This window comes from Misgurnus anguillicaudatus, chromosome 15 (genome assembly GCF_027580225.2).
Source record: "Misgurnus anguillicaudatus chromosome 15, ASM2758022v2, whole genome shotgun sequence".
Lineage (NCBI taxonomy): Eukaryota > Metazoa > Chordata > Actinopteri > Cypriniformes > Cobitidae > Misgurnus > Misgurnus anguillicaudatus.
Genome location: NC_073351.2, coordinates 8,051,717 through 8,111,114, shown reverse-complemented (window position 1 = coordinate 8,111,114; position 59,398 = coordinate 8,051,717). Strand labels below are relative to the sequence as shown.

The window sequence follows — 59,398 nt, the reverse complement described above, 5'->3', positions numbered from 1 at the left end:
TCACACATATGGAAATTAAAGGAATAGTCTACTAGTTTTCAATATTGAAATATGTTGTTACCTTGGCTGGGAATTGTTGATGCATCCCTCTGTCGTCTGTGTGTGTGCGCGTGGGCGCTGGAGCGCGCTGCGACGCTTCGATGGCGTTTGGCTTGGCCCCATTCATTCAATGGTACCATTTAGAGATAACGTTAGAAGTGACCAAACACATCAACGTTTTTCCTATTTAAGACGAGTAGTTATACGAGCAAGTTTGGTGGTACAAAATAAAACGTATCGCTTTTCTAAGCGGATTTAAAAGAGGAACTATATTTTATGGCGCAATAGCACTTTTGGGAGCACTTCGACTCGCCTGAAAAGTCCGCTCCCCTTCTCACTCTCATAATGGGAGAGGGAGGGTGTTACTGCACCGAGTCGAAGTACTCCCAAAAGTGCCATTATTAAGCATCTGTGCTTTATCAGAGTGTTTGTTTTGGGAATAAATGTATTTTACTAAAAAATGTTTACTACATTCTAAAGCATAGATTCATACTGTGTATATTGCATATTAAAATTGATTTAATACCTAATTACATACAAATTTTGTACTTTTACTTTTCATGAAGTGAAAAGAAACTAGATGTTATATGTACTTAAATATTAAGTATAAAAATTATGATAATATGCTTTGGAATGTATGTTTTCCAAAGAAAAACACTGATAAAATACGAATACTTAAACATTTACTTTAATGTAGAAAGTAAAAATACTAGTGTCCTGCCTGTAATAACGAACTGTGTGTGAAAGCATATTAATGACTCGAATACGGTAGAGACAACTGTATTTTCATGCTGTGTGAACACAGCCTTAGATATATTTGGGTGTTTCAACAGCACACACGTATGACTGTGATTATACATTATAAAAAAAACGGTAAATGCGCAGCTATAGATTACATGTAATAACGCCCCATTTTAAACAGGCAATATTTCAGTCTCAGAAAGGACAGTTGTACTTTTTTTGTCAACTGTAAAGCTTATCCTGCCACAGGTACTGATGACACAGCCAGTGGCGTCATGCACCAATTTTTTTTAAGGGGGCACAGTGTGCACAGCTCACAGAAATTTGTGCATACACAGACATCAAATGAAATATTATAGAGCTTTCAGTCTGTTCCGTGGTACTTACATTTCTAACAATTTGAGTACCCCTGCCTGCATGCAAAAACCTCCAAATTAAAGTGTTGACTAACTTTTATATCAAATACTATTCAATTGGAAAAATGACATATTGGTATCATATTTACATCTGAAACGGCATGTTGTATTTATTTAAGTTTTAAAAAATTACTTGTTTAATTGTGTCATTCATGCATTTTGCACAACAACTGTATTATCCTATGAAATTAATGTTATTTTAAATCCATAATGGAAAATGACATAAGCTATAGCCACGTGATTGATTTTAATGTTCAATAATGATTTAAAAAATATGTTTAGTTAAATTTATTAGAGGAACGGATTTTTGCATACAATTTTACAAGATGAATCTAGAAATCTTCTAATATAACGTCGAGACGGTCACATTTCAAACCATACATTTTCTACACAGAGGAGGTTGACTGCACATTACCGTACTGGGCCCCTCATTTTGAATGGGCATGATGCCTCTGGACACAGCTGTTATTGAGTCAGTACTGTGCACTTCTATAACAGTCTGGTTTGGGGTAGCAAGCAAATAAAACATAAATTGACTGCGTCAAATTGTAAGGACAGCTAAAAGTATCATTGGTGTTCACCTGCCCAATCTTTAGGACTTGTACATCTCCAGAGTAAAGAAACAGGCAGTGAAGATCATCACAGACCCCTCTCACCCTGGACACAACCTGTTTACACTTCTCCCCTCAGGCAAACATTACAGATCTCTCTGCACTAGGCATATAAACAGCTTTTTAATGCCATCTTAAATCGTTAACATTGGTCCCTAAAATTCAATTCATTCCCCAATACTACTGAATGAGCAATTTTCAAAGTAAATACATATACATTTTTGTAAATGTTTTTAATTTATACAGCTGTATATGCCTACTACATAACACAAATTTGGGCCATTCTAGCAAATCGGTTCCATTTCCGTTGTAAGTCGTCAAAATTAAAAAATGTTAACACTAAGAGGCGGTTTCACCGGACAGGTATTAGCTTAAGACAGGACTAGGCCTTAGTTTAATTTCTTAAGCATAATTTATAAATAAGCACTACTGGTGTGCATCTGAGACACAACATTCACACTGATATATTTAAAGATTTGTCAGAGCAAACTGTTTTTAATCAAGACAACACCTACATTTAAGTTAGTCTAGGACTAGGCTTAAGTCCTGTCTGGGAAACCGCCCCTAAATCTAATAACACACTTTTTACTTTTTAAAGTATTAGAGTATTAATCTCGGTGTGACAGTATGTGGTGGAGGATGATGACGAATGAGATGAGGATATATCAAAATAACAAGTTTAATAAACTAAAGATAACGATAACAAGATACACAATAACATAAAACAACATTAACGGACAACCATGGGGAAAACAGGCAGAGTATTTTTGCTGATGAGGATGATGGCTGGGAGGTGAGGGTGATTGAAAACAAGATGTGAGGGAACATGAAGGGAGTGTGAAGGATCATGGGAAATTTAGTTCATAGGGAGATTACGGGGGCAAGCAAAGGGAAACAGGCAGGCAGACAAACTGGTACTGTAATACTTGGGTAACAAGTTTATTTTTTAAGGTTTCTTAAAGGCGGAGTCCATGATGTTTGAAAGCCAATGTTGATATTTGAAATCACCTAAACAAACACGCCCCTACCCCAATAGAATCTGGACCTTCTGTTGATAGACCCGCCCCACACATACGCAACCCGGCATTTGATTTGATTTGATTGGCTATAAGTGTGTTTTGGTAGTCGGCCCGTCTAATTTTCCAAAGCGTTTTTCAAACATCGTGGACTCCGCCTTTAATAGAGGATGGAGGCATTTTGTTTATAGGACTGAAAGTAACAGGACTGAGTTTTTAGCATATAGATATAATATAGCTGCATTAATATGTGCTTATAGCATGAAGACACTGAGCAAATTTAAGTGATTTACCATTTTTTTTATTAAAAAAAAAACCCCGATAACATTAGCCAAATAATATACCGTGCACAGCATAAATGAGTACACCCCCTTTGAAAATTAAGATTTTTCTCCATTTGTCAGTAAATATGAGAGCAGCTATTTGTTGTATTTTTACACACCAGTTTAATTAAACATTCATGTTTCTTAACATAAGAGTGAAAGTCACTTACCATCTTAAGGGTACGAAAAATAACACATTTAAATCAAATGAGGTGATGCAAAAATGAGTACACCCTACAGAAATTCTTTGTACGTCCTCTAAGTGAATTCCTGTTAATTACACTTTATTTTTTATTTTTGCTGACATATTCATCAGGGTGTACTCATTTTTGCATCACCCCATTTGATTTAAATGAGTTATTTTTTGTATCCTAAAGATGGTCAGTGACTTTCAGTCTTTTGTTAATAAAATAAATGTTAAATAAAACTGTTTTGTAAAAAAGAAAGCAAATTGATCTTATATTTACTAACAAATGGAGAAAAATCTTAATTTTCAAAGGGGGTGTACTCATTTATGCTGTGCACTGTAGGTAACAGGACAGAAAATTAGGATTGACATTCACAGTCATAGCATCAATATCATAAAATATACAGAAAAGAAAATGAGAAAACCCATCTGATGATGTCACTTCCTCTTGAAAATGTGACTTGTGAAATATTCCCAGATTTTCAAAGGGGGGAACGTGTTGGGTAACAGGACTGAGTTCAAATTAATAATAAATTTAATAATAATAATAATAAATTTAATAATAATAAATTTAATAATAAATTTAATAATAATTTTTTTAAGCAAAAATGCAAAAAATAAAGAAATCTAAAGAATTTTAAGCTTTATATTTAAAGGTTAAGTATACAAATAGAGGTCAGGGACAGATAAAATGCTTTTTTCATTGTTCTTTAGTTTTTATTAATGTTTTAAATTACATCGTTTAAATTTTCATGTCAGATTAACATGCAGGACACTTTGCTTAATAATAAAATGTATTTTAGAGTTAGTTTTCTTGCATTTCGTATAATGTCCTATGGATAGAAATGGTACACTGTAAAAAAAAATCCGTAGAAATTACAATGTTATTGCAGCTGGGTTGCCGGTAATTTACCGTAGATTTAAATTTATGTTATTTATTGGCAAGAGTTTGTTCAAAGTTAAATCAATTTTAAATATTAACAAGTCTTTATCTTTACAGAACAAAGCTATACAATAACAGCCTCATGCAAAGCATTCTGGGAACCAGAAATCATCATCAACCTTTTTCTGTTTTTTGTTTCAGATTTTGTTTCCCAGAATGTTTTGCTTGATGCTATTTTTTTAGTTTTACTCTGTAAAGACAAAGACTTGCAACATTTTGTTCAAAGTCAAATAAACATTAAACATGTACAAGTAAAAACATACATTTAAATCTACGATAAGTTACCGGCAACCCAGCTGCAATTTCTACGGAATTTCTTTACAGTGTAAAGATTCGTTAAAATGGCCCATATCACCTTATTATTACTTTGTATTATTTTTACTTATTTAAATGTTCTTCCTATCTTGTCATATATGGACCCAGAGCTCTTGTAAAAAAGCACACTTGACCAATAAAGCTCGTTCTGATTCTATTATAAAATCCTTTCTGCTGTGTTCATGTGGTACCTCGCTAATGTAACATTAGTGATAATGCAACATGTTGATAATGGTTTTGCTGATGTCTGAAAACATAATGTCTTTTGAAAACCATTACATTTCTTAGTTTGCAGTGTTTCTCAAAGTGTGGGGTGGGGCCCCACTGGTCGGGAATAGGAACATAACAAATGGGGCATGACAAATGGGAAAACATTTGGTAATTTTTGTGATCTCTATTAATTCCTATGTTTATTGACCATACACAGTTGCATTATTATTATTTACATTTGAACAAAGTCTTAGTCATTTGCACGCTTATTTTCTCTATTGAAAGAGTTTAGTGCTGTTATGTTTTACAATATGATGTGATTAAACAAATCTCAATAGTTAAACTAGTTGATTACGATTTTGTTGGGGTGTATGGGCACAGGTCGGACTCAGAACCCTTCCCTACAATATCTCCAAAGTAGGGAATGACAGAAAAACTTTGAGAAACACTGCACTAGGGTGAACTAAACTATTATCTTGGTCACTGCTGCAAGTGGAGAAATCTTTGAAGAACATAAACTCAGAACATGCATTTAAAATAGATATAGTTACTGGTAAACATTATACATATCTTTACAATAGTCATTTATCCATTTAATGTAGCCTTTGTAAATCAAAAAGTATTTTATTTTTGAAAACGTAAATGAGAACAAAAATGTCCTAAAACATTTAAAAACTACTGTGTGTGCATGTGTGATCAATAACTAATTTTTTACATTATAAATCAACAAATGACTATTATTGTATAACACTTACAGTTATGGTTAATTAAGCATGTTTTAAAGGGCTTACAGAATTTGTAATGTACCCTGATTTCCATTTGCAATAACATTACAATAACATAATTTCTAACCTCCTTTAACATAGGGGAGACCGGGGTTGGTTGTCACAATTTTTACTCATCTTCACAATTGCTCATCTTCAAAAAATCTTTCAGCAGTAATTCCTACATAAAATGAAACTTTGGAGTCTTGGTTTTAAATGTGTATACTTTTTACTTTTCGATTGTATTGTAACAGGAAGTAATTAACCATCAAAGACACTCTGACACAATGTGGGTTGGTTGTCACAGGGTATGGGGTTGGTTGTCCCTATAGTGATTCAATAGGATTTCAATGATAAATTGGGATCTGAAAAGATAATGTGTAACTTTTTAGTTTTTTAAGCTAGAAACTCCAAATAAGTTTTAATATGAATCCACCCCTATGATAGTTGTTATTAATGCCCCTTTTGTTTAAAAAATGGGATTAAAGTGGGTGATCAGTTACTTGAATAGGCTTTATGCCCAGCTGCACTATGAACTTCAGCCAGCTCATTGTTTCCTGTCTGCCATTATTGGACAAACTGATTAATCCAGGTGTGTCTGATTATTGTTATTGTGACTACTGAGGTCAGGCACACCTGGATTAATCAGTTTGTCCAATAATGGCAGACAGGAAACAAGAAGCTGGATAAGCTGCATAAAGCCTATTGTCTACTGTGTTGAGAAATAAAATGAAATCATTTTTAGTGTTAAAACCTCTTTATTTAATGCTTTATTTTATTTTAACAGCAAACAAAAACAAACAAACAAACAAACAAACAGACAAACAGTCTTAAAAGGTCTACATGTCCAATATTCTTATGTGACAACCAACCCCGCAAGCTATGTGACAACCATCCCCGACTGACTTCTTGACAAACATGCTAAGCTAGCTGCCACACGGCTTTAACTTGATCGCTAAAAGATGATTCAAAATAAAGCTACTACTTTTAGCTTTTTAATGAGTGTTTTGTTTTTTAATTAATAATATCCTACAAGATCTCAACACAAAAACAACACCAACATAAAAATTTACTCTGACCCATAAAAATAAAAAATTGTCTCCTAACCTCAATGTTTTGTGTCTGCTCAGCAAAATTTCAAGTGCAAATGAGTAAGCTATTAAAGGCTAACAGATTGATATCAAAATTGTACCACAGTGCCATGTAGTATGTCTGGAATAAGCAGTGTGACAACCAACCCGTGAGACAACCAGCCCCGGTCTCCCCTACACTCTAAAAATGTGTCATGTTTCCTAAAAAGCTTTAAAACACAACAGCAGATGGCAGCATCATCATAATTAACCAATTACAAAAACTTCAAATATTTCACATTGTACTTATTATTGTCTTCTGCATTTTTCAACCCAAAAATTGTGCACTCAAATAGAATTTTGAAATGTAATGAAATGTAAAAAAAAATTAAAAACATGAAATAGGAATGTATAATTATTAATTGGTCTGAATAAAGATTTGAAAAACACTAGAGGTTATGTCGACTGCTTAATCTCTCTCCTAGTTTTCTGATAAGCTCTGCTAGCTCCTCGGTTTGTCGAGACTTCTCCTCCAGGAGCTCATAGCGTAAGCTCGAAATGTCCTGCTTTATCTCCTTTAACTCCCCTGCAGGAGGCAAAACAGGTCATCTTTAATGAGTCAAATTTTTAACTTCATTACATTGGTAGCACTACATCAGACGTCCATGCCTATACGTTTAAAACATTTCTACTGCCACAATTTACAGTAGAAACCAAACTATATCAGTTTCCTGATCTTTAGCTGATTCCTGTAGCTCAATACGGTGAGCATTTGGTTAGCAACAGAAAAGTCATGGATTCAATTCCTATGGAAAATATACTGAAAATGTATACATTTGAATGCACTCTCTGCCAAATAGTTAGATGTAAATGTAATGCCATGCCATCTTTAATAAACACTGAATGTGAACACATTGAATGTGTGCTGAAGGTCACACTGTACTGTACTTTACCTTCATTCACTTCATCTCCCTCTTTATCAGCTTGTGCTTTTATAACATATCGTTTGATGAGGCGTTTCATGATCTTCTGTGGTCAGAAAAGAAAAAGAGTCAAGCATTTTTAATTAGTGTGTCAGATTTATAACAGATGCATGAAAAAAAAACAATAGTTGTATTTATAACCTGGTATCGACTTGGATGAAGTGAATTTTTCTCATTAGACTCCTTCTGTTTCCCTGACTAAAAGCAAAATGATTGTTATTAATAAACTAATATTTTCTTCTTTGTGTTATTGCACGATCTGAACATAAGGGGGCGCCAAAAACCAATAACACAACATAAATAAGCAGCTCAATTTAAAGGGGACATTGCACAAGACTTTTTTAAGATGTAAAATAAATCTTTGGTGTCTCCAGAGTACGTATATATATGTAAAGTTTTAGCTCAAAATAGCATATATATAATTTATTATAACATGTTAAAAATTGCCACTTTGTAGGTGTGAGCAAAAATGTGCTGTTTTAGGTGTACTGTTAAATGCAAATGGGCATTAAGGGTATTTTCCCCTTCTGACATCACAAGGGGAGCCAAATTTCAATGACCTATTTTTTCACATGCTTGCAGAGAATGGTTTACCAAAACTAAGTTAGTGGGTTGATCTTTTTCGCATTTTCTAGCTTGATAGAAGCACTGGGGATCGAATTATAGCACTTAAACATGAAAAAGTCAGATTTTCATGATATGTCCTCTTTAAAAATCAAACAGATCATTATTAACTATAGTTGTTTTCTGGAACTCTTATTATTTTCTGTAATAAAGCAGAGTATTTGTGAGTTAGTTGTGTGACCAGTGTATGTAAAAATCCATCAGGGTCTCACCTCATTGAGCTCAGTGTCCTCCTTTAGGTCCTCTTTATGCCTGTGTAAGGGTGTGAGCAGCAGTCGTTTGAGTTTCATGGCCAGGTTGATGATGGATTTGGGGCTGGGGATGAGGTTGAATGGCACAGGCAGTGTTCCCCCTTCCTCAAAGTAAGAGAACCACAGCTTAGCCCTGGCAAACTTCCACTCCACATCTGCGTCGTCCTGTCACCAATCACACAGTTATATGTCAGATCATATATAGTTAAGTGAATAAGTTTCCATACACTTTAGTTGTATATGACTTCTCATAACTGTGGCTGGGTCCGAAATGGCATAATGTACAGTATGTACTGAATTAGATAAAGTATCTACTCATCGACCGTTAAAACAGTACTTTATAGTATGAATACATATTATGTATAATATGATGACACATCACGTGACATACGTCATCATAACAACAAGATAGTCGTTAAGTGGAATTGCATTAAACAAGAACAATTTAACCACAAGGGACAGCTGTTTAATATGTATTTGCATTTGATTAGATTTGATCCATGATTGCCGTCTCCCTTCGTCTTTAGAAAATAAAAACATTTGTTATTTCCTACGAGGTATTTGTTCCAGAGTTCAGTTTAGACACTAGCCAGACCATTAAAGGGCCCCTATTATCCGATTCATGATTTTACTTTTTCTTTGGTGTATAAGTGTGTATTAGTACATGTTATCAATATGCAAAAGACACAAATCCCAAAGTAAACAATGACACAATTTATCATTTCCAATGTAAATTTTGTTGGAACACACGGATTGTAGGCAACAGTTTACTTCCTAATGGTGATGTAGACAAGACTGACATTATCATAATTCCTCCCGCTTGGACTCACAGCCTGTAAGTTAACTCCTATTAGCATTGCATTGTAGGCGAATCTTTCAAACATGGTAAAGAGCATCATTGGTATTCAGACCAATCACAACGTACAGATTAGCTGGCCAATCAGGGACACAACGCTTTTCAGATCGATGCGCTTTGTACAAAATCAGTGTGTTTCAGGAAGACAGGGATATCTGGAGCTACAAAAATGTACAGTATGGAAATTAATGTGTTTTTTATCCATAAAACGCGCAAACACATTCTATTATACCAAATACACTAAATAATGTTGTTTTTAGCAATGAAATAGGTGCCCTTTAAACAAACAGAGACCTGAAGTTAAGTCGCATCCAGACGCATGAGCATCAGCTGAAACCGTCATTATGATGACTAGTCACAAGACACGATCGTCTTATTTGATTCTTAATACTGTTTAATGTTACCTAAATGATCATTGACAGTTTTTATGTTTTATGATAGCTGTTCAAGTCTCTTATTTGGTCTGAGACATTAAACTGTCCTCTGGTCTCCAGGTCCTGCACATTCTGTGCTTTTCCAGCATCTTTGATACCTTTCCAACATTGACGTGTGATGTGCTGTATGAGACTCATCTTTTCAAGCTTTTTCTTTTTATTTGAGAGACTCATACACAATAGAAGGCAATGCATTAAGTGCTGGACGTAAGTAGACTTTTTACCAGCATGATCGATTATCATCGTATAAATGACTTTGTAGCATCGATATATTGGTGTGCTATTCAGATTTTTCTCAAATAAATAGGCCTACATAAACTGCAAATTATGCTTCTGCAGTGTTGGGAAAGTTCACTTTCTACATGAACTAGTTCAAAGTTCAGTTCACAAATTTTAAAATGAACTAGTACAGTTTATAGTTCATATTTTAAAATGTTAAACTAATTCACAGATCCAAAAATGAACAAATTTATAGTTCTTTTTTCACCATTTTATTTAAAAAAAATTATTGCCATTAAAGCCCATATAGAACCACAGACAGCAATTATTTTATCAGTTTTAACACTGAAGCTAAATGCGTCAGATTTCATCTTCATATCCAACTTTAAATCCTTATCCAACCAGGGTTTACATTAGCATTGACTGTCTTTTAATCTTTGCATTTGCTTGCACATGCCTTGAAAGGCTAGCCGGGTGCTTCAAGGGGGTCGCACACTGCACGAAAAGCGCTGTGCGGCATCGCGTGTAGGACAACTCGCAGGTATCGCACGTGCATGTTAAATAGCATGAGCTGAGTCTATTTCAAGATCCAGAATATGCGTTAGGAGCCTATGTTAATCGTTAACGATTTGAGACAAATGTGATGTTATTTAATGTCAAACTATGTGAGGATTTCAGCAGCGTCCAAAGTCAGTGTGTCACCTCCATGCGACTTTTTGTTTTGATGACGCATACAGCGGTGAAACCATAGACTGTAAAAAAAATACCATAGACTGAAACACTGGTGGCTGGTGTTGCCAGATTGGGTGTTTTTTCCGCTGCACATTAAGGCCTGTTTACAGTGTGTTTTAGCCGGGTTTATGCCTGGAAGACTCTATAGAAATCTGGCACTCTATTGAACGACGTTAAACTGAGAGAGCGTGCCGTTCACCAACACCAGAATGAACAAATTCACAGTAACGTTTATCAGGCAGTAATACAGTACGTTCAGTTCACGTTCGCCCAAAATATGAACGAGTTCATGAATGTTCGTTCAATTAACTTGTTCAGGCACAACACTGTGCTTCTTAATAATAAAATGTTTAAGTGGCAGTATAACTGTGCAGTGTTGCCATGTTATTAATGTTTAAATCCCTAAATGGCTATAAAATCCATTAAAATAACTTTCTCTGTTTCCTGTGACCTCCTCTGACCTCTTTTATGGATTAATAAATATACTCTTCTTGGTCTGCAGAAACTATTTGTTGTGCGTTTCATTTAATGCAGGATCAATTTATACTTCATACCGATCTATTCTGATGGATGTTATTAAAACGTTAAAGGCCATGAGATGTTTTTCATTGACATACACAAACATCCTGAAATTCAAAACATTCAAAAACTGGTGTAACCAGGATGCAGGACTTTCCAATTGCATGGCAACAAATGTCTATATAAAAGTAGCATAAAGGGTCATGCGTATCTCATTTGAAAAGGAATACGATTGGGAAATGGTGGAGTCTGGACATTTACTGTATCTCTGGCCCATCCTATCCCAACGTCTGCTCGTTCAAAGATTTCGTTTTGGTTTATGATTACCTCAATTTCCTGAAATGAGCTGTTGATCATTGCGATGAGCATATTGAGTAAGACGATAACCATGGTAACGTTGTAGACTCCGTACAGGACATAGCCGATATTCTCAATGAATTTGTGCCCGTTGTTGATGACGACAGATTTGACCTCAGAAAGGCCAAAAATAGCCCAGAATAAAGTTTTGAAGCTCTCTTCAACACTGGAGAGAAAGAGATAGTGAGGTCATGTGTCAGCATTTTGATTTTGTATCAATCACAAGCAAACAGATGTACAGTATGTATTTGCACATACATAGCCTACTGTATATACAAAATATAGCTTTTTACCGTATTTTTTTTCATTTAATTTTTTAATGCCAAAGCTCCAATTTTTCTAACTTATTGTTATCTATTTCCTGATACTCTGAGCCTCTAAATAAAGAGTGACATTTTCCGCAGTTGTCTTATTCACTTTCATGTCCACATGGACATGGTCGTGGTGTGGTGTTCATGATAATTGAATTTGCCAAACGCCTACATCCAGTATGTCCCTGTGTATTGTTGCCAGTGGCTATGGACGTTTTGTAATCGTATAAAGGCAGATAAAGGCAGGGATATGATATGATTATAAAGAACAAGGTTAACTATCATCAAAGCAGACTCAAACAGATTCATTCAGTGCTTACGTCGTGAAGGCGTTGTTCAGCTTCGCTCCGAGATAGTACGAATAGAGATTAAACATCCCTATCATGAAGGCCACGAACACCATTATAAAGATTACCATAAACTTAAATATGTCTTTTACAGTCCTCCCCAGAGAGATCTGCAGGGGTCCGAAGCTCTCGTTGGCTGGAAGGATGTATGCGATTCGAGAGAAGCTCAAAACTACAGCGATTGCATAAAGTCCCTCGGAGATCAGCTGAGGGTCCGAAGGAACCCAGTAGATACGAGCTGAAATAAATCAAAAGGATTATACAGTAAGAGGCTCAAGAAAAGTCTTTACCAACTGTCACCAAGTTTTGATTTCTACTTGTAGCTGTACAGTTTTAAAATAATAAATGTTTTCAAACAGGTTTTTCCAAACTGTATACCATTGATCCGACAAACAGATAATCCTGTACTAAATGCACCCATCTGGTTAAACCAATATTGCTGCATTATTGTCATGTTTTCAACAATGTTGCATTGTGCAGTAAATGCATTAATATACTGTATACAGGATTTTTCTTTAGGTTTTAAATAGCAGATGCTATAGTTTATCTGCACATTTTTGAATTGCTTTGGCCAAAAATACGTTTTAAATATATATGCTAAATACATTTTTGTAGTAAAGCTTAATTAAATGTATTTTGAATTTGAAAATATATTTAATTTTAAACCTTCATATATTAACATATATTTCAAAATGTCAGGGGCAACAAATACATTCCTCATTTTACAACTTATATGGCAAAAAATATATTTTTCCTAGGCAAAATATAAAAGATATGATACGATAATACTATACGATAATACTATAAATCTCAAAATATGTTTTTGCAGTTGAAAATATATTTAATTTTAATCTTTTCAAACCTGTTTGTTTACAGGTTTGTAAGATACAAAGTATTTCTTACAAAGCGATGTAAATATAAATGCTTCATAATATATTTATTTTTAAAATATACAAAAAACTGGCCAAAATATATAAGTGAAAAATACATTTTTGTAAACATATTTCAAAATATATTTAGGTATACATATATTTTTATCTTTTTTTTTTACATATTTTTTACTATATTTGAAAATTGAATTTTAATCTTTACAAACCTGATATGTTTACAGGTTTGTAACATACAAAGTTTTTCTTACAAAGCGATGTAAAAATAAATGCATCATAAAATATTTATTTTTAAAATATATTTTAAAATATACAAAAATTGCACAAATATATATGTTTGTAAATATAAAATATTTCAGTACATATATTTTTAGCCATTTTTATATATATTTTTATACAGGTTTGTAACATACAAAGTTTTTCTTACAAAGCGATGTAAAAATAAATGCATCATAAAATATTTATTTTAAAATATACAAAAATTGCAAAAATTTTGTGTATATGTTTGTATATGTTTTGTATACTGTATGTTTGTAAATATAAAATATTTCAGTACATATATTTTTAGCCATTTTTATATATATTTTGAAACATATTTTTTAATTATATTTGAAAATAATATTTTTTGCCATGTAGCTTACCAAAAAAATATTGTGATTTTTCAAAGTGATTTTTATGGATAAACATTGCATTATTTATCTTATCAAAACATTATTTATCTTATTTTTTAAAATATACAAAAATTGCACAAATATATATGTTTGTAAATATAAAATATTTCAGTACATATATTTTTAGCCATTTTTATATATATTTTTATACAGGTTTGTAACATACAAAGTTTTTCTTACAAAGTGATTGTAAAAATAAATGCATCATAAATATTTATTTCAAAATATATTTTAAAATATACAAAAATTGCAAAAATATATATGATTGTAAATATAAAATATTTCAGTACATATATTTTTAGCCATTTTTATATATATTTTGAAACATATTTATTTATTATATTTGAAAAAAATATTTTTGGCCATATAGGGTTGCTTACCAAAAACATATTGTGATTTTTCAAAGTGATTTTTATGGATAAACATTGCATTATTTATCTAATCAAATCTCACTGTAAAATTCATACTCACCAAGTCGATAATACTCTATTTCAAAGGGCAATGTTATGTTTGATAGATCTGTGTAGTGTTTGTCAACATATCTCTGTGCAAGATTTGCATGCCAATATGCCATAAATCGAGCGATGAATGAAGTCACAAAAATGGCCAACATTCCAAAGTCCAGCAGATTCCAAGGCTCCAGCAGGTATTCCCGAGGACCCTGAGACCAAATCTCTTTACATTCAGCCCAGATCATTCCTTTAATTGAAAAAAAAAAAAAATCATCAGATTGTATACCTTTCTTACAAAATAAAAGACCTTATATAATTATATAACATTAAAGGAAATCATTTAGTGTTAAATTTAGTTAAAATTCCAAAAGATTAAAAAATTATTTTTACAGATTATGTTCAAAATAGACTTTGAGCACAGATTTGATGTGACTCGTTTATGAATCTATTCATTAAATGTATGTTGACACGACAATGATATGTAAAGTTAGGCATTAACATGAGTTAAATCGACAGCCTGTCCATGAATTGCCATTTGTTGGCTTCATCAGAGAGATTGGAAGGTTGCCCCTCAAGTAAACGTGCATAAGCCTTAAAATCACTGTGAAATGCAAAACTGTTATTGTAATGTAAAGTTGTATAACACAATTAGACATGATGTCTAACCTATGACCCAAGAAATTATCAACATTTCCATCCATGTGAACGGTGTGGTTTTCATGCGAAACAGCTGCGAGGGGTGATCGTGGACGGTCATGTTTGGCAGGAGGGACGTTCCCTCAAAGCGGTCGGCAGCATTCATGATGAGAAGCCCAAGAAAGATGGTGAAGGAAGCTGCATGTGCCACAAACTTCAGGAAAGGTCCACGTATGATTTTCCCCAACTACAATTATATAATAGAAAAAAATAACAATTTATAACATAGGTGCTTACGCCCATAATAGGTGAACTTTGGTTTATTTATGATTTACTGTATGTAGAGACAATTGGATAATTGTGTTCTCAGTTAGACTACAGTAGATTCAAACACAACACCAGTTATTCACCAGTTCAGTGATATTACATAACAAAAAAAATCCATGTTCTGGCTGAATTTTCAATAGGTTAAAAGTCATTGCAGACAGACCTTGCTTGAGGGTGCAATCCAATAAAGTAAAGCCAAGATGGGAAGTCCAACCACCACCCCCAGAACCACCAGTAACTTCACAGCAGTGGTCTGCTGCCTTAATCCAGATAGATTCTCATACCATATAGACAAGAGCTGCTGTTGACAGTTTGGATGAGCTACAAACTGTGTGGGAAACATTGGAACGGGAATGCAGATATTACAGTATTGTGATACAAAAAGCACATTTGTGATTCAAATCTGTTTCACTGACAACTGGATGAGTGAGTGAACCAGCTGTGTGGTAATGTTTGATGTTTATTCACCTTTTTCAGCTCGTATTTGATGGCTAGTTTTAATCTAACTAGACTGGGTCTGCCGCGGGTATCAAAGTGGCCACCTGTCTCTGTGTCTCCATTTAAAATGGCTTCCACCTCCTCTGTGTTGCGGCACAGGTCCAGAAGCCCAACTACAAAATCTTTGCATTGCATAGACAGCTTCTTGTAATCATTCTGCAAGAGGAAACACAAATCTGTATAGTTATTCAATTAAAAGTATGATGCATATTTTTTTTTTTTAGAAGAGCAAACATACCATCTGTTAATGACTGAAGCTTCATACAAAACCTTAAGCTAAACAATAATGATGTAGCATGCAGAGCTAAGTCGCCCACTCCACGTCAAAGGCTACAGATCAGTTATCATACACTAACTGTCAGGCAAAACTATACACCCACATACATATGCACTGAAAACTTACTAAAAACTCATGAGTCATGATTCTTTCGTATTACAGTTTTTCTTTCTTTTTAGTTATCCTTAACCCTTTACACTTTTGTTAAGTGTGGGGGGTCCTAAAGCTATTTCATGCATTCTGAATGGAATGAGCACTTTATATTTATTTCCTTATATGAGCACTTTAACCGGAATTGCACATGCAGACACATACCAAGAAGTGACATGAAATCAACATCATCAGAGAAGTGATGGAAATTTAAGCTTGTTCAGCTAGCCAGCATTATGGAAACAGTTTTTATCCGGTGTAGCAGCAGATTAAAGATTTCTTTAATCCCCTTTAGTCCCAATCATGAGTCGCAGGCGGTAAGTAAAACTGCATCAAATGTCTGTGTTTTGTTAGCAGTCATATAATGTAAACGACATGAACATGTGGGGAATCGTAAGTATATCCAGAGATAGTGGGATAATGCGTGCAGTAGCACGCCTCCAGGGGCTAGTTTTTTTCCCAGGGGAAAGTAGCAGTAGAGCTGATCTGTCTTTTAAAAATCTGATAAAACTAAAAACCCTTTGGATATATGAATGATGCAATACTACTCTATAGATACTTAAGATTAGCAGAGATGAGATAAGCAGAAACATGTGTGTTACGTGACCTTTAACAAAACAGTCCTATCAAAAAATGTAACTGGTGCTTCCAATGGCAAAATGTCCTTAATACACTGAAATCACTCAATTTCAGTTGCTAAAATATTATTTGTAATTGCTATGGCATCTCTAGGTGGTTGCTAGGGTATTTCTAAGCACTTGCGGGGCTCCAGACTGCCACCAAATGGTGGCATTTTGGCACCAAAATTTGAGAGTGTGCCACTGAATTGTACATCCTGTCGCACATGTGCGACCAGTAAATTTGACCTTATTTTTTGTGATGTGACACTGAATTTGAAACAGCACATTGTACTTTCTTCATCTATCATCAGAGTATTTATTATTAATACAGTGGAAATTATTAGAAATGTGAATATTTGGTTATCATGTTGATTCATGGTGTGTGCCCCTAAATTTTCTGGTTGCGCCCATAAAATTTTCATTTGGGAGCCACTGTGCTCCTAGTGAAAAAAGTTAGTCTGGAGCCCTGACTTGGTATGCTTTTCTTGGTGGTTGCTATGGAGTTGCTACATGGGCTATTTGGTGTTTTTTATGGGTGGTAGAACTAACTAAGTGGTTGCTAAACAGGTCCAGTGGATCTTAAAGACAAGTCAAAAGAGCCCAGCCCCAAGTCTTCCCAGTCATCAAAAGAAGATGGGACTAGGGCTGTGATGTTGGTAATAACCACAGCACCACCGCCAATCATGTGGGTGCACAAGGGCTCGGCTCGAGCACCCACCAAAGCACATTTGGTTTACATTTTGCGTCTTAAACCATGCGGAAAACGTGACCACGCCGCTTTTCTCCTTTTCAAAGTGCTTGGGCGCTCTAGAGTAAGGGTGTCACGATTTTAAATCGAAATCGATCGAAATTAAGTCACAACCTCGAACTTCGAATAAAAAAATGGGATCTTCGATGCTACCACACCCCCATGTCAAATCCGGTCGAATTTGGATTCCAAAACGGTAGAAATCAAATGTTTAACTCTAGGGGAGCTGGAAAATGAGTCTATTTTAAAAAAAAGTGGAGTGTCCCTTCAAATTATGTGAAACTGAGATTGTCTATCATTAACTCAAATTACAGGCACACCATCTTCATCATTACTACCTTAAACTCTTTCTCTATGTTGGCTAGCACAGCTAGTTCATTACTAAGCTCTAGAGCCGTCAGCACTGGGTCCTCGCTGGATAAAGACAGGTAGGCGGGACTGGCCAGTCCTTTATAGGCATTGATTCTGGAACATGAATGGCTGAAAGAGTCGTGCCTCTGGTGATACAGGCAGCTGTTACATTTGCAGAAGTACTCATGTGGCCGCTCAATGCGGGCGCCCTTCCTTAGAAGAACATGCACGATCTCATATTCGTGACAGTGTGAAGCTAGTATAATCGGTGTGATATCACAGGAAAATCGTGTGCCATCCTCATCATACGCGAAGAAGTCGTCTTGCGTTTCTGCCTGGAGGGGGCCACTGGTGAGTTTGGTTGTGTCTGCAAAGGCTGGGTGACCCAAAATGGCCTCCACGATGCGAATGTACCCTTTACTTATGGCTAAAAGCAGGGCATCGCCTATCCGGGCCAGGTTGTCTTTTCTTAGCAAGAGTTCTGTCACTTCCAGGTGCTCATTGGCAACTGCAAGCTGCAATGCATTCTGGTCCATGTAGTCCACACAATTGACGTTAAGTTCTGGAAGTTCTTCTAGCATTCTGCGGATGACAGGAATATTTCCATACTCTGCCGCCTCCAGGAAACGGTCCTCTGTTGGGGACAAACTACTGTAGCAAGCTTTAAACATGTAGGCCGGTCTCCGTGTAGCCATGCGCCGGCTTTTACCCAATGCATGCCTGTGAAAGTCATCGTTGCTCCACCTACAGTATATCAACAGAGAAGAATGGTTGTTTAAAACATGCTCATATTAAATAAGTCTAGTTTTTCCCTATCAAGTTATTCTAGTTTTTTTATGGGCACCCCTGACAAATTTCCATAGTTTTCAAAAGTTCTCAATATGGTTTAAGTCAAGTGAAGAAGGGGGCTATGACATTAGTTTTTCCATCTCTAAGGCCTTTACTTGTCAGCCACGCAGTGGAGTACTTTGATGTATGTGATGGAGTGTTGTCTTACAAAATAATCAGTCTTCTTGAAAGATGCAAACTTTTTCCTGTACCACTGCTTGAAGAAATTGCAGGCAGGCACAGACAGGTCAGGTATTATTACAGATGAGCTAGTTGGACCATTTTGGGTTGAAAATGGCAATAAAAAACAACACTCAGACAATTTTTAGAAGACACTTTCTTCAAGCAGTGGTACAGGAAAAAAATCTGCATCTTTCAAGAAGACTGATTATTTTGTAAAACAACGCTCCATCACATGCATCAAAGTACTCCACTGCGTGGCTGGCCAGTAAAGGCCTTAAAGATAAAAAACAAATGACATGGCCCCCTTCTTCACCTGACTTAAACCCCATTGAGAACTTTTGATCCCTTCTTAAGCAGGACATTTACAGTACACCTCTCTGAACAGTGTCTGGGACAAAATGTTGGTTCAGACCAGATGAAGAAACTCCGTGAATGGAAGGCTTGTGACTGTTATCGAAAAGAAGGGTGGCTATATTGGTCACTGAGTTTATATTATTTTTTTATTTTTTATTAAATGTTTATTTGTAAATGTAGAGTTTGTTTATAATTCTCACTTTAACAGGTGAAAAAAAAAAATTTTCATTTAGTTGCCTAATAATTCTACACACTAATAGTTGCCTAATAATGGTGTACATAATATTAAAATTCGCTTAAGAAAGCCAAAATGTCACTTTTACTACCTAAATGTTTATGTTTGAGGGTTTGTTAACAGTTTGAATTGACCAAGAGCACTGTAGTTGTACGATAACAAAAGTAATCCTCAAAAATACAACTTGCCTAATTCTGCACACGGTGTATCATCTTTTTTTAAATATATATACATAAAAATGTTTATTTATACATGCATGTGTGTATTTGTATATATATATATATATATATATATATATATATATATATATATATATATATATATATATATATATATATATATATATATATATATATATATATATATATATATATATATATATAATACATGATAATTACACACAAATATATGAAGAGTTTGGTTCCAAAACACAATAAATGCCATTTTTGAAAAAAAATGAGTTACTGCCAAAATCAGTATTATATCAGGTCAGTATTTAAAAGTAAATTCTTAATTTTACGCGAAATCCAATATCCGCCGTGTTATTCTGTCATCTTTTCTCCCTTTTTTCCCCAAAACGCAATAAATGCCACTCCTCTTTTTCTACAGAATGCAATAAATCCACTTAATAAAATCAAAGCGCACCATTCCCCGCAATGTAACGTAAGCCATCAACATCTAATAATTTACGCGAGAGGCACTCGGAGCCAGTTGCTTGTTCTCCCGACAGCATCAAGCTTCGCTCGTGCTAACACATTGACCTCAGGGGATCTTATGAAAAACTTTCCATTATTTCACTCAAAGTCAATGAGAATCGAGCAGGACCAAAACATTTTACAGCTGACCGCTGTCAAAAATGTTAAGCGACAACCTCAAGTATAACAGGAGCAAAGACAGTGATCTTAATATGACAAAGTAAGTGTTTTGATTAATGTCATTAATGTTTATTTTTTTATCAGTGTGTACAACTAGTCAACTAAATGAATATTAAAAGGCAAAGATAAATGCACATTTATACTGATTCAATAAATGTATAGAATTTTGAAAAAAAAACTTGTCATGGATTTACTGCATTTTGTGGGGGAAAAAATCTATTTTTACAATAAATCTTTGAAAATCAAGTTATGGATTTGAATTTTTTATGTTTTTATAACCTAAAGATACTATGTGAAAGTATGTAACAGAAAATAATGCTTTTCATCTTGTCACTTTCTTGGTAAAGAAAACAAGTTTTTCCCGAAATTTGTCAAAATGGATTTATTGCGTTTTGGAACCAAACTCTTCATATATTGCAAACAAACTTTTATGCGAATACTCACGATTAATCTTTTAACAGCCATTATGCAAAAACATTTTGTAATAAGAAACACTTATGTCTTATGCTAATTTTTCTGCATAGCACTAAATAAAGTCATACTAAACTTTAGGAACTTTAAATAGCTCTTATCTAAATTATAATTAAAATGTACTTTTATTGTATACATCTACTATTTTAGGTTACTTTGGGCCAACATAATTTTAAGGAAGAAAACCACAAACAAACATTTTAGGTTTTTGATGATCGTCCTTCATTTGAGTTAAATGAACTTTACAGGTTTTAGAAGGAAGATGATAAAGAAGCCTCTGCTGGTTGAGTCACATCTGATAACATAATCTACATCAAAATGATTCACTGTCATTTAATGCCCATCTGACATGATGACACATATATCAAATGGCACAAGTCACCAGCTTCTGATTTTCTTAGTAATCCTAGATTACGATTTGTGCTTGCATCATATATTTGTATAATCTAAATCTTGAAAGCTTCAGTCAATCTCCTTTGAAATTGCATAAATAAGTAATTTTTGTGATTTACTGTTTTCTAAATCATTCTACATATAGACCAGGGGTCTCCAACCTTTTGTAAGTAAGGGCAACCACAATGGATAAAACAATCTGGAGGGCTGCATTTTTTATATAGTCTACTCAAAACCTTTTACTTGTTGATTTTATTTCATTTTACTTGTTGACAAGTTTTTTTATTGTTTTTAAAATGTTAACATATAAAAGAAGCCAAGCTAATATAAAAATATGTAATAAATATTAAAATTGAGGCTATTAATAGAATGTGCCTGCGGGCACCATGTTGGAGACCAAGTATAGACTATTCTGTGAAAATATAACCTTGATATCTTAAATATATTGCAAGATCATTTCAAAGATTGAAACTAATGTGAAGTCAAATTAGATTATGAGACTTTACCCTGGATTTTACAGACAGGGTCACATTTCTTTAAGAAAAATGGTGACAGTTTATCATACTTAACATACATTACGCAGAAATAAAAACAAATAGTCATAAGTGATAGATTTGTTGTAATTTCTTTGATTTAGGGACCACTTTCAGAATAGCCTATTAACTTTTAAACATCAATATGTGCACTGCAATTTGTTTGTTTGAGAGTGTGAGAAACAAGCAGCTGTAGTGTCTTGAGCCTAACTTATAAATAATAATTTGAAACATCATGCTGTACATCTGCAATTACAATCTTACACCAAATAACAAGAGCCCTTGTATTGTCCTCCAACTCAGGACACCACAGGATCAGTGGCATTAATTTTGCAACACCCATCATCATTGCATGACAACGTAACCCAGACGTCTGAACAATGTTGTGGTCGTAATTAAAACTCCAAACACTCTTAACGTTGTTATAAAAAGGCTACGAAATTAACTCACCTTTTGTAAAATCGCGGTAAATGGTAGCTGTCAGTGTTGGTGTTCATCTGTTGATGGACAAAAGTTTGTTGACCAGAGGTGCTGTGATCAGTGGACATTTGTCTGCTGTTTTCTTCGTTAAATCTCTTTCACTCTGACTGATGCGCCCAAGAGCGCAAAGCGCGACACTCACATGAGCGCGCATGCAAAGTTCAGAATGAGCGATTTCTGTTTTTGAGGTTGATTGTAAAAGTACACGTGCATTCTTGGAAAGCTTTTGGACTGTTCAACATCTCTAAAGGGCGATGACGTCATGAATACCCTACCTTTTTTTCTTTTGTATTTCATATTACTGAACCCCGTGTTTTACACGGCATTGTACTTACAGAAATAATTGTAATAATTCAAAAAATAGTGTGTACAATTTTGATAAATTACTCATCTGATATATACTTTAAATTATGAAATTAAAAAATAATTAAAAAATATAAAACAAAACTGCCTAATGTTTTTAATGTTATGCTTTATTTACTTTCAGTGAGGTATTAAGGGAAAATTAACTAATGATATAAATATAATAATTTATATATTTTAATTTTCAACAGAGCTGGCCTTTCGTGACGTCATCTGGCTTCACCTGCCTTTATTTACCTGACAAAAAAGCATAAAGTAATATTTATAAAGGCCATGCACTAGATAGATCAACCGTGAAAATCATCTTTATGATGAAAAAATGCAATAAAAAATCTAATTTGGTGCGTATAGGCTATCCATTTATGCCGTTTCGATGTGATGGATGAGTCAGAGTTACATTGGTTAAAGCTGAGAATTGCGTTTCTTTAAAAAAAACAGTGATGTGGAAAATTAGGACAGATGGTGAACATTAACTTGTACACGTTAAGAAATCCAGTCAGGGGCCTGTCCACTGACAGCTCCAGCGAGAGACCGAACTGCTTGTCTGCAGACCGGAATCTCAGCCATTTTGATTCTGCGCCTCTTCGCTATGGCGGAGATGGACGACGGCGACGAGCCGGGTTTAGTTCACACGCACAGCGGTTCGTCCGGCTCCAAGTCCGGAACAGACAAGATGTTTTCCCTTAAGAAGTGGAATGCAGTGGCGATGTGGAGCTGGGATGTTGAGTGCGACACCTGCGCTATTTGCCGGGTTCAAGTAATGGATGCGTGTTTTTAAGCTAACCGGCTAATGCAGATAGCATTTCTGTATTTTCATCTTACTGTGCGTGCTGGTTAACCTCTTGTCAGCACATACACATTTCAACTATAGGGTCATTTTTCTAGACACATGGTTAAAATGAAAAAAAAAAAAACAGAACATTTAAACACGACTGTATACCAAAATACCAATTTGCCGATCTAGACAACACCAATAGTGACGAATTTCAAAGTTACAGCGCACCTGTGATGTCCCCAAAATGGTCATTGAACTCATCAAACGCAAATTTTATTACCAAACATCCACAATTTAACGTTACATGATGCTTAAATATCTGATTGTATCTCAATCAAATGTTCAAACTCTTCTACAATGTGTATTAAATGATGACACGAGCATGTTTATGATGCTCAAAACGCTGAGTCAAATGCTGTTAACTTAAATGCCAAGGCTGTCAAACATTTAAGTACATCTGTAATACCAAACAATTCATACGCAAATGCACTTAGGATCCAACAGAAATGCTGCATGAAATGTGCAAATGCACAGCTGATGCCCAAAAATGCTGAATGGGGTGTTTCAATGCACCAAATGATGGCAAAAATAATAATTTTAATACACGTTTGGATCCCAAACACGTCAATTTAATTTTAAAACGCCCTTATGATAGACACAGAAGTTTGATATTAAAAATGTTTAGATTAGCATTGTTAAAAAATAAATTGCATGTGCCTGTGATGCCCAAAATTGTTTAATCATATTATTGTGCATGTACCAAATAAATGCTTATGAATGCATAAATGATCAATGCTGTCTAGGTAGGTGGCTTGATGTGATTCATGCAGTGAGTGTTGTAACGTTAGTGGGTGAATATGTGTGTATGTAGCAGATGCATCATAAGCTCTCTGAATAAATAGGAGAGTACAGCATAGTTTGTAAATTTAAAGGTTTTAATATGACTCAGATATTTCACCTAGATCTCATGTAAGATAATATATTGAACGTGCTGATGTCGTATTTTTTATTTCATGTATTTTTAGATGCGTGTTTGAGATGCCAGGCTGAAAACAAGCAAGAAGACTGCGTTGGTAAGTTAACCGTAACATCATTGCACATTTACTAATAACATGCTAAATAATGAAATTACAGTAAGCCCCTTAAAGAAAGTGGTCAACACTGTCTTCTATGATCTTTCCTTTCATTTTTACATTTGCACTTGGCATTTATTAAAAAAAAAGCCAAGTCACCCTTTTTTATCTAGCACTTAATAAAAACAGACTTCATTCACTTATAGTGCAAACTTCATTCAGGCATAGCAGGGTTACATATAATAAACATTTTCTGATGTGACAATAAATGTTTACACCTATGAACGGTGTGCCTTATTCATATGTCGTCATTTGCAGGGCATTTAAGGCCTGATTTACATTGCAGATCTTGATGCCCAATTTCAATTGTTGACTATATCTGATTTTTTGACGAATGGTTTACATCAACTTTTAAAAGCGACTTGTATCACCATTTACACTAAACACTTGGCGAAAAATTCAAGGTAGTGACCCGGAACAGCTTAAAGGCGGGGTGCATGATCTTTGAAAGCCAATGTTGACATTTGAAATCACCTAAACAAACACGCCCCTACCCCAGTAGAATCTGGACCTTCTAGACCCGCCCCACACATACGCAACCCAGGCAATAGGTGTGTTCGAGATCATCCGGCGCTGCGCAGACCGATCGGCGAGGTTTGCCGATTGCAGTCGAGAGAGGAACTGAAGACGGAGCCGTCAAGCCGGACACCTGCTGCTTGCCGTAGTGACGTGTGCGCCGTGTTTCCTTGTTTTTAATCGCGAATGAAGTGAATTAGATGCTGAATTTGATAAAAACAAGAAACATTTTATATCGAATATTTTAATTGCTGCTTATACTGTATACCCGAAAATAACGGGAAACACGCCTATATTATTAAAATAGCAATAGAGTTTGTTATTTTAATTTTAATTTTATTACACGACACAATATAACATATTTAAGCATTTTAAAGTGTTTTTTCCTGTTTTAATTTATATGAATTTATAATGTTTATCACGTGCCTGCAGCGCCAGCTGAAGTCGGACAAAATTACTAACCGGAATGCACTGCTTCAAGTCAGCCACCGATCGGTCTGCACAGTGCCGCATGAAGTCGAACACACCTTATGATGTCGGTTAGTAGACACGCCCCCCTACTGCTGATTGGCTCGTGTGTTTTGGTACTCGGCCCGACTCCCTTTTCCAAAGTGTTTTTCAAAAATCATGCGCCCCGCTTTTAAACTACAGAGGAAGTAAAATGTAGCGATATGCAATAGACATAGACAAAATGATTATACAAGATTATAGAGCTTTATTTATGTAACAAGACATAAAACTTCAACATTACTCCACTTAGTGGAGCCATTGCGCCAAAGATGAGAAGAGTCATGTGATCACAGGTGGTGTCCACCTTAGTTGATGTCATGTGCCAGCGGCGCATTTTTAATGACGCACGACACGTCTTAACATGGGAATATCCGATCTGTCCGCACATTGTGGACGCGAATGCATGTATACGATTCATATCCGATTTATTTCAACTTGAGGGGGACAGCGTTAATGCGACCATAGGGGCTCAAACCACCTCCAGTGAACAGTCCTCTGGCAATCATTAATGTATATTTCATATTTCATATTTTCTATCTTTCTGTTTGTATTTTAGTGGTATGGGGAGAGTGCAACCACTCCTTCCACAACTGCTGTATGTCGCTCTGGGTGAAGCAGAACAACAGATGCCCGCTGTGCCAACAGGACTGGGTAGTACAGAGGATCGGCAAGTGAGGATTTCACGCCGCGTACCCACATCTCCTCCGTCCACTTTGGCACCGCTCTGTCTATGGAGAACAGGACTGATTATCAGAGCATCTCTCCTGCCACTGAATGTGTAGTTACACCTGTGTGCATGTATGTGACTGTCAGAGTGAAATCATGGATGTAGGGAGAAATTCGGGTGACGCTGGTTAGTTTTACCCCTCGTCACCGAATAAAGCATTAACTTGAGCCAGCTTGTGGAGCTCCGGGTTTGTAGCATCACGTGATGAACTGAAGAACCGTTGTACTATGAATGTGTGTTGTAAGTGTGTTAGAAATAAATAAAATTCTCTGTGTATTATAGGTGTGCTTTACTTACAGAATGTACGAGTTGTACAACAGTTAATGGCAGTCCTCAAATATGATGTTTTTAAATATTGCAGGCTCAATAAGGCATGTTCTGTGCACAATGCATTGTGTTTACATTACAGGTTGTGCCATTTATTACCATTTTCACCATACACATCCATGCCTAAAATGAATGAATGTAAACATCTGAAATCTCTTTCAGACTTTTTTATGCTGTGATGTCATTATCCAAAATTTCCCTTATTATAATGTTTTACCTTAAAACAGAATTTTCACTATTAATACATCTTTTTTTAATTATAGCACTTTTTCCGGAGACCTTAATTTTACATTTTGTAACTTACTTACCATCTTGGTGGAGTGAACTAGAAGCAGCTATAATAAGACTGTAGCATTACAGGAATGTGATGTCAATGTCAACACACAGTCTGTGACCTCTTGGCACTGATATCCCAGTACACAAGTTTGGGCTAAATGTGCTCATGAGGGTGTCTTACGAAGATGTTTACACCAAATGAAAGCTTATTGTCACTTCATAGTGTGCTTGTATAATGAGCTTTGGAAGCTTTTCAGATCTTCATACTCTCCAACAAATTTATCGTCCTATAAAAGCATTGTGTACATCTGGGTTTATTGAAATCACACAATCACCATTTGCTAGATTTGAAACTGGATGTGATCTAGGTTTATGGTACTTTTTTGGGGTCTACTATGCAATACATAAAAAATATGTTTAGTTAAAGTGGCATGATTGTCAAGTATGGTACTAGCCCTTTGTGATTTAAACCCATGATCCAAGTGAGTAGTACACACGGAGCAGTGGGCAGTTATCACTGCAGTGCCCATGGAGAAATTGGGGGAAATGTGCCTTGCTCAAAGGCACCTCAGTCAGAACCTGCCAACCATGAGACTCAAACCTTTAGGTGACAAGTCCCAACTCTCTAAGCATTAGGCCATGACTGCCCCTAAATATATGTCCCGTATATATGTGTTGTTTAATTGTAAGGTATCTGGATGTAATTACACTCTTGACCTTATAATACCTAAACCTACCCAGAAGAACCTACACGTAAGTGCACTAATAGAATGTATCAAAGGTTTTTCAGAAGTATTAAAAGACGCCTAATATAAAGCATGAGAAGTTTTAAAGGGCACTTATTACCGTATTTTCCGGACTATAAGCTGCATTGCCGCAACATTCAAAAATGCGTCATTAAGACGAAATAACATATAAGTCACGTATAGTCGCAGTGGACTATACGTCGCGTTTATTTAGAAAATTATTTCACAAAATCCAAGCCGAAGAACAGACATTTAATCTGGAAAGGCAAGTTATTCAACTAAACAACAGCAGACAGAACGGCAGGCTGAATAGATGTTTGTACGTTAAAGTAATATTATCAGTTATTTAAACGATAAACCATAGCATACAGAACTTACCTGGAAGGTTGAATAGGTTAAATTAACCTAACAAGCCAACTAGCGTGAAGTTCGCATACTTGTCATTCCACATCACTGAATCCATGGACTTGCATAAATGCAGAAGCAAATACAGAAGAAAAAAAAGTCTCATTCTAAGGTAATAAACACATAACGGTTCATTATGAAAGGTCTTTATACACCCCTGATAATATAGTTTTATATATAATTTTGCATTTCTGTCAAGAGATCCTTCTAAAAATTACACACTGCACCTTTAACATAAGACTGTAAATATAATTCAATTACATTTTTATTTTTACAATATAATTCAATATTTTTACATTTAACACTATTTTCCGTATCATCATTTATCATAAATTCTGATAGTAATTTGATTTCTTGTCTTGAGCATCTTTGCCTCTCTTTCTGCTTTCTTATCCACAGTTCCTTCTCCCCAACATGCATGCAACAAGCATCAGCACTTCTATTGTCTACCACTTTGTGGTTAACAAAGCCACTTGAGGTAGATACTTTTCCATAAGCAGCATCCGTGAATTAATATACAAACCGCTTGCTTAAGAGAACATCCCTATTGGGATTTTTGATTCTGACCGACTAATTACGTGAGTGGCCAGCAGAAGATCTGACCCTGCTGTACTGAACCCTCAACAGCGATTCAAAGAGGCAGTTCTTAAAACCTGCAATCCAGTGCACTTCACTGCCACAGAGTTCCTAAATGAATCAAGTGATTAGAATTTGGCAGGGGCAGGTGCGGAGGACAAAGCAAGACAAAACATCATCAAAAAATATTGCAAGCTTATTCAAAGATTGCAAGCTTGTGACAGGTGCTGTTGTAGAAAAATGTAAAGCTGTCTCAGAGAATGACTTTGAGGAGGTAAAAAGACATCATGCTGGAATTTCTTAAAGGAAAGCCTTTCACTGAATATAAAAGCAGGACATTTTTTTAAGAGATTTGAGTAGTGGAAGAAATTTGAGGAGCAGCCGATCACTGAGAAATCCTTCTATAAGTTAAAAAAAGAGGGAAAAGAGGATTTGGTTGGACCTCCTTCCTTCCAATGCCATACCCACCCTTTCAATATCTCACCCACATTATCAATTCATCTCTTTCCACTGGTACCTTCCCTGCAGCTTTTAAAGAGGCCCAGATAACCCCACTGCTGACGAAACCCACACTAAATCCTGCTATGCTAGAGAACTACAGACCCGTTTCTGTTCTTCCCTTCATTGCCAAGACTCTTGAATGTGTGGTGTTTGACCAGCTCTCCTCCTTCTTCACACAAAATAACCTCCTGGATAGCAATCAGTCTGGTTTCAAAAGCGGTAACTGGCTTGGTTTTTTTTCTAACGTCCATAAGACTGCGAGCAGAATAGACTACTTTTTCTCTCCCAAAAATTCACTCCAAAATGCAATAGACTGCAACATAGGCAACATTGTAATCTCGGATCATGCGCCCGTCTTTCTTCGGTTAGGCATGTCCAACCAAATATTCTACCCGGCCTCCTGGAAATTCAAACCATGGCTTGCTCATGACCCAAATTTTGAATCCTATCTTAAAGAGCAAATAAAATTGTTTATTTTGGACAATAAAACCCCGGAGGTTTTAATCTGCTTTGGGACACTGCTAAGGCCTATATTAGGGGGTTGATTATCTCTTATGTTTCCAACCAGAAAAAAAGCAGCTGGCAGATCAGAGAAAATTAGAAGCTACGCTTCACGGTCTCAAAATAAAACATGATACTTGCCCATCGGATGTGCTCCTGGCGGAGATAGACACCACTAAAACCGCCCTTGAAGCAATTCTCACAAATAAAGCTGAAAAATCTGTGTTCTTTGCTAGACAGCGGATGTACGAATATGCCAATAGACCTAACAAATATCTAGCCAATCTATTGCGAAATCGGTGTCAAGCCCAGGTCATATCCAGTATCAAAGACCAAGAAGGCAAAGGTCAGCACGATAACAAAGCAATTAATGATATTTTTAGGGAATTTTATAAAAAACTTTACTCATCCCAATCTGGCCCTCTGTCGGGTGATGATATGAACAAATTCCTAGCTGGTTTAAACTTGGGGGAATCAACGGAGGAACAAAGACAGATGTTAAATAAACCGATTGAACGCAGTGAAATTTTGAATTGTATTAATAGCCTTCCTAAAGGTAAAGCACCAGGGCCCGATGGGTTTACAGGGGAATTCTATCAGAAATTTAAAATGGAGCTGGGGGGCCTAATGCACGAAATGATACAGTACTCACTCGATTCGGATGGGCTTCCTGAATCCATGACAGAAGCCAACATATGTGTTTTTCTAAAAAAGGGCAAATGCCCTGAGGAGTGCGGCTCTTATCGCCCTATTTCTCTGCTCAATGTGGACACGAAAATTGTGGCAAAGATATTAGCCACTCGGCTTGAGTTAATTCTTCCCAAAATAATCAACCCTGACCAGACAGGCCTTGTTAAAGGCAGATCCTCAGCTCATAACATCAGAAGGCTTTTTAACATAATTCAACATTCAAACCAGTTTGCAAAGTCTGGAATAGTGATTTCACTAGATGCTGAGAAGGCATTCGATAGGGTCGAATGGCCATATCTGCTCTCAGTACTCTAAATTTAACTTGGGCGATACATTTATTAAATGGGTTAGGATTTTGTATTCTTCCCATACGGCGAGTATTATCACTAATGGTCTTAAATCCCCCAAGTTTACACTAGCGCGAGGAACTCGGCAGGGCTGCCCAATGTCGCCGCTGCTCTTTGCATTGGCCATAGAACCGCTGGCTGCGGCCATTAGAGATAACCCGTCCATTGAAGGAATTAGTTTGGGAGAGAAAACGTATAAAATCTCGCTATACGCGGATGACATCCTCATTTACCTCGCGTCTCCACAACAATCAATTCCACATCTTGTTGATACAATTTCTCACTTTGGTTCCTTCTCTGGGTATAAAGTAAATTTCTCGAAGTCAGAGGCAATGGCACTAAGTAAATCACACTCCCACAACCCTACAGTCTCTCATCCCTTTAAGTGGTCTCCTGCGGGATTTGTATACCTGGGTATAAAGATTACACAGAAGCTGACAAACCTATACAAAAGCAATTTTGTCCCTATTCTTGCTAAGATCAGATCAGACCTAGACAGATGGTGCAACCTTCCTTTATCATTACTAGGTCGTATCCACTTGGTCAAAATGAATATTTTACCCCGCCTTCTATACCCATTCCAAATGTTACCTGTCCTTATTCCTAACAAAGCACTTAAACAGCTACGGGGCTCTATTATCTCCTTTATATGGCGGAAAAAAAGACCTAGATTGAGATATAGCTTCCTAACGCTTCCGAGTAGTTGTGGAGGCTTAGCGGCACCTGACATTAAGCTATATCAGCTTGCTGCTCAACTCCGTTTTATATTGGAATGGCATCTGAATGACCCAAACTCAACGTGGATCAGTGCAGAATCTACAACGCTTGGGCCGATCCCTTTACGGAACCTTCCATATGTGTCGCTTAATAAACAGCGAACTTTAACTAAAGATAACTTCATTCTTAAACATATGATCAAAGTATGGAGAGTAATACGTAAAACGGAAGGACTCGATTCCCATCTGTCGCCACTCACACCCTTGCATAACAATCCAGATTTCCCTCCGGGGATGAATGATGGTCTATTACGCTTAAAAGACAAAGGAATTCATGTCATAGGAGATCTGATGGAGAATAAACAGTTTATGACTTTTGAACAATTCACTACAAAATATGTCCTCAATAAGAACCTCTTCTTGGTTTACCACCAAATACGCAGCTTCTTCACGAAAAATCTCAGACTTTTTCCAAATGGTCTCTCTGTGTCTCCAATTGAGGAACAATTGAATAAACTCACTTCATCTCGATCTGCATCCAAGATATTTTATTCTATCTTGATAAGAGCAAACACAGAAAACTCAGATAAAACCAGAGTGCTATGGGGACGGGACTTTGGAGAAGACATTCAGCCAGCGGATTGGGAAGCTGTATGTGAGATGCCCTCCTACCTGGCCAACAACTCCGCATGGGAAATGCAATTTAAGATTGTTCATCGGTTACATGTGACTCCAGCTCAAAGACACAAAATTAATCCAAAACTCTCCAACCTCTGTAATAAATGTAAAAGACTAGAAGGAACCCTCTTCCATTGCTTTTGGAGCTGTTCGATGATACAACAATTCTGGATGGGCGTCTCGAGGGAACTTGAAAAGATATTCAGTTGCACATTACAACTTGGACCAGAGTCATGTCTGCTTGGTATGAACCGAGAACTCCCACTCAAATCTCAAGGAACCTGCCTTCTTCAAATTTTACTTCACTGTGCCCGCAAATGTATACTCGTTTGTTGGATAACGGATCGAGCTCCATCAATAACACAGTGGATTAATATGGCCAGAAGCCTTGTTCCATATGAAGCCTTCTCAACAGCTCTAAAAGATAAACCTTTTAAATTCTACAAAATATGGGACCCTTTCTTCAATTATCTGGGGATGGCAGAGTCACATGCGTTAGAGCTGGGATTACAGAACCTGGCATGGAAAGACTGAATGCTTACCTATTGGTGATATAACATGTTTGTATGTTTTTTTTTTTTTTTTTTTTTCTCTTTCCCCCATTTTTCCTTTATGTACTTTACTGTACTCTTTGAAGAAAACCTGATTGTATAACCACCTGGGCACTCTGTTTGGCTCAGGTATGGCAATTGTATCTGATCCCTGTCAATGTCAAAAGCTTGCAATAAAAAAAAAAAAAAGCGGTAACTCCACTGAGACTGCGCTGCTCTCAGTCTTTGAAGCCCTTAAGGCAGGCAAGGGCAGCCTCCAAATCATCTGTGCTGATCTTACTGAATCTATCTGCCGCTTTTGACACATTCAATCACCACATCCTTCTGTCGACTCTCATGGCTATGGGTGTCTCTGACCCAGCACTTTTATGGTTCAAGTCATACCTCTCAGGTAGGTCATTCAGGGTATCCTGGAGAGGTGACGTCTCCAAACCCCAATGTCACAGGTCGGAGCGGACTTTGTGTGTCACGCCCCTCCCTAAGTTCCACCTCGAGGAGGTCCCAAAAGCACCCCAATGACCAAACAAGCGAGAGATAAGTACAATAAAATATAATCTTTATTTAAATTATTTAAAATGAAGGGGGAAGTGGGGAAGGGAAATCTAAAATGAGGCTTCTTCTTTCCCTCAGGGGGGAGCTAGGGGGCCAGAAGGGGATGGCGAAGGGAAATCCGGCCAGCACTGGCAAGGGACAGCAGGGAAAGGACCGGACGGCGATCCTTCGTCTACGGCCCACCTCCTGCGTTGCTGTTGACCTCGTGGCGCTCCTCTCTCCTCCTGAGGGCAAAATAAACACAATGTTAGTATCAGGGAAGGCAGAGACCAACTACCTATCTCCAATCCTTTTTGTTTCCTCACGACCAGGCTCCCGTGTTCCGGGGTCTTCATGGGTCGGACTCAACTTCGCTTAATACAGGTAGGTATCACACCTTTCCAAGAGGTCTCTCTGAGCTACGAGTCTTCGTGGGGCGAGTTTAGCTTTAGCTTGGTACGAGGTAAGTGTTTCTCTCCTACAGGTTTCCTCTGGGCTTACGAGTCGGCGTGGGGTAGGTTTAGCTTTAGCTTGGTTCAAGGTAAGTATCTCTCTCCTACAGGTTTTCTTCTGGGTTTACGAGTCTGTGTAGATTGGGTTTAGCTTTAGCTTGGTTCAAGGTAAGTATTTCTCTCCTACAGGTTTCCTCTGGGCTTACGAGTCAGCGTGGGGTAGGTTTAGCTTTAGCTTGGTTCAAGGTAAGTATTTCTCTCCTACAGGTTTCCTCTGGGCTTACGAGTCGACGTGGGGTAGGTTTAGCTTTAGCTTGGTTCAAGGTAAGTATTTCTCTCCTACAGGTTTCCTCTGGGCTTACGAGTTGGCGTGGGGTAGGTTTAGCTTGGTTCAAGGTAAGTATTTCTCTCCTACAGGGTTTCTCTGGGTCTACGAGTCTGTGTAGAGTGGGTATAGCTTTAGCTCGATACAGGGTAAGTATTTCTCTCTACAGGTTTTCTCTGGGTCTACGAGTCTTCGTGGGATAAATGTAACTTTAGCTGGGTACCGGGGTCAACAATAGTAAGAACCATACGTCACCTCCAGCGTCGTGCACGGGCAAAGAGAGGGGGGCTTTTACCGGCGTCCAACTGTGACCGATGAGACAACTTCCCGTCGGGGGTGGGGTTCAGAATGGCACAGTGAGCACACGTCCGTCTTCCCTTCCTCCTGTGGACAGGCGAAGATCTAGACGATAAGGTAAGTGCTCGACGTACACCACCACACACACAGAGTATACACAGCCGCCAAGATTATTTAATACTCCCAACACCTCTTCTGACGTTACGTGTTCAAGTTTGGCTACATTGTTCCCCACAGTACCTCACTTAATGGATCCGTTGGACTCCCGCTGGCTATGGTCGTGTCGCGTAGTTATAAGGTTGGACCTCCACCGTCTCGGCAGCTCCCGTTGGTCTCCACAGAGGCCTAATCCTTCCTGGGGTGAGTACAAACAACAAGGACAAGGCACAACACTGCAAAAGCTTCAGGTGTCCTCACATCAAATAAGTCACTCACACGATGCACAGCACACACTCCAGTGAATATTTATGGACCGTACTCCTCTCCTGGCTAGACCGGCTCTGGGGGGGGAAGATCTGAATCGCTACGCGGAGCGATGTTCGAACCAGATCGTAGCAGCTTCACCACACAGCGTCAGTACAGTTCATGTACTCCGGCTCACCCACCCATCACACACACACGGTGGGGCCGCTATGAACAGGTAATACTTTTCCTTGGTTATGTCAATAAATCACAGGCTTGTTGCTAAATGGTACTCATGACTTTTATATCGTTAATCGATCTGTCCTCTTGTTCCTTTTCCTCCAGGGAATCCACAATGCATCCAACTCCACCAGTGTGACTCTCCAGACCTTCTTGTAAACACAGACAACAATGAATATATCGACTCGCTTCAATAAGTTCCTTTCTCACCCTGCGTTGGATTTTGACTCTCTCTCTCTCTCTCTCTCTCTCTCTCTCTCTCAACAAATCTCAGAGACAACTCCAAATAGTGCCTTTTCCCACACTCGTATCATAACCCAGCATGCACTCGCAGCGTTCTTCCCAATACAACAGCGCACTTCCTGCAAACAACCACACCGTCCTTTCATCCGGACAAGCCCCGCACTCTTTCCGCCCGCTTCCTAGCGGTCGCCGGATCAACGGGGCCTGCGGACTCTTCGGAGGCTGGTGTTTGTTAACTCGCCCGAAATCGACCCCTTCTCTGGTTTCTCACCACCCCATTTATATTCCTCCTCTTCCTCTAATCACCCAATCGTGAATCACGGCCTTCATTACCACACCTGTTGTTGATAACTTTGATTTTCAGCTGCCCGGAGTTTCAGGAAGTGATGAGTGTTCGTAAAATTCGGTCCGGGCGGAACCTCTCCTCTCACTTTTGGTTCCACCCTAAAAGTCACTCCGTGACACCAACGTCTCGATACCAGGGTGCCTCAAGGCTCCGTGCTTGGACCACTGCTCTTTTCGATGTACATGACATCCCTGGGTTCCGTCATTCGAAAACATGGCTTTTCCTACCACTGCTATGCAGATAACAGTCAACTCCACTTGTCGTTTCACCCAGATGATCCAACGGTTTCTGCTGGCATCTCAGCATGCCTGAGAGACATTTCACTCTGGATGAAGGATCACCATCTCCAGCTTAACCATATGAAGACAGAACTGCTTTGTCATATCATCTGAACCAAAGATTCAGCACAACCTTTCCATTCAGCTAAATTCCTTGACCCTTATGCTTTCCAGGACAGCCAGAAACCAGGGAGTGGTCATTGATGATCAGCTTAGCTTCACGGAGCATGTTGCCAACACCGCCCACTCTTGTAGATTCATCCTCTACAATATTAGGAAAATTAGACCTTTCCTAAATGAGCGTGCTACGCATGGCCCTAGTCCAAGCTCTTGTTCTGTCCAGGCTGGACTATTGCAATGCTCTACTGGCTGGACTGCCAGCCTGCACAACCAAACCCCTACAGATGATTCCGAATGCAGTGGTAAGAGTGGTCTTCAAATGCACATCACTCTCTTTGTCAAGTTACACAGGCTTCCTATAGCAGCTCGCATCAAATTCAAAGCTCTGCTCTTGGCCTTTAAAACCACCACTGGGTCAGCACCCCCTTACCTTCACTTGCTTATAGAGCCTTATGTACCCTCTCGATCCCTGCGCTCTGTCACCGAGCGACGACTTGTGGTGCCATCTCAAAAAGGGAAAAATCATATTGTGTACCTTCTCCACAACTGTGGAATGATCTGCCGGTCGCGACACGATCTGCTGACTCTGTAGCTGTCTTTAGGAATCTGTTAAAAACCCATCTCTTCTGCCATTACCCCACTTCCTAATATATTGGCTATGTATACTGTGTTAGACTTGATGAGATTAGTTCTAGTGCACTTATGTATTGCTGTTCTTGTGTTGCTATAATTGCTTGTATTGTTTACCTCATTTGTAAGTTGCTTTGGACAAAAGCGTCTGCTAAATGACTAAATTGTTAACTTTTAACATTTTATCGGGTTAGACACACCTCCTCTTTTCTGCCCTCCTCAGCCAATCTGAATGCTTAAAATGGCTTAAAATTAGTGTCTAAGCATTAGCTTGCCTGAGATTTCTCAGGACGCCTACCTGTCAAATACAGATACAGAACTTCAACACTGTAAAAAAATTCAGTAAAAATTACAGTGTTACTGGCAGCTGGTTGCCAGTAACTTACTGTAGATTTTACATTTATGCTATTTACTGGCAACCTTAAAGTTTCCTTAAAGTTAAATGAACATTAAACATTAACCAGTCTTCTACAGCAAGTTACTGGCAACCAGCTGCATAATTATAGCAAATTTTTTACAGTGCAAGAATATAGGAGTGTACAAGCTCAGGTAAAAGACAAAGTTGCTTTGCAGTTATTGTGTGTGCTTCGACACGAAGACTCACCTGTGTTTGGTCATGATGAATGGAGAAAATCTGAGGTATCACATCTACAGCAGTGGAGATCTTGGCATTAAGATGAAGCGGATCATTCACAGATAGTTCAGTGCCCAGATCATTACTGATCTCCTGCACCTACATTCCATGGATATTGTGTACCGAGACATGAAGCCAGAGAATGTGTTGCTGGACAGTCACGGTCAGTGCAGGTTGTCGGACATGGGCCTGGCTATGGAGCTGCTGAATAGGAAAATACTTTTAAAGTGCACCTATTTCATTATTAAAAATGTGTATTTGGTATAATAATGTGTTTGCATGGTTTATGGTTAAAAAACACATTTATTTTCCACACACCACACATTTTTGTAGCTCCATATATTTACGTTGGAGACGATAATTGTTCACTTTGGGGTTTGTACCTTTTGCATATCGTTAAAGGAGCACGCCCAGATTTTGGGAATTTAGCTTATTCACCGTATCCCCCAGAGTTAGATAAGTCCATACATACTTTTCTCATCTCCGTGCGTGCTGTAACTCTGTCTGACGCAGCCCCCGCTAGCTTGGCTTAGCACAAAGACTGGAAGTGAATGGCTCCAGCTAGCATTCTGCTCCCAATAAGTGACAAAACAACGCAACCATTCTCCCATCTATGTGTTGTGACTTGCACAGTCACAGCGTGTACAAACAACAAGGTGACATGAGACACAGCCACCCTCCAACAGTGTACATACCGGGAACCATACTTTCAGAAGACGAAGCACTGCTACATGGGCGGAGTGATTTGCACAACTCTGACCGAATTCTCTGCTCCTCACCAGGGGCTTCTCGGGTGCTGCGAGCAAATCACTCCGCCCAAGTAGCAGTGCTTCGGGGGAACTCTGGGGGATACGGTGAATAAGCTAAATTCCCAAAATCTGGGCGTGTTCCTTTAACATGTACTAATACACACTTACACACTAAAGGAAATGTAAAATTGTGAATCTGACCATAGGTGCTCTTTAAGTCTTTGAGTGCAATTTCTATAAAATAATTTTTTATAAATCATTATCCAGAATTCACAAGCAACTGGAAAAGTTACAGAAAAGGAAAGAGTGTTGGAATTTTGATACATGTTTGGGTAGTGCATGACCCTCCTCAAAACAAGATCAGGTAAACAATCCCTGCAACTCAATATGGTACTGAAATATGAAAAAAATGTTGGATATATTGGCCTCGATGTAAAAAGTTGGATACTAAAAAATACAGAAAAAAATACTTCAATTGGTAACACTTAACCCTTAGCAATACAAAAAAAGGCTAAAAAAATGCCTTTGTACCTGCTGTGTTAATTGTATCTTAAAACAGTTTACATCATTCGAATCACAAGAATTTCAGCTTTCCAAATATATGTGACATGTTAACTTTCTGTTTTTGAGTTGTATTTGATGAAGTTTTCTGTCAAATAATGCAGTGTAATTCCCATGGTACACTGGAATTTTAAACGGGTAAAAAAGGACAGTTTTCAAAAAAGTTTTTTATTTTAAGAAGATAAAACATATATTTGTACGGAGCCCTTAAGGGAACATGGAGAAAAAATTAAATTAATTTTAGTTTCACGCACACAGATGAACCATTCTCACCAAAAAGCGTACAAATGACACGCAGTGTCATTATCGTGCAATAGATACGCCAAATTCCGATTTTGCGTGCATATGATACGCCAGTCCTTCCCATTCACTTGTGTGGCGAATCGTTTCGTGACGTTTTGTTTATTGTTTTCTCATTTGTTTTCTGTTTTTTTTACCATTTTCGCTTGGGTTTAGGGTTAGAACAACTTTTTGTTATATAAAAATGACATCCTAACCCAAACCCCAACTCTAACCCCAACTCCAAGCGACCATGGCTTAAATATAGATAAAAACATAGAGAAACCTGTATATTAAATAACCTGCTTAAACAAATGTGAAATCTAACCCTAAACCCAAGCGAAAATGGTTTAAAAAACAGAAAACAAATGAGAAAACAATAAATAAAACGTCACGAAACGATTCGCCATATAAGTGAATGGGAAGGACTGGCGTATCATATGCACGCAAAATCGGAATTTGGCGTATCTATTGCACGATAATGACACTGCGTGTCATTTGTACGCATCTTGGTGAGAACGGGTAGATCGCGCGCACATGAAAGCGAAAGTTTCGTGCGCACACAAAACTAAACTTTTATTTTTTTTTAAATTCTGCACCTGAAGGTTTCGCATGACCACATGAAAGTAAACCTTAGATTTTTTTTATTCCAATGTCATCTTAGGTTTTGGTCATTTTTGAACATGTTACCAATTGAAGAGATTTTTTACGTTTATCCAACTTTTCACTCTTAACATGTTTGTTAAGTTATTAACATGTTGTCAACAGGATAAAATTGTCTAACTACTGCATTTCCACAAATTGATTCCAACTATTGGTAATTTTCAGTAGAAGGTGCCATTATTATAAAAATTGTAGTATTACCATTTTTTTATATTTTAAAAGGTAACAACTATGCTTTTAAGAAATCTTTTTTTACCAACTTTGGCAGCTTGGGCATCGTAGATGCTACTTTATGAGCGCAATAAAGATTAAACCACTGTAGTCACATGTCTTTAAAAGCTGTGATCTCTATGGGGGCTCAGAAAGCTAATTTGTGTTACAAAGATGAACAATGCTCTTAAATGTGTGGAACGACATGAGGGAGAATAATTAATGACAAAATTTTCATTTTGAGGTGAACAAACCATTTAAATATGATGGACAATGCTTATTCTAGACCGCTGACTGTTTTAGGTTGACAGTTCTCCCAAAGCTATTTTTCTCATAACCTCTCCATCTCTCCCATACCATCTTGCCTCTCTTGTTGTCTTTTCCATAGCAGGCTGGCAGCTGCCAATTCTAAAGCAGGAACTTTATTGTACTTTATGTCTGTGGACTGGTGACCCTTTAGCATCTATGAAATGGTTTAGGCGGTCTGCCTTTTAAAGACCACAAAGAAAAGGTCCAGAAAGAAGAGTTGATGAGAAGATGAGTGCACACTTGAACACAAGGGTTTCATCGCTTCCCCAAATAAGTCGGAAAAACAACGCAGAAGAACGTCTCAGCTGCAATTAAGAAGCAGTGATTCTGTGTTTCATGGCAAGAGTTTCCACAGCAGGTCATTATAAAGACACAACCAGTCCAGCTCTGCCATCTGCCTTCCAAACATTGCAGCAAAAGCGTTCCTGTGTCAGCTGTCCTGTGCCAGTGTGGCAGCAAATCTAAGAAACAGACTTTCTCAGTAAGAGCGTTGGCCGAGGGCTTGAAGTCTAAACAGTGGGTTTAGATGGGGACAGACGTGAATGTTAAAACATATTAGCATTGGGCCTTTTATGCTGTGGGTGAAAACACCAATAGAAATCTAATATGTATTCATTCCATAGGCACATGGTTAAGTGACATATCATCATAATATTATTCCAAAATTCACTTGGTGAAATGATTTAAGCCAATTAAAACATCTATTTTAGAGCCGTTAAAGATACAGCATATCCAAATTTGAAAATGTTGTTACTTGCTCACCCTTGTATTGTTCTAAATCCATTAAAGCTGGAAAGCACACAATGGGTGTACAGTTCATGATAGATTCTCTTTTATTACATATTAACAGTTTTAAATGGCTAAAGTATCATTTTAAGAATTGTATTTGTCCAGTATAAAATCTTTTGTATTTTTTTCCAGAAGTAAACACTTTTAAAATATCAAGAACAGAAAAGTTAATATGTAAAATAAGTATATATGCACGGTTCTTTACTATGTTAAGGACGCTAACGCATTTAATTTAGTGACCATGGATGTGTACTTTGTGTTCAGATTTGTGTACAGATTAGAAATTTTTAACTTGCTCATTTTTAAACGAATGCAGTTTCCACGAGGAATACCCATGTACTTTCGGTTTTTACAAGACAAGACGTTTATGTTATGAAAAACACTATTTCGTTTAATCATTTGTTAATATAATGTCATATATGTTATTAATAGACATATTTATATTATATTTCTGTGTAATATTAACTGTACCTGTCAAAATGATTTGAAGCATCCTATTGAACAGTTGTTACCTGGGAATAACAAACCGGCAACTGGCCAATCAGAATCAAATTCCAGCCGGGTAATAAACAGTATTATTCTCTTATTAACCTTTTTACTGTTACCCACCTCTTTTAAAGTGTGAGGTTGAAAAGTTGATGTGCACATTTAAATTAATATAAATCTGCCATTTTTTGTTTATAAGTGTCTGGAGGTGAACATATTAAACAGAAAAATTGTTATAGCAGTTTAAATTTATTTAAATAATTAAAAATAATGCAATAACTTGTATTTATACTTGTATTATTTATACATTTATTATTTATATTTATAAAATTATAAAAATGTTAATGTTTCACAAAAGAAATGATATAAACATAAAGCCACAAGGCTCATATAGTTGTGATCCAAATTTCACGTTTAAATCACAAAAATTGTCACTGTTTTAGTGGTTTTACCAACAAAGGCCACTAGGTGTCAACGGTTTGCTGCATACTCTTGTCACAAATTATTAAATTACTGATGCTGCATTATTATTACTGCTAAAAGGTTTTGAAATATATTACATTCTTAGAGCTTTCTAATGATGTATAGTTTGTCAACGACTTATAAGCGAAATAGTGTTATTAATAAATATATAAAATTTATTTGTATTCCTAAGGGGGCGGGGTCATGAAACAAAAAACATCATTTCTATCATTAGATGACCTTGAAAAATGAAAACTACATTCTGAGAGCTTTCCAGTGATATATAGTTTGTCAAGATTACTAAGTTTAGAACGGGGTATTTGTGATCCGAATATGTAATAACAATTTGGGCTCCCCCCCTGTGTCCCCTGACATTTTAGAAATTGACTCTCACTACGTCATAATCTAAGTTTCCAAAAATTGTGATGAAATATAAAAACTTCACTCTTATAGCTTTCCAAAGATATATAGTTTGTCAAAAATTATTAGGTTTAGGATAGGGTATTAGTGTTATACATATGTAAAAACAATGTGGGCGAGCTTGAGCGCCTGTGACCTTTTAGAAAATGACTTGCACTATGTCAGTCTTCTCCCAAAATGACGATGATAAATAAAAACTACTACTCTCTTAAAGCTTTCCGAAAATATATAGTTTGTCATGATAAGATAAGAATTCACATGCAAAACACTGACGTAAATGTAGGCGTCCCACTGGCGGAACAGTGACATTTAGCGGGATTATCAATGTTTTGAGGCACACTCTTATCAAAAATTAATCGTTTACTCTCCCTACATAATTTATTTTATAAAACACTGAATATATCTGTATTCTAGAGGCTTACACCTTTCCAATTTATAGTTTGTCATGATTCGATAAACATTTACATCCAAAATATTGAAGTAAACTCAGGTGTTCCTTAAAAGGAACGGGTGATAGTTTGAATCCAATGCATTCATTTCAAAAACTTTACTTAACGTTTAGTTTTCTAATGAAAGAAATGAATATGTCGTCACAATAATATTTTTGTCTACAAAACTAATTTGAAACATTTAAGCATGCAGCTTCAGATCATGAGAAACATTGCACTCAAGTGGCCCTAAAAACTTTTGAACATTATGGCCAACAAAAAACTTAAATATAAATAAACTTAAAACTTAAACATAAATAAATAAATGATGTGGTTAATGCCTATGTTTATTTTGGTGTTTTTTAACTCTCTAGTAATGAAGCAGCCAGAGCTTACTGGAGTTTCATACCAGTGCAAACATGCTTGCCAAACAGGTGGTGTGTAGACTTTACTGACTGCTATTATATGACTAACCAACAGAGGTCACTGTTCACAATGAGATACTTATTCAGGCCACAATGAGTAACACCACTGATAAACCTGTACAAGCTTAACATCACTTTTTTTTCAAAATAATATATTTATGCATTAAATGTTTTTGCTGTGTTTATATGTAGTTCACGAATCCAGTCATGGGGTGTTTATTAATGTCATGATGAAGGACGGGGCAGACACAGCATGGGAAAGAGAACCCTGTGGTTTTGGACAGGGTACAGATATCTGCCCTTCTCCTCCACGTATCTGGATGACACTTCAGCTGTGAGATAAACAGGCTTTCCTAAGGCGGGTGGAAAACTGTGGGTGCGTCCCAACCCGGCGCGGTGTGGTCTGGCTGAACTTTCAGGACCGTTGCCCTTCACCCTATACCACACGCCCCTGTGCTTTGTCCACTGCCAGTGGGCATCAACTAAAATACACTGTGGTTTCATTAGGAAAATAAGCCTGTGTGCCAAAGGCTGATGATTTTACCAATGAATATTTTTATGCATTGCTCTTCATCACCACACAGACTGCTAATTGAATATGTGCCTAAACTTTTTTGACTCTAATCTTTTGAGTATTTGAAAAGAAATCACAAGTTATAATCTCCTACATTACTGCAAAATATATAAAGAGCTCATATGCAAAACCCTCTATGAGCATCTGACATGTTTTCTTATAAATAAGCTATAACTATAATGAACTATAATGACATTATAACAATCCATCATCTTTATAAATACAGTCATGGAAGTATACAACAGAGTAATAAATATACTTATAAATATTATAAGTCTACTTATATTTATAGTAATAATAGTAATAATTAACAGGGTGCAATTTGCTGGGGGGGGCTGGGGGGATTTACCCCCCTTGCTTTTTATATTCCTACCTCTGATTAGTTATTTTTTATAGGTAGGGACCAAATTTTCGATTTGAGTTCCGCTCAGAGCAGTTTCTAGTAAGAAGAGTTACATTTCTATACATATTTTATTTAAACAAATGCAAGAAAAAGCTTAATACACTGAATAATCAATATAAGCACGTCTTTCGTAATTAATTTTTATGAATAAAAACATTTGAAAAACATTTTTTATTTCACAATAGCACCCTGCCTATAAATAATTCAACCTGATCTTACAAATTGCGTGAAATAGTCACAAAATATTTAGCTTTCTTTTACGTGTCGGGTTTCACATATTGGTCTCCCCATTCTCACGGGATTTTGTGATATAGTCACGTAATTTTTTTATTATTTTTTCGTAATATTATCACGAATTTCCGCGTTTTTACGTGATCGTATAACGAATTCCTGTTTTCGTGTGATTATCACTTATTGGTTACTCAACTGCTTTTTCCTATTTTTAAACCATTGTCGCTTGGGTTTAGGGTTAGATTTGGTGCTTACATTAGAATGTCACTTTATATATTGGTTTATACTATTTTTTCTGATTTCTTTTTTTATATGTCGCCTGGCGTTAGGGTTAGAGTTGGGTTTGGGTACGGATGACATTTTATGTAAATCTAACCCTAAACCAAAGCAACAATGGTAAGAAAATAGGACAAAACAGTTGATTAAACAATATGTGATAATCACACAAAAACAGGAATTCGTTATACAATCATGAAAAAATGCGAAAATTCAAGATAATATCACAAAAAAAGCAATCAAAAAATTATGTGACTATATAATTGTAATGAACTCCGTCTGTGTACCCTGTCTTGTACTCTTATTTTGAAGTCATGTCTGTGTCATCCATGTCTGTAGTTCTTTGTAGTTCTTTTGTTCATTGGTCCGTGTGATGATTGTTCCCCAGGTGTGTCTTGTTTTCCCTGATTACTCTGTGTATTTAAGCCTAGTGTTTCCAGTGTCTGATGTCGATCGTTACTCAATGTTTTGGTGTTTTTTCGTGTTCCTGTCTTGTTGAATTACCTGCCATGTTTTTGCTTGTTTGTTGTTATTTTTAATAAACTTCACTGCATTTGGATCCGCATCCTGTCCTACCTGGATTATAATCACGACAGAACGATCGACCAAGATAGGATCCAGCAGTACTCCTTGTTCCCGTGTGCGTCTCAGGGATTCCAGTATGCTTCGTTGTGGCGGTGTTCAGGTTTGTCCTCCCTCCACGGAGGAGGAGTGGTGGGACAGACTAGCGGACCTTACTGCCCTCCATCAGCGGGGGCAGACTGTGAGTTGTTTTGCTCAAGTCTTTTGGACATTGGCGTCTGGTTTGGGTCTTCGTGACATGGAGCTAAACTACATTTTTAATGACTGTCTGGACGAACCCATACCACGCTGGAAAATGGCCAGGCTCGAGTCTTTAGACTTCTGGGGGTTCACCCGTTATGTGGACGGGCATGGTCGGAGGCGTGCGCAGGTTGTCCCTGAATTGTTGGAAGTAATGTCTGCTGCTCCTTCACAAAGGACTGTTGTCCCGGGTATCGCCCTGTCTTGTCCTGTTCTCTCCGTGTCAATGCCCGACTCCGTGCACAAAATGGCCGCCACTTCATCCAATCACATGCTTCAGTCCGCTGTTATTAAACCTGCCCCAGTTTTCGAGTTTGCCACAATCATACCAGCTCTGGTTTTAAAAAAAAACACCATCACTGTACCAGTTGTTAAAGGTGCAGTAGTTATACCTGCACCCGTTCTCAAGATGGCTCCCATACCCGAACCGGTTCACAAAATGACTGCCACACCTACTCCTTTTCACGAAACTGCATTGATGAACTATCCAGCACTGCCAAAGTTCCAGTGTTTCATCACCAGCCTGGTGGATACCCCATTGGTATCTGTACGGGTGGCTGGGGTTCCCCGTCCTGTGATCTCCAGATCCGTGGTGCCTGTTAAGTCTGAGAAACCTGAATCCTCTAAGTTCCCCGAGTCCCGTGAATCTCCTGAGCCGAGTGAGTCATCTGAGCCGAGTGAGTCATCTGAGCCGAGTGAGTCATCTGAGCCGAGTGAGTCATCTGAGCCGAGTGAGTCATCTGAGCCGAGTGAGTCATCTGAGCCGAGTGAGTCATCTGAGCCGAGTGAGTCATCTGAGCCGAGTGAGTCATCTGAGCCGAGTGAGTCATCTGAGCCGAGTGAGTCATCTGAGCCGAGTGAGTCATCTGAGCCGAGTGAGTCATCAGAGCCGAGTGAGTCATCAGAGCCGAGTGAGTCATCAGAGCCGAGTGAGTCATCAGAGCCGAGTGAGTCATCAGAGCCGAGTGAACTCTCTGCCTGGTCCAAGATGGCCATTCCGGAGCTCCATGAACTCTCAGCCTGGTCCAAGATGGCCATCTCTGGGTTCCCTAAACTGTCTGCCCTTTCTAACCTGGCCCAAAGGGTCTCTCTCTCCTCTTTCCCTCTACCCAGGTTCCTGTTGCCACCAGCACCGCCCTGGTCTTCAATCCCACTCGGGTCTCTGGTCCCTCCTGCGGCACCACCCTGGTATCCAGTTCCTCTCTGGCCTCTGGCTCCGCCCTGGGTTCCCGCTCTGCCGGCTCCGCCCTGGGTTCCCGCTCTGCCGGTTCCGCCCTGGGTCCCCGCTCTGCCGGCTCCGCCCTGGTTGCCAGTTCTGTCGGCTCCTCCCTGGTCCCAGTCTCCGCCTTGGCTGCCTGCTTTGCCCGCGGCTCCTCCTTGGTCCCTGTCTCTGCCTGCGGCTCCTCCTTGGTCCCTGTCTCCGCCTGCGGCTCCTCCTTGGTCCCTGTCTCCGCCCGCGGCTCCTCCCTGGCTCCAGCCTTCGCCCGCGGCTCCGCCCTGGCTCCAGCCTCCGCCCGCGGCTCCGCCCTGGCTCCAGCCTCCGCCCGCGGCTCCGCCCTGGCTCCAGCCTCCGCCCGCGGCTCCGCCCTGGCTCCAGCCTCCGCCCGCGGCTTCGCCCTGGCTCCTGCCTATGAACTTTCATGGTCCGAGCCCACCGTCCCTCCCCCTGGTTCCACCTCCATTCCTCCACCAACCTGGACTTTATTGTGGACTCTCTGGGAGCGTCTGGAAGCCGCTCTTAGGGGAGGGGCTATGTAATGAACTCCGTCTGTGTACCCTGTCTTGTACTCTTATTTTGAAGTCATGTCTGTGTCATCCATGTCTGTAGTTCTTTGTAGTTCTTTTGTTCATTGGTCCGTGTGATGATTGTTCCCCAGGTGTGTCTTGTTTTCCCTGATTACTCTGTGTATTTAAGCCTAGTGTTTCCAGTGTCTGATGTCGATCGTTACTCAATGTTTTGGTGTTTTTTCGTGTTCCTGTCTTGTTGAATTACCTGCCATGTTTTTGCTTGTTTGTTGTTATTTTTAATAAACTTCACTGCATTTGGATCCGCATCCTGTCCTACCTGGATTATAATCACGACAATAATGAAATTTTATGAGACTAGGCTGTATTGTTTACTCAACTGTTTTTCCTATTTTTAAACCATTGTCGCTTCGGTTTGGGGTTAGATTTGCTGTTTGCGTTAGGATGTCACTTTAAGTATTGGTTTATTATATTATTTTTTGTATGCTTTGTAAACCATTGTCGCCTGATGTTAAGGTTATGCTGCGTTTACACCAGCCGCGGTAGAGGCGTTAAGCACGAGTGATTTCAATGTTAAGTTAATGTGAAGAAGCGTTGGCGCGCGTCTGGAGGTGTGCGGCGGGGATGAGGCGTTTGGCGCAATGCAGTAGACGCAATTCCGTCTCATTTGCGCGTCTAGTTCACGCGTCTAGAATTGAGTGTCTGGCGCGTTACGCGTGAATGGTGCTTTTTGTGCATTTTGCGTTTTCCGTGAATTTGCGGCTGACGCCCTAGTTGAAAAATTTTAACTGTGGCAGATTTCCGTGCGGCGTTAACCAATCAGATACTTGCTTGCTGCTGTGGCGGCAGCCCCGCCCAGAGTCACTCATTCAGCATGAAGGCTTGATATTGTCCGTGAGCAGTCACCCGGGCTATACGACACAAGTTCTTATTTCTATAGAGACAGGAATAAAAGGACCTCACTTGGAAGAGTGTCAGTGAGGACATTGGGCAACCTGGTAAGTTGTAAATACCCATTTCACTTTTGAGTCATGTGATGTTTATCGACCTGCGACGTTTATTTTCCCCCTATAGTAAGGTGACGAAATACAAACTGGTAACTCTCTCGATAAATGCACAATCAACATCAGTCATCTTGCAAACAGACAACCGCATAGCACTTGCCCCTCCCACAAGAAGCAGATTTTGCCTCTGAGACGCGTCAAATGCTTGCTTTTTCCGCGCGTCTACTTCGCTCTAGACGTGCGAATGCATTCAAACTGTTCAAGCGGCAAAATAGGTGTGGTAGACGCGGTAAACGTTGGTGTAAACGCAGCATTAGAGTTAGGTTTGGGTAAGGATGTAATTTTATGTAACAGAAAGTCGTTCTAACTAGAGCCCGACCGATATATCGGCAGGCTGATATTAGGCATTTTCCAAACTATCGGTATCGGCATTCATAATGGCCGATAAATGAATATTTAAAAAAACCTGGATGAAATAGCCTTCAACCATGTCATGAGTGTTGTCATTGTATAGTTTGTCCACCAGAGGGCACTCTACAACCTCCATGTTGGCGACACTCGTGTATAACACGTCACACACCCTGCAACCTGCTGATCCAACCAGAGTCGGGCAGAGAGAACAACGGTTAAGTGAGTTCATGGTGAGTTGGTCACGAAACAATAAAAGAAACAAGTTTCTTTTAAAAATGCATCATCATATTATTTTAGTTAAAACTCATAAATAACTACAAATAACTAATGTTAGGGAAATCTATTAATGTTTTGTTGCGCGTTTCTAAAAAAATATATATATCGGCAGATATATCCGATTTTAAAACCAACAAACATTTGTATCGGTATCAGCCTTCAAAATCCTTTATTGGTCGGGCTCTAGTTCTAACCCCAAACCGTAGCGACAATGGTAAGAAAATCAGTTGAGTAACCAATACCGGAAACTGACACGAAAAAGAAAGTCATGGCACGGACATGTAAAATGGCGAAAATATGTGACAATGACACGGAAAAATTTGCAAAATATTTCTTGACTATTTCACGGATTTTGTGAGATCAGGCTGAAATAATTATAAAGTGGGGTATAATTCATTATAATCATGGAAAGGAGCATAGAACGTGTTACCGAAATGTCATGTCAGAGGTGAAGCAAGCCTTTACATTTTGATCAAATTTAAATGTGTGTTACGAGACCAGCATCATTCCTACAGTATAATGTTTAAAATGACATTGTGACCGTACCCTTGAGTTTGATACCATACTGCAGCGACTAAGCTCATGAAGCAATTTAAGGTTCGAACGTGTCGTTATTAAACTGGCAGAGACACAAGAATGCTTTATATGAATGCAGACACTCTCTCCAGGGATCACTGACATATCTTACATCTCCAGGACTTTAGTGTGGTGTCAGCACCTCTCACAAATGATCTTGTCTGGTCTAATGCTTGTTGAAAGCAACCGATCCAGCTTTTTGAATACAAAGGCCATACTTGTGAAACCGGACGTGCGTGGAGATTTTGCTTGTGTTGGACTAATTCGCTGTTTAGTGGTGTGTTGTTTGCCAAACCGCCGTCTGAAGGCCCCCTATTTCGGTATCTTCTTTTACAATGAAATGATGAGGTTCAGATTTCACCTCTGTGGAGCTCTCTAATCTCTTTTAACAAGCTGACATATGGCTGCTAACACAGTACTCTCATGAAACTCTCCACCAGTACCTCCTGCCTCACACTTTAACAGACTGTGGCCAGCACTATAACATTACATACGGCGTTATAGATGGGTTAATGTAAATTTATGTGCATGCATTAACCAATTATTAATTCATGGTTTCATCGGACGCACGTGCACTGACGCTACACACGTCTGGATCCGAACTTTACTTCCGGTTTCGTTTTTTTAATGGTCTGACTACACTGTAAAAAATTTCTGTAGAAATTACAGTATTACTGGGTATTACTGGCAACGAGCTGCCAGTAACTTAATGTAGATTTTACATTTATGTTATTTACTGGCAACAGTTTGTTCAAAGTTAAATGAACATGAAACATTTTCAGTCTTTATCTTCTACAGTAAGTTACTGGCAACCAGCTGCATATTTACAGCAAATTTTTTACAGTGTAGTTGCTAAACTGATCTCTTGAACAAATGCCTCGTCGAAAATAACAAATGTTTTGGTTTCCTAGGTAATCTATGTGTTGTTTTTTTGTTTTTTATATAAATAAACTACGTTTAAAGAACTTTGTTGTTATTTATTCTTAAAGGAGTTTACCGGAAGTTACGTGCGGACCACGACAGCCGCTTGTTTATGTTGTTACTGCTGAAACCGTCTATAAAGACCTTACATAATGAACCATTATGTCATGTGTTTATTGCGTTAGAATGAGCCGTTTTTATCTCCATACACTGCGGGTCCCCTTACATGGAAGACGGCATTTTGTGCTGCCATGTTTTTACGGTAGCCCTATACGGACAAACTAGTGTAGAGCATGTTTTGTCACTACTGAATTTTGTCTTAGACAACAACATGTTTGTCTTGTGGTGACTACTGTAGCTTCTCTATGCATTTCGGTGAACGGTGGACTGAGTTGTTGGTTGCAATTCACAATCTCACAGCTAGATGCTGCTGAAATCTACACACTGCACCTTTAATGGTAATGTGGGGCATCACAAAGAATTTGCATAGTGCATTTACTTTGATGCGTTTACTATAAAATTCAGTTTTCTACACATGCATAGGCATAGAGAACCAGTCAAAATGTCTAGATACCAACTTTATATTTCTTGGTGGTGCTTAGGGCACTATTGCATAGATCATAATGCATAAAACACCTCTAATGATAGATACAATAATACAAACAAAAATTTTACTTTGCATTAAAGGAGGGATATAAAGACTGGACTTTCTTCATCTGCGCCAGAAAGCATCAATACTACAGAAATGTCATATCAACCACCCATAAACTTTTAAGCAACCACCCTAGCATTGGCATATAGTGGCATGAAGTTTTGCATGGACAAGCACTAATAACATATTCAATGTTAGAAAAAAAATTATGCAGTAATTTTAAAGGTTAAAGAAACATCTAACTTATATTTTAGCTTCTTTGAAGTTTTCACTGTTTGCAAAGATTACAGCTCTACACGCTCATTAAATGTCATGAGGTGCATCATGGGATACTTTATAGTGGACATCTGTTTTGCGGTGGATCCATAAAACAACAGTACATTTAAAATTGTAAAAAAAAAACATTTTGCTTAGTTTATTATTTGAAAAATGTTTTTTGTTCACTAATTGAATCATTCAGTTATAATACAGTCATTTCAAGCATGTAAGCATAATCCTCTATGGCAGCACACATTAAAGAATGTATTTATAGTTTGCAACATACGCTACAACAAGAGGAGATCATGTGCACACAGATAGTATTTTAATGCAGGCATGCACTGAAAGATTAGCTTCTGATTAGGGTTAATGGGGCCAGAGACTCGTGTCCTCTGAAGTGTGCGTGTGTGAAGGACAAGAGTGCTGAGAGTCACACTAATGTGTCCAGAGATGTGAAGACGGAAATCCAAGATGCCGCATTTAGGCTACATAACCAGCGGGACATCTGTGGCTGTCGAGGTGACAGCTGTGAAGATCTCAGGACGTCTTTCCCATGCCTGGTGTGTGAAACTGTGATACTCTTACAGAGACCGTCTCTCTTGAAAGTTGTTGATCGAGTAACTAGAAGAACGTTGGTGTTGCTCGTACACCCCCTGTTCATCCACATACACACACACACACTGAAGCACACATTCACACCTACTTGTATATAGACACTAAATGTTTACTCGCTCTCAGCATGCGCTCTAAAATGTGGAAAAATCATAAACACGTGCACGCTTTTAGCCGCTTACACGTTGAGATCAAAGTGACAGTGAGAGCAATTTAGGAGTCTTGTTGGAGACATGATCTGGCTTTACTTCAAAGAGTTGAATAGTGCTAAAACTGCACCTCACCGATCTTCAGATGATAGCTTGAGAGTCTCTTATATGGTTTGGTCACGTGAGTGTGCCAAGGGCAGAGAGAGGAGCATGTTGTTCAGATGGGTTTATATACCCGACTTGTGTGCGCTTGCATATGGGTCAATGATAAATAAATGCAAAGGATTTCATTAACATATTAACAACATGATCTCACGGAAAGTCGTGTTATAGTCACAAAAAAGTTTATTAATTTATTTGTGTCAATGGCACAAAATTCATCTTTTTTTGTGCCTTGAGCACAATGTCTTTTTCATATCACTCGCACGAATTTCTATAAATAATTTTCGTGTCCGTGGCACGACATTCTTTTTCGTGTCATTTTATGTATTGTTTTCTCTTTTTTTTCTTACTTTTAAATCATTGTCACTTGGGGTTTTATTTGGGGTTTGGGTTAGGATGTACTTTTATGTATTGGTTTCTACATGTTTAACGCTTTTAAAACTATTCTCGCCTGGAGTTGGGGTTAGAGTTGGTGTTTGGGTTTGGATGTCTAAAAATGTCTAAAAATGTTATAGAAAGTGATTCTAAACCCAAACCCAAGCGACAATGGTAAGAAAAATATTAGAAAACGATACATAAAATGACACGAAAAAAAGTTGTGCTACAGACACAATAAACTATTTATAGAAATTCACAGAAAAAAGCTGAATTTCGTGCCATGGACACAAATAAATTAAAATTTTGCGTGACTATAACACAACTTTACGTAAAATCACTCTGCATATTAATGTCACATATTATTACATTTTATATTTTCTAAAACATTTAAATACTTATTTTAATGTATTTTAAAGCTGCAATCTGTAACTTTTTGATGTAATAATTAACGAAAATTATTTTGTTCAGCCAGGTCCAATTTCATGGAAAAAACAAGTTTTCCGTCTTTCGTTTTAGCGTCATTTTTGTAAACAGAAAGAAGAGGTCCTGGCTACTATATCACATGCATGTGTTGCTGTGGATGGTAAAAATTTTGTTGCTTAGAATTTAAACTTGTCATGATGGCGGTGTATAATCTGTAAATGAAGAGTTTCGTTGCAAAACGAGATAAATAGATTTTTTTACATTTTTGTCAAAACATGTTTATTATTATGTTATCATGTTATTATTTTGTTTTATGGTGCTACTTAGCTGTATTTTTTAAGTTATGAAGGTTTAAATCAAAACAAACCAACTGCAGTTGCATTCAATTGGAATGCACAACCTAAAAACGAGATTTCTGAACAATTAAAAAAACGGTGGTTATCTCGTTTTGCAACGAAACTCTTCAAATTTTAAGGGACAATCTAGAATCATCATAATTTTGTGTAAATATGTCCGTTCAAGCACAAAAACATGAACTCGAGTAACGTGCTGTCTTTACAGTTTGCACGGTGTCTGAAGCATTGAGATGTGGCTTTCTGGGCACACGCTTTAGAAATTAACCATGGTTTTTTGTGGTAAAAGTGTAGTTTTTGGTGTATTGATTAAATCATTGGTTACTACAGTAACCATGATTTAACTATCCCTTTAAAAACTATGGTATACAAACCATGGTTATTTTGTGGTTACCATGGTTTTACTATAGCAACCATGTTTTTATTTTATTTTTAACTGTAGTAAAACCATGGTAAAAGAATGCACACACAAAAAACTTCTCAATCAGCGTGTGAGTACTCCATTGAGATCAGTTTCACGTCGTCTTGTGCTTAAATATTTAACCCCCCTGTTACCCTAATATCAGATTTTCCCCCCAATTTTTTTCCCAACAATTTTGTACCATTGGGGTCTACTTTGGGCTACAGAAAACACAGATGCTACAAAATGTGTAGAGGACATTGAAAAAATAACATCGGGCCCTATTTTAACGATCTAAGCGCATTGTCTAAAGCGCACAGCGCAACGTCTAAATGGGCGTGTCCGAATCCACTTTTGCTAATTTAACGACGGGAAAAAAAAATTTTGCGCCGAGCGCATGGTCGAAAAGGGTTGGTCCTATTGTAATGGGAGTATTTTGGGCGTAATGTGCAGTAAACCAATGAGAGTCACAGCTCTCATTCCCTTTAAAAGCAAGTTGCGCTGGCGCTATGTCTAATCCATATTTAGATGACAGACTTTGTAAACTGAAAAACTAAGCGGAGGTAGAAGATCCCCAGTTTAAGATTAATGTTAAATAATTGTGTTGTTTTTCACTTGTATTGAAATTGTTATTTTTTTTATTAAAACCTTTAAAACCAGTTTTCTTTTAGTCATGGAAGTAAAAAGCAGGCTTTTAATTGCTTTAAATGTATGGCTATCCAATATCATCAAAACATAATTTACAAGTATGTAAGATAAGGTTTGTACTCTAAAAATACTTTATTTGTAACAAACAGGAGATAAAGAAATTACAAACGGCTCTCCGCACGTTTCAGCACTTTGGACAGCGTTTTTTTTAGCAAAGAGTTTTTTTTAAGCATTACTTAAAATTGTTTCTCATCTCACCATATCCACAGGTACAGAGTCATCATATACAATAAATCCGTGAGGTAGCATTAAAAAAAACATTTAAAAACAGACGCATTTGTTCAAAGCAAAGCATTTATTTACTTACCAGGCTACAGGTGAAGCAGCTCTTTGCGCCTTCTAACGTCTCATAATCAGTCCTCATTTATGTCCAAGAGACTCAATAATAATCTTTTACATTCAATCCTTTAATCTTTCATATTTAAAAGCATGTTGGTGCTGCTGCGCATTCATGTACACTCTTAAAACGAATGTGTTAAATTAACACATCTTGTGTCTAGTTAAGGACAACACATCTAGTGTGTTGTCCTTAATTTAACACATCTCTGTGTTATTTTTAGAACAACACACTTTGTGTTGTTTTAACACATCTTGTGTTGTCCCTTTTATTTATATGAACTCTAAATCAGCACGAAATGACACATAATGTGTTAAAATTAACACATAATGTGTTAAATAGTTTAACACAAAGCAATGTGTTAAAATTAACACACCCTGGATGTGTTAATTTTAACACATTGCTTGGTGTTAAACTATTTAACACATTATGTGTTGTTTTTAACACATTAAGTGTCATTTAAGTTCATAAAAAATAAAAGGGACAACACAAGATGTGTTAAAACAACACAAAGTGTGTTGTTCCAAAAAGAACACAGAGATGTGTTGTCCTTAACTAGACACAAGATGTGTTAATTTAACACATTCATTTTAAGAGTGTACTTTGTGATAAGCAAACCCGCGTTGTCGTCTCGTTTATAGGCGCATATTACTAATGCGCTCTTTAAATAACATAAAACACATTGCACTTTAGACTTTAGACCAGGTTTTAGTTGGTCAATGGCGTAGTCTATTTTAGTTGCCTCAAAATAGCAACGCGCCAACAATGCGCCTGAACACATCTCGTTTTCAGACCAGAACGCCCATGGACACAAAAGGGGGTGCAAATGCATTTGCTTTTTAAACAACGCGGCGCTAAAGCCAGAAAGCATGTAATGATAAACCTTTGTGACGATGCAACACTGGCTCTATCAGGTTTTTGAAATGTGTTAAAAAATGTTACGCATTATCTTTCCCCATAATTAATTGAATTAACACATTAAATTAACATTTTTGTTTTAATTTAGTCAAAACAAACGCGGGCAGGTATATTTCTTGTTCAGATCACATGACTTTTAGGATGTACTTCTAACTGTCATGTGGATGATGTACAGTATAATGACAGATTCACGTTGATGCGGTGATCACAGACGTCAGATTTAACCGCACAAAGTAGCGGAGCGCAGCTCAGTGCATGTACAAAAAAATACTGCACAAATAACAGCAATTTTATGTTTTAAACAGAGAAGGCGCTATGGAGGCAAATGTTGAAAAAAACGTTTAACGTAATTATATTTTTTATTTATATGTTTAAAACATCCTAAATAAACAATTTAATCTTGCTGTGAAAAAAAAACTAAACATTCAGGCTCATCTTTTGTTTATAAGGCTCACTGAACAAAATCACTCACTGTTATGATGTGCAAAAACACGTGCTTTCTGTCGTCTTGCATTTTACACAGATGGTGCAGGTTTTGGTGTCATGATTTGTGGAGCACAACTTGCATATTTTCCCTATCATCTGTATTTACCTCTGTTTTTTCTGTGGGTCTGAATTTGTGTGCTTTAGTATTTCATATACATTGTAAATAGAAATGATAGCTCACTTTTACCATCTGTGTCTGAGACGGTCTTTTCAGTTCTGAAAATAGTGAGCATTCCAAGATAGTAAAACACAAATATAGCTACATATATTGAAGACATATTTTTCATTGGAGTTTGTACAGTTGCCTTGAGACAAAAAAGTGGGTTAAATTGACCCAGTGTATCCTAACTTTGTATTATGGCCATCAATGAGGAAAAAGTCACAAACTTTCAAGAATAAAATTACAGGTTAACTGTTTTTTCCGACAGCTTAAAAATCAAAACGAGTCCAACTGGAACATAATTGTTATTTTCTAAAAGATTTTTTTTCCAGGCAAAAGCTACATTGTACAAAAGCTACACTGTAATTTTTTAAAGTATAATCAACTTGTAAATACAAGTAATTTAAGCTGAGATTTTTTTCTTGACTTTATGAATTACTGTAACTGGATTTTTATCTTAGAAGTTACAGCAACTCATCACTAGTCAAGATATAAGAATGAGATTTTTCATGTTATGGTTTAGTTATACCCCCGAGACCCAGGAGAGGAAAACAGATCGAAATGAGAAAACACAAGACGAAGTTTATTTTTGTGTTTGACTCTATATTGTAGAGTCCATTATTTGAATTTCCACAAATAAGTGAATTCCATAACTGAGGCCAAAAGCAACACAAACACTGGCCCCTCTCTCTCTCTCTCTCTCTCTCTCTCTCTCTCTCTCTCTCTCTCTCTCTCTCTCTCTCTCTCTCTCTCTCTCTCTCTCTCTCTCTCTCTCTCTCTCTCTCTCTCTCTCTCTCTCTCACACACACACACACACACACACACACACACACACGCACACACACTGGTATTAGCATAAAGAAACAAATTTAGTTTGTCATGTTCTCATACTTTCTCTACAGTATGAACCCTCTGACTGAACCTTCTGGTGACAACAGCAAGGTTTCACAGTTCTGAACTTCATGATTGCTAAATGGGTTTAAGTCAAACACATTTTTACCCATTTTTCTGTAAGCAGGCAGAGTTTGAAGCATTTGAATGAATTTTCGTTGGTTATATAGAGACATTCAGAACATAAATGTTCATTGTTTCTGAGGTCAAAGTGTTTATAACAGTTAAAAATATTGCAAGACTGTTAAGTAAACCTTGCTATCACTTACTTGCTAACAGTGAAATGTTAAAACAAACAATTTCAAATCTGGACAATATATCCTCTATTTCTGTCTTTGTATGATCATTTTTGTCTGTTTGGTTTGTTTTTCCTGTATTATCATACCACTGAATTGTAAAGATCCCGAATCACAGAGATATCAGTTGTTATACTAGCGAAATACAAATGCCTTACGCGGCAAATATTTCAAATAATGCAGCCAAGCAAACTACGAAATGAATGGGAATATTTGAAAACCACACACAATAATTACACGCTGTTACATGCTGTCAAACCTAGCACAGAGATATTATTACATTGCAGATTTACTTAAAACAAACTGCTGTTTCCCGCTTATGTGGTCCAGAGGTTTGGCAGCGCCTGTCTGCGTGTTGTGTGTGTTGGAAACAGAGAGATGATAACAGAAAGATAGACATCATTATTAAAGCAAATGTTAAAGGGATCCTTAATTATGATTGAACTTTTTTAACTTCAGTTAGTGTGTAATGTTGTTGTTTGAGCATAAACATCACCTGCAAAGTTACAACGCTCAAAGTTCAATGCAAATGGATATTTTCTTTAACCCTTGTATTGTGTTCGATTTTTGTGACGATTTTGATGAAGCGGGTCAAATTGACCCGCATTGGATTCAATGCAATTCCTTAAATATCACATTATGAAAAACAAGAAGGAATTAAGTATGAACAGGACCATTTTAGTATCAGTCTTTGTCACACATTACAAACACTTAAAATTAAAAAGTATGATTTTAAAAAATGCATTTAACCACAATTTTTAACATGTTTGTTTTAACAAATGTTGCACAAAAACTGTTGCAACATTTAACATTTAAAATTTTAATTCAACATGTTTTAAAACATCCTAAATAAACAATTTAATATTGCTGTGAAATTAAGCTTTTCTTTTCCTAAACAGGCTCATCTTTTGTTCTTGAGGCTCATTGTACAAATTCAAGAAATCACCGTTTATGTGCACACATCCAGCATGTGCTTTCTGACTTCTTGCATTTTACACAGATGCTTTTTTGGTGTCATGTTTTGTGGGACAACTAGCATCACTTTTATTCACCTCTGGATTTTCTGTGGGTCTGAATTCATCAGCTTCACATAGTATTTTATATACATTGAAAATAGAAATGATAGAAATGAAAAACAAACGGTGCTGTATAGCACCAAAAGTGGGTATTTGCTCGTGATCATGGAAGAGCCGTTTTTGGTGCCGTGTAGCACCGGTGGGGCACCTGTGTAGAAACATGTAGTGCTATGTAGAACCAAATGTGGTGCTATAGTGGTGCTATATGGCACCGGTGTGGTTCTGCACAGGTGCTTCACTGGTGCTTCACCGGTGCTATATGGCACTAAAAACGGTTCTTTTATGGTTGCGATTCAGATCAACAGTTTTGGTGCTATATAGCACCGTTTGTTTTTTTAGAGTGTATAATATAATAGATATAACATATAACGCAATAAATGTATTTAATTTGTGTCCATACAGTTGCCTTGGAGCAAACAAATATGGGTCAAATTGACCCGCGAACATCAAAATCGTAACAAAAATCATTATTTGTGCTAAAAAAACACTTCAAAACACATCAGTGTTGCATCCATGTTCATGGCCCTAAATGAGAAAAAGTCACAAAATGTCTGGAAGAAAACGGTAACTTGAGTAGTATTTCATTCATATACATTGTAAATAGAAATGATAGCTCACTTTTACCATCTGTGTCTGTAAAAGTCTTTTTCAGTACTCAAAAGAGTGAGAAGAAGCATTTTTACCCCCATTTCAGGATAGTTAAACACCAACACACACTAAAAATATATATTTAATTTAGGTCCATACAGTTGCTTTGGAACAAAACAAAATGCAGGTCAAATTGATCCGCAAACCTCAAAATCGTTACAAAATTATTTTGGTACACTTCAAAACATATCGGCATGTCCAAACTTTGCATGCATGTTCATGACCATAAATGATAAAAAGTCACAAAATTTCAAGAATAAAATCACAGGTTAACTGGTTTATCCGACAGCTTAAAAATCTAAACGGGTCAAATTGACCCGAAACATAATATGAGTTAACAGAAATCACATTTAAAAAAACTACAAACCCAAACTAACTGGGTTAATGACATCACAAA

General features: G+C 37.5%; 2 protein-coding genes across 2 annotated transcripts; one reads left to right on the top strand and one right to left on the bottom strand.

Moving 5' to 3' along the window:
- Nucleotides 1–4,608: 4,608 nt before the first annotated feature.
- trpc6b (transient receptor potential cation channel, subfamily C, member 6b) lies at nt 4,609–22,549 on the bottom strand. The gene is made up of 12 exons (XM_055174520.2): nt 22,208–22,549; nt 17,873–18,629; nt 15,710–15,895; nt 15,405–15,569; nt 14,945–15,161; nt 14,298–14,525; nt 12,242–12,506; nt 11,581–11,776; nt 8,455–8,658; nt 7,760–7,816; nt 7,589–7,664; nt 4,609–7,221 (listed from the first exon to the last, which is right to left on the bottom strand). Exons 1-12 carry the CDS (start codon nt 22,303–22,305, stop codon nt 7,085–7,087), a joined length of 2,586 nt encoding a protein of 861 aa, XP_055030495.2. The 5' UTR covers nt 22,306–22,549; the 3' UTR covers nt 4,609–7,084.
- A 581-nt stretch (nt 22,550–23,130) lies between these two features.
- rnf7 (ring finger protein 7) lies at nt 23,131–26,540 on the top strand. The gene is made up of 3 exons (XM_073853339.1): nt 23,131–23,374; nt 24,411–24,448; nt 26,091–26,540. Exons 1-3 carry the CDS (start codon nt 23,190–23,192, stop codon nt 26,207–26,209), a joined length of 342 nt encoding a protein of 113 aa, XP_073709440.1. The 5' UTR covers nt 23,131–23,189; the 3' UTR covers nt 26,210–26,540.
- The last annotated feature ends 32,858 nt before the right edge of the window (nt 26,541–59,398 follow it).

Excerpts from the sequence above, each read along its gene's own strand:
- rnf7 (XM_073853339.1), top strand. The coding sequence starts at position 23,190 with ATGGCGGAGATGGACGACGGCGACGAGCCGGGTTTAGTTCACACGCAC. Across the intron at positions 23,375-24,410 it reads CAAGTAATGGATGCGTGTTT|GAGATGCCAGGCTGAAAACA; the intron begins TTAAGCTAACCG and ends AGATGCGTGTTT. Across the intron at positions 24,449-26,090 it reads CAAGCAAGAAGACTGCGTTG|TGGTATGGGGAGAGTGCAAC; the intron begins GTAAGTTAACCG and ends TTTGTATTTTAG.
- trpc6b (XM_055174520.2), bottom strand. The coding sequence starts at position 22,305 with ATGTCCACTGATCACAGCACCTCTGGTCAACAAACTTTTGTCCATCAA. Across the intron at positions 15,896-17,872 it reads ACATAGAGAAAGAGTTTAAG|AATGATTACAAGAAGCTGTC; the intron begins GTAGTAATGATG and ends TTCCTCTTGCAG. Across the intron at positions 7,222-7,588 it reads GGGAGATGAAGTGAATGAAG|GGGAGTTAAAGGAGATAAAG; the intron begins GTAAAGTACAGT and ends TGCCTCCTGCAG.